Here is a 72,089-nt window from a genome sequence, read left to right on the forward strand (position 1 = left end):
TTCTGACATCTTCTCCTCTATAGCACTTGAGGCATTCGCTATCTCAATGATATTCATGTGAAATTCATGAATGCTCTCATCCTCCTTCATTCTTAAGTTCTCAAAATTGGTGGTCAGAAGCTGAAGTCTTGACATCTTAACCTTGAAAGTTCCTTCATGAGTAGTCTTCAAGATTTCCCAAGCATCTTTAGTAACAATGTAGTTGTTTATTAGTCTGAAGATGTTCTTGTCCACTCCATTGAATGTAACATTCAAAGCTTTGGAGTTTCTCTGAGCTAATTTGTCATCTTTATCATCCCAGTCTTCCTCAGGCTTCAACTCATCAGTGATCTTGCCATCTTTGTCTCTAATCATTGGTTGATCCCATCCCTTCACCACAGATTTCCAAGCCTTGTTGTCCATGGATTCGATAAAATCCACCATACGTGCTTTCTAGTAGTCATAGTTAGTTCTGTCAAGAATGGGTGGTCTGTTCACAAAACCTCCTTCCTTGTCCATTGTACTAGAACGCATCTTCCTTGAATCTCGCCTAGAAATAGAGCAGGATGCCTGGTCTGATACCAATTGAAATTTTGGTATGCAATATCAGATGTTCTATGAAATGTCTAGACACTGATATCTGAACAATAACAGGACAACTTACATACATAGGAACATAAAATAACATAACACACAAAGTTGTTAACCTAGTTCGGTGTGCAACAACACCTACATATGGGGGCTACCAAGCCGGGGAGGAAATTCACTAAATAGTATTAATTTGTAGGCCTTCTACAAACTATCTCCAATTTACAATTAACAACCTAATCACTACCCGTTCTTAACTTCTACCTAAGACTCTCCTAGGTGTGAGACCCTTCTCACCCCCTATTAATCACAACAGTGATACTTAAACAATTACAAGAAATTCAGAAGTCACACTTCACAGACACACAATCACTCAATGCTTAAAAGCTTATGAGTGATTGCCAATTCTTACAACCAGTTAACATAGTCCTGCTCATATATCAAGATGATATTTGAGAGGCTCACAAAAAAGATGTACACTCAAACCCTAATACAGTCAACTATCTTCTTGCCTTTGTACTTAATTAGCTTTTGAGACATTCTATATATAGGCATAGAATGAACTGGATTTGGGCCTTGTACTCCACATGAACCAACTGCACAACATTAGGTTATCAATCAAAAGTTTCCTAAAATGTCTCAACATTTAGAAAACAAAATTTGTTAACCATAATTAGAATCTCTGATTCCTCAATCACGAACATCACATAGGAATGCTTAATATTCCTCGAATATTTTGAAATCAGTTAAACACAAACGTTACCACGAGTAAAACCTGTTTCAGATAAGATGTCACAACCACTTGTTAGGACATCTTATACAACATGTTGCAGCTAAGTTAGTTTTACCAAAATTACTGCCAATAAAAAATACAAGGAATTAACAATAAAGTGCCAAACATCATTTCATTTAAATTGGATTAGTTCTTCTTGCATAGAAAATAACCACCCCTCATCAAGGAAGGCATATGATATGGATATAGGCTTCAACGTGAGAAATTAAAGTGGAGTACTTTCTCAAATTATTAACGTGTAACCTAATACTTACTCCCCTTTTGATGTCTCCCAGGATTTGATCTAACAGACGATCCTTTGTGATTGTCCAATCATGAGACAACTGGTCCAAGGTCTTTTTTTTTTCATTCTCATATAAGCTTTCCTCTTTATCTTATATAATGTCCTTACCCTTTATTATTGGACCAAGATCCTCTTTAGAACTTTCATTTTTGATCACTCTTTCCCTTATCACACCTGAAACATCAGAACAAATACCCTTCCCTGACTTTTGGGGTGACGACTCATTAAAAGCAACACAAATAGATTCTTCTAATGCATATTTTTAATTCAAATAAGATAAATAAAATGCAACTACACTAAGATAAATGAGAGTGGAACAATCATATCAATTACAGTGATCTAGCACTAAACGTTTTACAAAAGTAATGTTAGCAAATAACAACACTAATACAATAAAAAGAATAAAATACGATTAAAAATATGATTGTATACATCTTCCTTTACTTTTCTTGATAATCCATAAAGATTCCTATACACTCTTGCACAAAACAAGAATAGATAAAACTAGGTACCCAATTTTAGTTGGGTCCTTTGGGGTTAGTTGAGTTACATTTAGGAATCCATTTATTTTATCATTATGAACTTGAACATTTCTAACATGGAAAAAAGGCCTAATGTGATCCTTATCTCCACAATAATGGCAAATAACTTTAGATGAAATGCTTCTTCTATTTCTCCTAGGGACATGAAGGTTTTTCTTAAAAACCTTCCCTCTTTCACTCGAAGAACTATAACAATTACTAAATAGTGAGGCAACATATGATAATTGTCCCTTAAGAGTTTCAATTTCAGGTTTTAAAATTGGACACTCAACACATCCCATAACTTCTATCTTTTCAACTAAAGTATCTGAAATATTACAACGCTAATCCATAAGAGATGTTTGAGCTTTCTTGAGACAATCTAAAGCATAATTAATATTATTTATCTCCTTTTCAAGTATTAAAATTATTTATTTTTGGAGAGAATTTTTCTTAATCTCTTTTATGGAATCAACATACATGTCATTGAATGCATTCGACAATTCACTATAAGTATACTCATTTTCAGAATCACAATTATATACCTTTGAAGTTCCACCTTTCTTACGTACCATCAAGCAAAGGTTGGCACGCTCACCATTTGAACTTGAGAAGGAATCGAAGAAGGAGCTCTCAACCTTTTCTTCCCACACGATGTAGAATCTACAACAATTGGAAGATTTTCCCTTCGTCTTGTAGAAAACATTGTCTTTATTTTATGATGTTTGATGAGATTTAGACAGGTAGTTCTATAGCGTCCTAGTTTACCACATTTGTAACATGTGATCTCATCATATTCTTTCTTGTGATCCTTATTGGGTGGATGATTATTTTTGAAATTCACCAGACCTTTGTTGGTATGCTTGAGCTTGTTTCTCTTAAGATATCCATTGTAACGTCTGGCGAATAAACCCAATTCTTCCTTTTGGAAAACTTCTTTGTCAGAGTTGTCACTTTCTTCCTTTGGCTTCTTCCCTTTAGAAGATTAAGATTTCAAAGAAAGATCTTATCTATCTTCTTGACCTTTCTCTTTCTTTTTTGACTTTAATTTGCTGTCAGTGAGTCATTTCAGCTTATTCTCATGCTCGACTAACTTCCTAAACTGTTTTGGTTGCCACTCCCTGCATATGGATCTAAATATTTTGTTAGTACAATCTTTTTTTGGAAAAGGTTTTACCTAAGTCTCATAGTTTGTTGATTAAAAAGAGTAATCTAGTTTGTACGGAATCCACAAATTCTCCGAGTTCCATACAAAATAGTTCAAACTCCTCTATAAATATATTGATTTTAGAATGCTTGACGTCCTTCATTCTGTCATAGAGATTTTGAAGAGCATCCCACATACCTTTAGCACTCGTACGATGTGAAATCAAATATAACACTTTAGCATTAAGTGCATAAATAAGTATGTTCCTCGCTTTCAAATCATATGAAGTCTTTTTGGTTTCAGCATCATCCTAATCTTTTGGATGTTTAACAACGCCGTTATCGCCCTTGGGAATAAATGGTCCCTCGATGACGACACACCATAAATTTCTGTGAATTGATAATAAGTGTACGTACATGATCAATTTCGAATAAGTATACTTTTCTCCTTTGAAAGTTGGTGCTATATTATACGCTCCCTTAGGGTCGTCATCTTCCAACATATTCACAAACATTTGGATGTCGATTAGACACAATCAAAAGACCATCTCTTGATGCCAATTATTGGGTATGAATATGGAACTATAAAAACAGTCTGGAGGGGGTGGTGAATAGACCTAAATTAAAATTCAATCATCGTTTTCCAAAATCAGAGTATTTTCAAAAATGAGTTGCGAGCAGAAGGTTTGATGCGAAAATGAAACACTTGGTATGAGTTGATTCAATTGCGTAAGCTACAAGAAGTGTACATAATGATTCAATTGATAGATTTTTAATTTCAATTCACTTCAGATTATTAATCAAATAAATAGCTTAACTAGTTATCCAATTCTAACAAAACCTAATGCTTACGTTATAAATTGTTATCAATAGTAGGAGAGAGAGAGAGAGAGAGAGAGAGAGAGAGAGAGAGAGAGAGAGAGAGAGAGAGAGGGGATGACACTGAGATTTATAGTGCTTTGGCGTTCGTCCTTGCTTTGCCTACATACACTCTTCAATGGTTTCCTGTTGGTACCTGCATAGTTCCTTGTTATTTAATAAATATCTTTAAGAGTTCATACAATCACCAATCCATAATACAACTGAGAAAATAAATCTCTTATTTGGATATTGACTTGTATACAACACACTTGACAAACTCCTCTACATAATCTTTACTCTAATACGTTTCTTGAATCTTCCAATATCATAAATTTGGCTCTAAACCTCTGTGTTTAGCTATCCACCCCTTGATCATATCGATTTCTTGAGGGTGAAATTCTCCGAAGATCTGAGAAGAACTCCTCTTTATCTGTATCCTTCCACACAATTACTACTAAGGTAATTTTGGAGAGAATAACCTACTTCTTCTCAATTAAATTTGTCACCACCATTGACAATCACCTTAATCTTGCTAACAACTTGAAAAACTCAACAAGATTTACAAGAACGGTTAGTTTCAAGGACTCACATCCTTCAATCAATTACATAACTCTTATTATTAAGATCTAAACTAAATTGAAGTTTAAAGATGCAAGAATTTTGTTGCAAGATTTTGAAAAACTCAAAATAGAGGAAATTGGATTTCACTAAAAATCACACTGAAAATTATAACCAGAATGATAGATGATTATGTAAGAAATGATGACAAAAAGCTTTTGTATGTGCTTGAGATTAAGCACACAAGATGGTTGAAAAAGTCAGTTAGATTTGAATCAAGAGCAATCTATGATTTGAATCAAATGAGCAAATGTAGTGGAATAAAAGAATAACAGAATTTTGAAGAATCTTCTAGTTGATTTGAATAAGGGAAAGGGTGATTCGAATCATGAGCCACGTGATTTGAATCATGTGTAAATATTGTTTCAAATCAAACGCCATAGCCATGACAAAGAATTTATTGAAAAAGTGAATAATTGAGATCATGTACAAAGTTTGATTTGAAACAAAACAAACAAAATTGGCCACCATGAAAATGATTTGGATCAAGTGCAAAAATTGATTTGAATCAAATGGCTAGGTTTCAATTCTAACCAATTTGATTAGAATAAAAAATTCAGTGTAAACTGAATTATTCGAATCAAACATGTAAAATCTCAAAATTTCAAATTTTAAAGGTACTTTGAGATTTTACTTTGAACCAAACTCAATACAAAAACATAAAATGTTTTTATTCTTCTTACACATGCAATTGATCAAAGAACATCATGATCAAGATCAAATCTAACCAAAGTTTTATGCATAGCTCTAGCACGAATACATAGAATGATACAAGGATTATAGAGATACACCATTGTAGTTTGGTAAAAGCTACAATTTTCTAGAAAATAGTGTTAGTCATAACAAAATATATATAGAAAATGGAATTAAATCAAAATCCTCATTCTATTTAAGGCATGAAGAGTATAAGACTCCCAAATCCCTACAAATCTTATGGAAGGATTCCGATGACAATGGTTTTGTAAAAATTTCAGCAAGCTGACTTTTAGTGTCAACTACTAAAAAACAACATCTATTTTTTCCACATGATTTCCTAGGAAATGGTGTCAGATCTCAATGTATTTAGTCTGTGAATGTAGTATGGGATTCTTAGTAAGACTTATAGCACTAGTACTTTCGTACTTAATCAGACTTGTGCATAGTAAGACTCATAGTTCAATGTATTTAGTATGGGATTCTTAGTAAGACTCATGGTTCAATAATTGTTTCTTAAGCCATAAGACTTGTGCATAACAAATATCAATAATTACATATTCAGCCTCGATGGTAGAATGAGCAACATTATGTTGCCTCTTACTATGCCAAGAAACTAAATAACTTCCAAATAAGTGACAAGTATCACTAGTACTCTTCCTATCCGACTTGCAACATGTGAAATTGAAATCATAATAGCCTACTAAGCTACAAGCACTTCCTTTAGGATACCAAATACCGTGATTAGAGATTTCATTAAGATACCTCAAAATACGTTTAACGATCTTAAAGTGGGAATCCTTAGACGATACTTGATATCTAGCACACATTCACACACTAAACATGATATATGGCATACTTGTGATTAAACAATGTAAGGATCCGATTATACTTCTATACCTGGTTACGTCAAAATCCACTCCTCTTTCATCTTTGTCAATGAACACATTTGAAGCCATTGGTGTTGGGATAGTATTTGAATCTTTAATATCGAACTTCTTGAGAAGATGATGAAAAAAAGCTTTTATATGTGCTTGAGATTAAGTACACAAAATGGTTGAAAAACTTAGTTAGATTCGAATCAAGAGAAATCTGTGATTTGAATCCAATTAGCAAATGTAGTGGAATAAAATAATACAGAAATTTGAAATTTTTTCCAGTTGATTTGAATAAGGGAAAGGGTGATTCGAATCATGAGCCACGCGATTTGAATCATGTGTAAATATTGATTTGAATCAAATGCCATAACCCTGACAGTAGTTTGGGGTGTTACAAATGGTACCAGAGACAACTGTCAATGTATTTAGTATGGGATTCTTAGTAAGACTCATAGTTCAATAATTGTTTCTTAAGCCATAAGACTTGTGCATAACAAATATCAGCAGTTACATATTCAACCTCGATGGTAGAATGAGCAACATTGTGTTGCCTCTTACTATGCCAAGAAACTAAATAACTTCCAAATAAGTGACAAGTATCACTAGTACTCTTCCTATCCGACTTCTAACATGTGAAATTGAAATTAGAATAGCCTACTAAGCTATAAGCACTTCCTTTAGGATACCAAATACCGTGATTAGAGGTTTCGTTAAGATACCTTAAAATACGTTTAACGATCTTAAAGTGGGAATCCTTAGACGATACTTGATATCTAGCACACATTCACACACTAAACATGATATATGGCATACTTGTGATTAAACAAAGTAAGGATTCGATTATACCTCTATACCTGGTTACGTCGAAATCCACTCCTCTTTCATCTTTGTCAATGAACACATTTGAAGCCATTGGTGTTGGGATAGTATTTGAATCTTTAATATCGAACTTCTTGAGAAGATGATGAAAAAAAGCTTTTATATGTGCTTGAGATTAAGTACACAAAATGGTTGAAAAACTTAGTTAGATTTGAATCAAGAGAAATATGTGATTTGAATCCAATTAGCAAATGTAGTGGCATAAAAAAATACAGAAATTTGAAAAAAAAATCCAATTGATTTGAATAAGGGAAAGGGTGATTCGAATCATGAGCCACGCGATTTGAATCATGTGTAAATATTGATTTGAATCAAATGGCATAACCCTGACAGAGAATTTATTGAAAAAGTGAGTGATTCGAATCATGTACAAAGTTTGATTTGAATCAAATCAAATAGAATTGGCCACCATGCAAATGATTAGGATCAAGTGCAAAAACTGATTCGAATCAAATGGCTAGGTTTCACTTCTGTCCAATTTGATCAGAATAAAAAATTCAGTGTATACTCAATGATTCGAATCAAACATGTAAAATCTCACATTTTCAAATTTTAAAGGCACTTTGAGATTTTATTTGAATCAAACTTAAACCAAAAACATCATGATCAAGATCAAATCTAAACAATCTTTTATGCATGCTAAAAACGAATATTTTCAAACTTGATTATGAGAAGTAAAATCATGAAGGAGACTTAACAAGATGCATCTTCTTTTCGGTAGCCTAGCCAATAAGAACTCTATAGTTAAGCGTGCTTGACTTGGAGTAGTATTGGGATGGGTGATCTTTTGGGAAGTTTCCCGGAAAGTGTGTAAGTGAGGATAAAACATGCTGAAAAGACCTGTGTTGGTTTGTGGGGTCAGTAGGTAATCCTGAAAGTAGTTTGGGGTGTTACAAATGGTATCAGAGTCAAACCTCTCCCACTACGATGTGGTTTGGGGACGAACCAAGCGGAAGCTGGTGGGCATGTAACTCCAAAGAGGCCAAAAAGTGGTTACATGTGACACCCGAGGGAGAGGGAATGGTTGTCGGTGCACGATGCATGACAATGAGACACTTCTAGCAGCTTCTAGGGAAAAACCGAATTCACATCAGAATGAGAGGGATCCTGAGACTGTACAGGCATGAGACTACATGGTTGAATGAAGACTTATAAGGATTAATTGGTACTACCTATACTAATAAGATGTATCTTATTTTTGGTAGCCTAACTAATAAGAACTTTATAGTTAAATGTGCTTGACTTGGAGTAGTATTGAGATGGGTTCCCTTCTGGGAAGTTTCCCGGAAAGTGTGAGTGAGGACAAAACATGCTGAAAAGACCCGTGTTGGTTTGTGGGGCCAGTCGGTAATCCTGAAAGCAGTCTGGGGTGTTACAGATGTGCCAGAGCTTAAGAAGAGTATTCTTGAGGAAGATCATATGAGTGGTCTGATTATTCATCTCGATGATACTAAAATATATTAAGAATTGAAGAAAATGTTTTGGTGGCCAAGATTGAAGAAGGAAGTAGCTAAATTCGTTTATGCATGTTTGACTTGCCAGAAGTCGAAGATTGAACATCAGAAGTCGTCGGGTCTGATGCAACCGTTGAGTATTCCTGAGTGGAAGTGGGACATCATTTCCATGGATTTTGTGACAAGTTTGTCAAGGAAAACGAAGGAATGTGATTCTGTCTGAGTTATTATTGACAAACTGACTAAATCGACTCATTTCATACCGATTAAGATTAGTTATCCTTTGCAGAAGCTAAATGAGTTGTATATTGAGAAGGTTGTTAGCTTACATGGTATTCCATCGAGTATTGTGTCGGATATGGATCCGAGATTTACATAGATGTTTTGGTAGGGTTTGCAGGAAGTGATGGGTACTAAGCTGAAGCTAGATTCTGCCTATCACGCGTAGATAGTTGGTCAGACAGAGAGGACTATTCAGTACTTGGAGGATTTACTGAGAGCTTATGTTTTGGAGCAGGGAGGTAACTGGGATAGTTACTTATCGTTTGTTGAGTTCACCTACAACAACAATTTCCATTCTAGTATTGGAATGACACTGTTCGAGGCGTTATACGGTAGAAGGTGTAAGACATCTTTGTGTTAGTATGATTCTGGTGAGAGTGTTGTGCCTGGACCTGAGATAGTTTAACAGATTACTGAGAAGATCGAGATGATCCAAGATAATATGAAAGCTTCGCAGATTCATAAGAAGAGCTATCATGATAAGAGGAGGAAAATACTTGAGTTTTAAGAGGGAGACCATGTGATCCTGGCAATTACTCTAGTAACTGGTGTTGGCTGTGTGTTGAAGTCTAAGAAGCCTACGTCGTGTTTCATTGGTCCATTTCATATTCTTCAGAAGGTATGAGAGGTGGCCTACCGGGTTGCGTTACCTTCATATCTTTCTAATATTCATGATGTGTTTCATGTGTATTAGTTGATGAAGTACATTCATGATACATCTCATGTGATCCAGTTGGATGATGTTCAAGTTAGAGAGAACTTGACAACTGAGACTTTATCATTGAGGATTGAGGATCGTGAAGTAAAGCACTTGCGAGGAAAAGAAATCACTTTAGTGAATATGGTTCGGGGTGGTCCTGCTGGTGGTAGTGTGACGTGGGAGCTCGAGAGTAAGATGAAAAAGTCTTATCCAAAGATTTTCCCGTTAGGTAATTTTCGAGGTAAAAAATTCATTAAGTGAGGGAGAGTTGTAACACTCTGACTTAATTGGCCATTTATTTAATTATTTATTTGATTTAAATGATTGATTGATTTAAATATTTTTTGGTGTGATTCATGACGTGTTTGGCCGGTGTCGACATTTGTGGTAATTTGTGCTGATTTAACTATTTTTGGTGGGAATTAATTAATTAATTAGTAGAAAATTGGTAGAATATGAGGAGTTTGGCAGACTTTGGAAATTGAGAGAGTTAAGTGGTGACTGGAGAGAAAATGAGTTTTAGTTGGGGCAAAAATTGAATTATGAGAAATTAATTAGAATATTACATTTTCAGAAAATTAGAGAAATAAGTTTTTAGAACCTTTTTGAGAATACGTGAAAAAGAGGAGAATAGAGAAGAAGATGGGAGTTATGGCTTTTGGGAGAGAAGACCTTAGAAGGTTGCTTTTGTTGGAATTACAAGGTGGGTGAGTGTGTGTGTGGGAGGGGGAGGGGATTATTCACCTAAGGGTGTCTAAATCATGAAAGGGTAGGGGATGTTTCCTTTAACATCCATTAGGGTTTTCTTTCTCTATTTGATTGATCATAATCTGGTAGATAATGAGTACAATTATGTTTTTATGTTATGAAATTGTGTTTTGCTATCATGGTGATTTGTGTTCATGAACTAATTGATTCAATGATGATTTTGATGTGAAATTGAGTGTTTTCGGGTATGAATATAATTGATTAATCCATGATAAAATTGAAGGGATTAATTGATTGCATGCAATTTTTAAGTGAAATTTGGAGAAGGTAGTGAGTAATTGAGTTTGATGTGAATCGTTTAATGCTGACTTACTTTTGAAAAAATTTATGAACTGAACCATGTTTTATTATCCGATGACTTTTATCATAACTTTAGTTCCGTAGGTCCAAATGAGGTGTCACTTAAAGTGTTAGAGAGCTAACGCGCACAACTACCTCGTGGTAGTGCCTTGTGATATGATTGATATGTGGATGTATTATTATTGTATGAATATATGTTGTGAATTAATATATATAATTGTGTGAATTATTATACATGTTTGTCGATGATTATGAGGCGAGTGGTTCGGATTAAGAACTACTCATATTGCGTTAAGTACATGATTGATTATAGTCAGATTGAGGCTATAATATTTTCTATGTTGATGATGTTGTGTGAGTCTTACAGTCAGAGTGGGACTGTAATCATCGATTATGTTGTTATCGTTGCATGATTAAATGCGATGCATCATATGTTATTGTTGTTGTGAAAGAGGCATGTCTGTTAGTTCAGAGTGGGGACTAATGACTTATCCCAAACTTAGAGTGATGGCTTGCAGCTCAGAGTGGGGGCTTGGGGTTCGTAGTTGATTGAAACCCGATTCATATGAAGAACCAAATGTTGAGTCGGTACCGCATGCATATAGAGTTGAGTTGTGAGCTCGATTTAGAGTGGGGACCGTGACGAGCAGGAGTTGACTCAATGGTTGCATTGCATTACATAATAATTGTGCAAATGAGATGCTTGTGTATTAATGAAAACTCTTGTATGATTGTGTGAGTTTGATTGTGATATGGGTGAGATATGAATACATGATATTATGGTGAATGTTTGATATGTGCATAATTGTGATGTGTGAATCTACTCTGATTATTTTGTGCACCAATTCTTATTTGAACATATTTTCACCTTTTTTTTTGTATTTTTTCACTTGTGCTCCTCTGGAGTATAAATAATCAGGTACCTGAGTATGAGATTGAGGTTGAGGACGATGTTGTGCCTATTTAGTTGTTTGTCGATCGAGTCTTATAGTTGGAGTCGCTCTGATATCTAACACGAGGGAAACATGTTATTCTGTTATTTATTTCATGTTGCACATCTTTCCTTTGATTTTTGATGATGAACCATTTTTCAAACTAATAATGTTGCTTAGGCTTTTTATGCCAACTATTTTATAATTTCCGTTGCTTATCAAACAATTTCATTTTCCATTATGGGGTTAAAATATGGTTTTATTGTTCTTGAGTAGCATCCTACTTGGAGGATTTATGTTTTACCCATGTTTTATTTAATTATTTGTCGAGTCGGGAAGTAGGGTGTTACACCCCTCTCCCTATTGACGTCTCCTTCGACTGAGAACAATCTCATTTGGTGGATGGGTTCCTACCTTAGGGCGAGTCCCTTAGTGAAGGGCGAGTCTCTCAGCGGAAGACATGTAAAATAGTTGGCAAGTCCTTCAGCGAAAGACACTTAAATTTACAGGCATTACCGTGGCATGAGTGTTTAATAAGCTTAGATAAACGTCTATATTTTGGGGTGATGTTTTGAGACATCTAAATGTCAATCATTTTGGTTAGGTTGAGTGTTCGAGGAGAAGAGGCATGGACATGGCTTCCAGGCGTGGACACTTTCCCGCTTCTGGTGGGAATCTATTGGGTGAACATGTGAACCCATTTCCTTGGACTTCCTATATATTTTTCAAAAGCATCATTTCCCTTCCTTTCTTTTTTCTTTGTAAAAGCCTTCCTGTGTTAGATTTGGTCCTCTTGAACTTTCATTTCTACCGACCATGGGAAAGAAAACTACGCTTATCCACGTCAAAGACATTGCCTATTTGTATTCCACTACAGACATGACGAACAAGTTTCATCATCGCATCAACTTTTCCAGTATGGGACGAGAGAGATGTGCTTATGGAACACGAGAGAGAGAGATGTGCTCGTGGAACATTGCTCGAGATATGAGAGAGAAAACATGGACACCTAGTGATTTATCTTTTATTTACTTCTACCTCCATCTTCCCGTTATCTACGAGTTAAGGGTTGTGGTCATTTTCTCCTCTTTCGAAATGTAGTTCTTAACTACCATTAATGTGGCCATTCCTTAGGTTACCCCAAATGTTTGGGGGTATACTCAGGGCTTTTCAAATAATCTAATGTAACTTAGGGGTATCTCCTTCTATCAGGGTGCTCTTGTATTTATATAGGACGAAGTTTCTTCCCAGCAGTGGTTGGGTAACATTGCGCCCTTTTTCTGGAGTACTTTTTTTTGAAGCCATTCGTCAGTCCTTATGAGGATTGGAAAGACAAGTTCGTTCGAATAAAAAGGTAGGATAATACTTTTCCTGTTATCCTAAGAGCGAGAGGCGAGCTCTGTTTCCCCTATCTTGGACTTTTGATCCTAAATTCACTATGAATGTGGATTCGTGTGTCATTTCTTCTTTGGACCGTGAGGTGATTCAGGTTTTGGAGTGCTTTCGTCCTCCGGAGTCTAGCATCTTTATCAATCGGGACCAGGTAATGTATTTATAGGGGTCTTTAGGAGTTAGAATTTTTATCCCTTTACGTGGTCTTAACGACTCCCCTTTTACTAGGAAAAATTATTGATCACATATCTTTTAGGAGTCAGCGGGGACTGTCTCTTACTTGACTCTCACGTTTGAGGAGTCCCTTAGACGAGTCTCTCAAATTCCATCTAAACGACATAATTATGGGAAGAGGGTGCCCTAATCTAAAATTTTAACAAATATAACTATACAACTTTCTTCAACTCATTTAACGGCACTATATTAGATTTATTTTTTTAGTGGCACAAGTAGTAAGGTATATTAGCAAATAATTTGAAAAGCAGTGTAGTTAAAATATTTATAAAAAAAATTCTTTACATAAAAAAAACTCAAAGCTTATACTAAAAAACATATAAACCTATACTTATTTTTAACCTTTTTAGTAGTTAACAAAATGTCTATTATAACCTTGTGGATAAAAAAAAACACAAAAAGCAGAAGAATTTAGTAAAGTGGTAAAAAAAATCCATGTCCTAAACACATAGTATAAGTTGTAATAAATAATCATAATCCAGCAACAGTACATAGAGACACAATACAAGGATTCTCATTGTTATCCCCAAAAATCCAACATTTATCCTTTCATCTCTCATCTTTACCTTATCAAAATCCAAACAACCTCTGCACAAATGAGAGAAATGGCGGTTGTCGTACGCTGTTCCTGTTTCCTCTCTCCTCCTCACTCAACACTCCCTCAATTCTGCTCCAACAACACCAATCTTCACCTTTCAGGTCAGTTACTCTCTAATCACACTTCTTATCCCATTATAATCACACTCAAAATCATAACTTTCTTCATCTTTTACACCTGAAACTTTTTTTTGAAATTTTGTTTCTATGAAATTTATGATTATTTTATTTGTTTTGGAAGATGAAAGCTAGTATGATTTTAGCATTTAGGTCATCAACAATGAATCTATGGTTGCAAAAAAAATGCTCACACATAAGCACTTATATAATAATCACTTATGCGTAAAAGCTTAACTAAGTTGTTATCCAAACAATGTCCAATTACTTTTATGTATCTTCTTTACCATCAGCACCTTATGGAAACTAGCTGAGTTTTGTTAAGATAATGAAAATGTGTGGTTTAGTGTGTGGTTCTTATTATTATAAGAGAGTGATACTCACATTAGATTGAACTTGTTGAATGAATCAGGAAAATTCACTTGTCTTTCTTTAAAAGTAGACAAGGTTGTGCCACTCTTTAAAGATGCTTTTCATGTAACTTCTAAAACTCCAACTGTGCTTCATTGTTCAAACTGTAAGGTATGTCTATGTACTTGATAATTTTACTGTAAAAGTCTTAATACCTATGTCGCGCCAACATGACATCGATACACGTTGTTAAATTCAACTTTTCTAATTTCTTTCTCAAATCACTATCTCTGTCAGTGTCGTGTCGTGTCCAGTGTATATGTCATTGCTTCATAGGTTATGCGAATGATTGTTTATGCATACTTTTCTGACTTTTGATTGAAATTGTTTGCCTTGCCAGGAAGACATGCCTCAAAGATTCCCTTTGCCGTTGTTTCTTGCGAGCAACATTTTGATGTTTTCGATGCCTTGTAAAGCTTTGGCTGAAACATGTGAAGCTGATAACTCTATGTTCAATATGCCTATACTGCTAGCAGTAGCACTCATTGGAGCCACGGTAGGAGGTAAGGTACTATGAGATTCCGATGTACAGTTATATTAGCTTGTGAATGTTAATTTGAGCTTTTACTGAAATCTGGTCGATGCATTTTGCTCGTGCTTTTCTTATGGGTAAGTGATATCGCATCCTTTTCTTGAATTGATTGATCATATGATAGGTTTGGTCGCAAGACAAAGGAAAGGAGAATTGCAGCGGTTAAACGAGCAGTTACTCCAGATCAATGCAGCTTTAAGGAAGCAAGCGAAAATTGAATCGTATGCTCCGACTTTGAGCTATGCTCCCATTGGTGGTGGTAGAATACCTGATAGTGAAATTATTGTTGATCCAAAGAAACAAGAACTGATTTCCAAGTTAAAAAGTGGAAAGAACTTTCTAAGGAATCAACAGCCAGATAAAGCGTTCACGGAGTTTAAGTCTGCGCTCGAGCTTGCACAGAATATTAAGGATCCTATCGAGGAGAAAAAAGCGGCTCGCGGTCTAGGTTTGCAATCTTCTCTATTTTGCTTATTAATGCGTGTTACCTTAAATGCTTATACGAAACAAGTTATAGCATAAGTGCTTATACGAAAACACTTATATGCTATAAGCTTTAAGTCAATCCAAACCAACTGTAAGTATATTTGCATGTTTTGATTACAGGAGCTTCATTGCAAAGACAAGGAAAGTACCGAGACGCTGTTAAATACCATTCCATGGTTTTGTCGATCTCCGAAAGAGAAGGAGAAGAATCTGGAAGCACAGAAGCTTTTGGAGCAATTGCAGATTGTTACACTGAGCTTGGAGACCTTGAAAAAGCAGGACAATACTATGACAAGTATATTGCAAGGTTGGAAAAGGACTAATCCTTACTCCAAATGTTCTACATTTCTTCTTATTCACAATATTTTTCATGCATTTTATTCTAAGTCAATGTTTTTTTGAGTTCATTATTTTGTTATTGTTAAGCTATTATTGAGATTGTAAAGTTGATGTTATAACTTATTTTGAAGGAGAGTTTAAAACTAGAGATAATGTTTATCTTCAATTTCTAGTTTGTGGAATGAGGCAAAACTGATTTTAAGAGAATCACAAATTTGGTCCATGAAAGATGTGATTGTTACAACTTAATTATTCTTTAATGTATTTTTAGTTTTATTTTATTTTTTTAGTTAGTTTTAATTAGGTATCTAATTGAGGTATTTGTGGGCCATAACAAACTTCTCATTGGGCCTACTATATTAACCCCAATAATAACTCTTGTTGTGTTTTTCTTTTTAAAACTTTTGGAATAATAATAAATTTTGGGAATTTTTTAATGTACCATAAATATTTCTTAGCCATCATGCGAAATTATTTAAATGTCTTTAGTTTTTGGAGATGCATCTCCGAACGCACATATTTTTGAATAAACGTTAAAATATTTTGGAGATGCATCTTTGAAATAATTTTAAACATTCAATACATCCCACTCAAGTGCCATTTACATTTAAATGGTATCGGAGATGCATATCCGTGATTATTCCAGAGATACATCTCTGAAATGTATCAGAACATGTATTTCATGCTATAAATTGTTTATATGTGTTCAGATGAAGTATAACGTATGATCGAAAATAAACAAATAATGTACATAATTCTAGATGGACCAAAAATGCCATACAAAAATAAAATAGCAATATATATTGAAAATATCGTACGATCGAGATCAATAATGTAGTAACACCGTCAAAATAAAGTACAAACCATAGTACTACAACAAAATAAAACAGACTACTATCGTGTGTCTGTCAACCTCTCATCCTCCTCGATCATCAATCTCCCCTGTCCTCCGGTGATGTCTCTGGTACAACAATGCCCTATATGCCTCTGTCATGATGGCATCTAGGACTCGCCTTACATCAGACCCCTTAGGTAAGACACCCTCATCAATGCATGCCCGCACAATCTCCACTATGCGATGACACCTATGGAAGACATCATCAATATGATCTAGCTGAGCCTGCTCCTCCTCTAGTATCTCCTGATGAGTTGGCCTCGGTGGATCTCCTGGAGCAGCATGCACCATGTACGGATGCGACACCCTGAAGAACCATCTGATGTACTCGTCTACATAGCTCTATTCGCTCTCAGCTATGGTAGCCCATGCCTCCTCCGATACCAGATGACTCTCGTAATCATGAAACATCTCCTCTATCTATCTATGTGTCAAGGCAGGAGAAGTAGAGACACTTAGGTGTTTGGGAATGGTCTGAACATAACCGAACTGCCGCATGACGCGCTCAGGCAGATGGGAAGCAGTGAGACGCGATCCGCAAGTCAACCATCTAAAGTATAACATTATATCGCCAAATGGTCGCGTCTGACGGTGATTAACATAACTGTTGAAGTGCATGTCCTCAGCAACCAAATAGTCAAGATAGACTCTGAAAGGCTCGGTTGCCTGGTTCCCTCTGAGCGAGATAAAAGAAATAGTATGCGGCATATCCTCAGTATACTCAGGCACACTCGCCCAACCAGAGATGCGCGTGAAGTGTTGGAGAATCCAAGCCTGAAATACAAAAGTTTAGAACACACAAATCCTCGGTAATGACTTTGCAAATATGAAATGAAAATAAAATAAAAAACAATCAAAGACTAATAATAATTACCGTCAGTAGTGACATGCTGCTAGTGACCTACTTCGTCTTCCACATACATCCATCTCTCAACTTCGAATACAGGTAGACCAAGCAAACCGCCCCCAATTGTACTCATGGATATGCTTGAGATCCACAAAGTACTGTAGATAGACAACATCAGGATAAGTGACACTCTTGTTCACAGAAATAATAGTGTCAACCAAAAAAAGAAGACATGCTCTCAATGCGCGCGATTTGTGGACCTCCACCTGCTCATGATCACCATCATCCTGCTCTTCTCTCTGGATCTTAGCCACATAGATCTTCCTCAGGAACTCAACTATAGCATGAGCACCCCTGGTCTTATCCACCTCTTTCATCACCTTTTCTAGATCATCCCTCAAATGTTCTACCATGATCTTCATTGCCTAGTCTTTGGTAATTCTCTCATGATCGAGGAATCTCCCATTTATCGAAAGATGTAACAAACACGAGACATCGTCCAGTGTGATAGACATCTCACCATGCAGGAGATGAAACTACTAGGTCTTAGAGTGTCATCTCTCCACGAACGCATTCAGCATCCCGTGGTTGACCGTAGTGTAACCGGTCATGCACAAGCCCGCCAGGCCAGATAAGAACACAACAGACTAAAACCAATCCACCTCCTGTTGAGGCAAGGCAACAATCTTCCTCCCGTGGTTAACAAATTTATGGGGATCACGCTCCTGAAATTTTTCAGAAAATAATAAATGTTAGGAATTTACATTTAAAAAAATTAAGAATCCAACTAATGTCAGAAATGCAACCTCTCAGTCCCAGATATGTCTTGCACTACGGTCTGGATATAAAGGCAGTAAGGATAAATCAAATGCACCTCTTTCAAAAGTCTATGGCTCGACATCCACAACAGCCTCACCCTCCGGAGGTGGCACTGGATCAACAACATCATCACTAGGAGGTGGGATTGGATTAGCATCGTCATTCGTATGAGGAGGCAATGGTGAAACCTGACGTCGGCGGAAGGATGAGGGAAGTGATGTGTCAGATGCTGACTCTCGTCTTCTATGGAAAGATGAAGGTGGAGTGGCCTGAGCAGAAGTACGAGCCCTAAAAGTAGACGACTCTGCTTGATCAGAGGGACCTGGAGCCTCCGGAACCTGCTGGCTCCGCTCCCGCCAAACAAATGCGTGCTAAGCAACCCTGCCTTGCCTCAGTTTGTCATGTCTATCATCCACTATCCATGTAAGATAAAGTAAGACATGCCATTAGTGCACGCAAACAACACACAAACAAGAGAATTAGAGGGAAAAAATACTGCAGGAAATTTTAGAGATGCATCTCTGGAATCACCTGCAGAATATTAAACGTTGACCAATTCCGGAGATGCATCTCCGGAATTTTCTGCAACTCAAAATATAACATCAATGGCGTAATGTAACATATGCAAGGTAAAAAAATTTGTTTTTGATCACCATTTTTAGCTAACAAACAACTAATGCACTATGTCTAAATTATGTCAGATGTGATTTCTATCATTTCTACACCTAATCATTGATTTCTACTCATTTATACCAAAACTCAAACATTCATCAAAAAATCAAAAAACATACTTGAAATTGATGTTTGATGAAGTTGGATGATGTTACAAATGAATTTTGATGTTCCTTTGAGCCTTTTTTGATGAAATTTGATTAAGATGTAGAGAAGTGTTTTGAGAGAGGTTTGTGAAAACTGTGAAATATGGAAGGGGAAGAGTCTATCGTAACCTATGCTCCAAAATATTCTGAAGATGCATCTCCGAAATATTTTAACGTTCACCTACATTTGGTTGCGCTCGGAAATGTATTTTCGGAATTATTTAAACATTAACTTACATTTGGGTGCGTCTGGAGATGCACCTCTGAAAACATGGGGCATTTGTAAAAAATTACATGGTGTGGTAGAAAGACTTAGGGTGCCATAGAAATCCCCTAAAATGTTCTTTTCTTTTTTAGTTTCTTTATGAAACAAATGCTTCCCCTCCATCTTATTAACATGATATAAGTGAAAAAGTGATTGCTCTATTTTTTTTTCTTCTGCATCATCTTCCAAATGATTTCTTCAAAGACTTTTCCATCTCTTTCCAAACGCGTTGCTTACATGCAGAGTTAGATTCCACCATTTGATATGGGCCTCTAGTTCTACTAATTAAGATTATTTATGCTAATTAGGATTTATTATTTTATTTATTTTTAATGAGTTAGTATTTAGAACTTTTAAGTTTGAATTTCATTATTTTTAGGATAAGATTTATGTTAAAACATAATCTACATATTAACTAGGACCGTTGTCATTTAAATTTAAATGATGATAATTTTAGAGAAAAGTAGTTATTGACCTAATTTAATTAGGGATTCTTATTCTATTGTAAGCCTATTTAAAGACATTCAGATTAGCAATAAAATTCATCAATAATTATTATCAAACAGTTCTTGTGAATTTAAGAAGAGGCTCTGTCAAGGATGAGTTCGTTTCTGCCTTCACCATAGGTCGAAACAAAGCTTCTACCGCGTCTATGACCGTGTCAACACGATCCAAGACAAGGGACCATATAATTTGGTATCCAGAGCCAACGTGAGTGACGCGGATTTAGCATCAACTATGAGGGAATTCATGGAACATATGACAACTAGGAAGACTACTCTAGAAGAGCAGATGGCTAACCTATCCATCATAGTTCAATGAGTGAGTAATTGTTCAAGTAAAGACAACTCATAAGATGGAAGGGATACTAGTGGCGACAATAATGCCCACAGAGACAAAAACAACTCGCAAATGTGTGGAGGCATGATTCACACTATTCTAGAATTGAATTTCCCACTTATGTTGGGATAGGGGACCCATTAGGATGGCTGAGGCGTTGTGACATGTTTTTTATAAACCAAAGAATTGATGAAGGAGACAAGGTAGGTTTGGTTGCATTTCATTTCATAGGAGAAACACAACTATGGTTCGATCAAATGGAAGAAGAAGAACCCATAATAGGGTGGGAACGTTTCAAAGAAAGTTGTTATATACGATTCGGGCCCCCTATGAGCAATAATCCATTGGGAGAACTCGCCAACCTCAAACAAACTGGATATGTGGATGATTATCAACGTCTATTTCAGTCCTTGCTTGCTAGAACCCATGATCTTAAGCCTCAACAACTATACTTATTTAGTAATGGGCTAATTGATGAATTACAAATAGTCGTTGAGCTTTAAAAACCACAAAATCTTAGGGTTTCTATGAATATGACTCGATTATTTGAACACAAACTGCATTGCTCACTAAACCAGAAGGAGAACATACCCCAAGTCTTTGATGGCAAAGTCTTACCTATCCCCAAAGAAGCTCTTTCCAGTAGAATAAATAGAGGAATTATAGAGTTATTCATTCAGTGGAAAGGATATACTCTAGAAGATAAAACATGAGAACATTTTGATCAATTTCGCGAGACTTATCTTGAATTTGAGCTTGATGACAAGCTCAATATCGAGAGTGCAAGTGATGATATAAATATCTAGTTCTGCTGATTAGGATTAGTTATGCTAATTAAGATTTATTATTTTATTTATTTTTAATGAGTTTGTATTTAGAATTTTAAATTTGAATTTCATTATTTTTAGCATAAGATTTAGGTTAAAACATAATCTACTTATTAACTAGGATTGTTATCATTTAAATTCAAATGATAGTAATTTTAGGGAAAAATAGTTATTGACCTAATTTAATTAGGGCTTCTTATTCTATTGTAAGCCTATTTAAAGGCATTCAGATTAGTAATAAAATTCATTAATAATTATTATCAAATAGTTCTTGTGAGTTTAAGAAGACGCTTTGTCAAGGACGAGTTCGTTTTTGCCTTCACTATAGGTCGAAAAAAAGCTTCTACCGCGTGTAGGACTGCGTCAACACGATCCAAGACAAGGGACCATAACACCATATTCTTGATTCTTATCTACCAACACGTGTCTCTCTTTCATTGGCCCATTCTAGATTTCTTGATATCCTTCTGAAGCCTGAGATAAGGAAAAATGGTGGTAATTCGTTAATTATTCACATTTTTTCCACTCTGCTTCTTGCGTTTTTTCTGGCCCCATTATTCATATTCAAACATTCAACAAATTTTTCAGAAGTTTTTTCCTATCGTATTTTGATCGAACTCTAGCCTTGACAACAGTAACTTCATGGTTCGATAGAAGTTATGCATGCTATAATCGCATTTTGATCAAGCATGCAGGAATCGAAGATGTGTGTGTTATAGTCGAAGCTTGTTCTAGCATGTTGTCGAAATATGTTAGCTTAGTACTTAAGTTAGCATGTCAAAAGGGCCAATTTGTTGGGTCAATTGTTTAGTATGTTAGTTGAAAGCTAGGGTTTAGCTTTCTTATAAATAACAGACTAGTCACCACTTCTCCATCAATCCCTGATAATCCTATTCAGGTGGATAAAGTGGTGGTGTTGAGATTCAATTGTAAACATTGTAACCTAATGTGTAATTAAATCAAGAATCTAGTTTTTTAACCACTTTGATTGTTCTTTCTCTTCTCTTCTATTTTTTCCTTTACTTTGTGAGTTTCTTGTTAATCAAGAAACCATTCATACTCTATTTTCTGGGCATCTTTTCTCAATAAATTGGTGTGGTGAGCGTGGAAGAGAAGATGCCATCAACAAAGTATAAGATTGAGAAGTTCACCGATGTGAACGATTTTGATTTGTGGCGCTTAAATATGCAAGCCCTACTGGTTTATCGGGTTTGTTAAAAGCGTTAAAAGGATCGAAGAAGATGGATGTTGCCCTAACGGAGAAGGAGAATATGACGGTGATCGAGAAAGCCCATAGTGCCATTGTATTGAGCCTTGGTGATAAGGTTCTCCGACAGGTTTCGAAGGAGAAAACTGCAGCTGGTATATGGACGAAACTGAAGGTTCATATATAACCAAATCTTTGGTCAATTAACTCTACCGGAAGAAAGCTTTATATTCATTCAAGATTAGTGAAGACAAAATCTTGGATGAGCAGCTAGGTATGTTCAACAAGTTGATTATTGATCTTGAAAATATCGAGGTCAAGATTGATGATGAAGATCAAGTGTTGCTATTATTGTGTGATTTACCAAGATCTCATGCCCACTTTAAAGAAACCCTCTTGTATGGAAGAAATTCGTTGACTTTTGAAGAAGTTCAATAATCCTTGTACTATAAGGAATTGAATGAACGAAAGGAGCACAAGCTATTGGCAATTGGTGAAGGTTTGTCTGTTAAGGGGAAATTCTTGAAGAAAGATGGTTGTTTGAGAAGAAGAAAGGTAAAGATCTACATAATTCTTATGGTGGTAATGCTCCTACTATTAGGTGTTATCATTGTAAGAAGGAGGGTCATATAAGAAAGATGTGACATGATCGACTGAATCATCATGGTGGAAAGGATATTGGTAATTCAACCATTGTGCAAGATGGTTATGAATCATTTGATGTCCTGGTGGTTTCAAGTAGCGACTCTAGCAATGGGTGGATTATGGATTCAGGTTGCACTTGGCACATGACTCCAAACAAATACGTGTTTGAGGAATTATGCGACCAAGATGGTGGATCAGTACTGGTGGGAAACAACAAAGCTTGCAAAATTGCAAGAAATTTGATTTCTATGATGAGCCAATAAGGCTATTGACTGATGTCATGTATGTACTTGAACTTGAGAGAAATTTGATTTCTCTTGGTGAATCTGACAAGAAAGGATATGTTTTCAAAGGAGAGCAAAGTATCCTAAGGGTAATGAAGGGGTCGAAGGAAGTCTTGAGAGGTGTGGAGAAACAAGGCTTGTATACCCCTGAGACTAAGGTTGTAAGTGGTTCAGTAGATGTGATATCCACAAAACTTGTGTCGAAGATTGAGCTATGGCACAAGAGACTTAACCATGTCGGTGAAAGAGGAATGGTTGAATTGTTGAAACAAAATCTTCTATGTGGTGACAAGGTCGAAAAAATGGAGTTTTATGAACCTTGTGTATTTGGTAAATCTTGTAGGGTGAAGTTTAATAAAGGTAAACAAAGAACACATGATCCCTTGATTATATCCATGTTGACCTTTGGGGGCCTGCAAGAATTCCTTCACACATAGGTGCAAAGTATTTCATATCCATAGTCGATGGTTATTCCAAAAGGTTATGGATATTCATTCAAAAAGCTAAGGATGAAACTTTTGAAAATTTCAAAAGTTGGAAGACTCTGGTCGAAAACCAAACTGGCAGGAAGGTCAAGAGGTTGAGGACCGACAATGGTCTTGAAATTCGTAATGAGGCTTTCGACAGCTATTGTGTTGCGTCTGGTATTGCAAGGCACGGAACTACTGCAGGTACTCTTCAATAAAATGGTTTGACTGAAAGGTTTAATCAAACCATTCTGGAAAGAGTGAGGTGCATGTTGGTTAGTGCGGGATTAAAGGAGGTGTTTTGGGCAGAAGTTGTTGTGATTGCATCATACCTGATAAATAGGTGTCCTTCGTCTGCCTAGGGAATGAAGACAGACCTGAAGAAGTTAGGTCGAGACATCCACCTAATCACGGTAGACTTAGTGTATTTGGCTATGTAGACTATTCTTACATTAGGAAAGACAAGGTTGAACCGAGAGCTCTAAGATGTATGTTCCTTGGATACCTTGAAGGAGTCCAAGCTTACATACTGTGGTGCCTAGACCATGTCATGAGAGGTGTATCATAAGTTGAGATGTAGTTTCCAATGAAGTTGAGATGGATTTCAAGAAAACTGATGAAATTTGTCAAAGTTCGAAGATCTCTGGATAAGAGCTAGAACAATAAGAGATTCCTATTTAGGTGGAGCATATTGATGCTGAATTGCATAACTCATATGAAGTCGAAGAAGAAGCACAAGTTTCTGATGAAGATGAGGAGACTGATAATGATTGCCTGCTGGAAATAGACAAGTCGAGAATAGTCATCATGCCACCTCAGAGACTTGGTTATGTAAATCTCATAGCATTCATCTTAATCTCTACAAGTGAGGTTCTTGATGAAGAACCTAGAGATTACAAGGAATCCGTGAGGAGTCGAAACAAGACTGAATGGCTGAAAGCCATGGATGATGAGATGAAATCTCTTCATGATAATAACACTTGGGAGTTGATCGAGAAACCTACTGGAGCCAAGCTAGTCAGTTTTAAGTGGATTTTCAAGGTTAAGGAAGGAATCAAAAGAGTGATGTCGAGGCGATTTAAGGCAAGGTTGGTTGCTAGGGGGTTCACTCGGAAAAAGGGTGTTGACTTCAATGACATGTTGTCACATGTTGTAAAGCATATATCCATTTGAATGTTGCTTGCTATGGTGGCAAAGTTCGACCTAGAACTTGAACAAATGAATGTGAAAACTGCCTTCCTGTATGGTGATCTAGATGAACTAATCCTAATGAGGGAACCTAAAGGGTATGCAGAAAAGGGAAGGAAGATTATGTGTGCAAATTGAATAGGTCTTTATATGGCCTGAAACAATCTTTTCGAAATGGAATAGGAGATTCGACAAGTTCATGGAACACATAGGTTTCACTAGGAGCCAGCTCGACCACTATGTTTACTTCATATTTCGACTTGGAAATTCACTTGTTATTTTGTTGCTTTATGTGGATGACATCCTCATAGCAAGCAAGAATGTCGAGGATGTTATGAAGGTGAAGGTTGAACTCGATAAGGAGTTCGACATGAAGGATCTGGGAGTTGCCTCTAGGATTCTTGGGATTGACATCCAAAGAGATATAAAGTAGTCGAGATTATGCTTATGTCAAGAGACATACCTGACGAAGATTCTCGACAAGTTTGGTATGTCGAATTCAAAGGCTATTCTAACACCAATTAATTCTCAATTAAGTCTAAGTATGACCCAATGTCCTAGTAACGAATTCAAAAGAGGCTATATGAATAGCATTCCATATGCTAGTATAGTAGGTTCTTATATGTATGTTATGGTTTGTACGAGATCAAACATAGAGCACGGAGTGAGCCTTGTAAGTAGGTATATGGTCAATCCTAGAAAGGTGCACTAACAAGCATTAAAGTGGATCCTAAGGTACATAAATGGGTCTCTTAGCAGAGCCCTGATTTATGGTGGAGCCTGTGGTGATGATACCAAAGTTGAAATCGAAGGATTTGTCGACTCTGATTATGCAGGTTCTATGGATTCTAAAAAATATATTTTTGAATATGTGTTTACTATGTTTGGCATAACAATTAGTCGGAAAGCAACACTTCAAAAGTTTGTTGCCTTATCAACCACTAAAGTGAACTATATTGCCCTCACAGAAGCTGTGAAAGAAGCATTGTAGCTTGAAGGTTTTACTAAGGAGCTTAAACTTCAAGGTCAAGTTATCATTATTAAATGTGATAGTCAAAGTGCAATACACTTGTCGAAGAATTCATCTTATCATGAGCGAACCAAGCACATCGATGTGAGGTTGTGTTTCGTCAGAGAGATAATCGAGTGTGGAGAAGTCCAAGTGCTGAAGGTTTCGACTGATGACAATGTTGCTGATATGATCACTAAGTCATTGTCTAGTAGCAAGTTCTTCCACTCTATGTAGTTGCTAAAGTTGCATGATAAAAGCTAGTTTGTTCCTTTGTTAGTGTAGAGTTTGTTCCAAGGTGGAGATTTGTGGTATTTGGATTGAACTCTAGCCTCGACAAGAGTAGCTTCATGGTTCGAAAGAAGTTGTGCATGTTGTAGTCAAAGTCTGATCAAGTATGTAGGAGTCGAAGATGTGTGTGTTGTATTTGAAGCTTGTTCTATCATGATGTCGAAATATGTTAACTTAGTGTTTAAGTTAGCATGTCGAATTGGGACGGCTTGTTGGGCAAATCTTTTAGTATGTTAGTTGAAAGCTATGATTTAGCTTTCTTATAAATAGCATACTAGTCACCACTTCTCCATCAATCCCTGATAATTCTATTCAGGTGGAGAAAGTGGTGTGGTTGAGATTCAATTGTAAACATTGTAACCTAATGTGTAATTGAATCAAGAACCTGGTTTTTTAACCACTTTGATTGTTCTTTCTCTTCTTTTCTATATTTTCCTTTACTTTGTGAGTTTCTTGTTAATCAAGAAACCATTCATACTTTGTTTTCTTAGACATCGTTTCTCAACATTTCCAAATCTTCATCTATTCATACCTATTTCCAAAAAAAACCTTTCTTTCCTTAGATTGTTCATTTTTTTTTCTTTAGAAAACATTCATATCTTCACCCATTTTTCTAAGAAACGTATATACACCTTCATCAATTCATTCATATTTTTCCAGAAATTCATCATCTCTTTCGTTCTTTCACCAATCTTTCCAAATCAACCTCATCCATCCCTCAATCTTTTTCCAAAAATCTTTGTATCTTCTTATATTTCCAAGAACACTAATCCAAATCTTCAACTCTTCCTTCACCTTTCCCCCAGAAATTCATCTTCAACTTCTCATACCCAAAATCTTTCACAACTTTAATCCTAATCCATGGCTTATCCTACAAGTCCTTTTCATACACAAAATTCATCACCTACCAAAATGACTGATTCTCCCACTCCTCAACCCACCACAAACATTGTTCAACTATCTTTTATCAGTTGAAGTTATCAAACCAATATGCTAGATCCTTTTTAAATGCATCCCGATGACAATCCTAGGATTGCTCTCGTCACCCATCCCTTGAATAACACAAACTTTCATTCGTGGTCTCGATCAATTCATGTCGCACTTATTTCTTAAAAAAATTAGGGTTCATCAATGGAACCCTTATTCGTCCAAATTCTTCTGATTGGCTACAACACATGGTGTTGCTAATCTAATTGGCGCACATGTGTTATTTTATAGAGGAGACACCAATTGGTCCGGCCCCTCAGTGTAATGTGCAATTTTTTGTGTTATAAATAGAGGTATTGTGTGAATCATTTTTCTACATCTCATTTCATCATATTGCAAACATGTTTGGTGTTCGTCGCCGCTATGGAAAAATGGTTTATTCTAGAGACAAACCTCTGATGTTGATGCTCTTCTGGAACATCTGTAGTTTCGATCAACTGAAGAGGGAGCTGATTCGTAGGTTAGATGGAAAAATACCAGAAGTGAAAAAAAATTAGAATTATTGAGAAACTCGATAGTATATTTTGTTGAGTGCGAGTTAAAACTGATAAGGATGCTAGAGAAATGATGTTTGAACGAGATGACATAAGTTTGATTATTGTAATTAGTTAGAAATGTTCTATTTTAAGATTGTTTATGTTGTAGTGATGTTTGTTGTGAACCTTGTTGTAACAAAAAGATAATGATATATAAAAATCCAAGGTTACAAAAATTAAAAAGAGATACTATCTTATGATGCAGATGTTGCTCCTTAATTCAGATAGTTGTTCTTATTGTGTCCTAGTTAACGACATATCTTACATAGTCTTATCATTTTATCAATCGTATCCATTTTTGTTCTAATATGCGTGCTGTTTGGCCGTCCTTTTTTCTTTCTTTGCATCTCATCGTTGTGCCAAACTATGTCACCTTCATATGGATGCCAATATTTCTCCATTGATAGCACTGAGAAGCTTTTGTTATACACATTCATGACAATAATGGTCTGGTAAACATCAGATAGATGGTTGTAAGCGTCATGACGAGTATGTGCGCATGCCGCAATGACATGGGAGCAAGGAATACGGAAGGCCTGGAACTTTCCACAGTCGCACCAACTTCTGTTTAGTTTGACAGCATAGGATAAATTTGGCCTCCCCTCATTGTGGTCCATTGTTTCCTGTACGCTGAAATTTTACCTATGGCGATCAAAGACTGTAACCGCGTGTGTGCTAGCTTTGATACTTTCCTCCTTCATCACTTTCATACAACATTCACTGAATATTTGACCCGACATTAACACTGCATTCCATATTTCACCTCTGGTTGTGAAGGTAGAAGCCAACCTATAATAGGTTGTTTTGACCAAAGCGATTATCAGTAGATTTCTAATGCCTTTGAATACGCCATTCATGCATTCCACAAGGTTTGTTGTCATGTGGCCTCATCGACAGCCTCCGTCAAATGCCCTTGTCCACCGCTCTACTGGTATGTTATCCATCCATCTTCCTGCATCTGCATTAGACAATCTAACTTCATCACGGTAATATTGAAATGACGGTTGAGTTAGAGCATACCCAGCATTCACCATTTTTTTGCGAAGGTTCTTATCTTTGATTGCACGCATGAAGTTTTGTGCGATATGTCTAATGCAATAGACATGGGTAGAAGGAGGATCATTCCATCTGTTATCATGGTTATTGTAAGCACTCCCAATGGCAGCATGTATATCTGAAATCAAACCGAGATTGGCTTATGGAGCGACATGTGTTCTGAGATATCGAAGAAAGAAACCCCAACCACCAGCGATTTTACCTTCAACTAGAGCAAAGGCAATGGGAAAGACATTGTTGTTGCCGTCTTGTGCAACGCCATAAGCAAAGTACCCTTGTATTTGCCGTATAATCATGTCCCATCAATTTGAATAATAGGTTTGCAGAATGCAAAACCTTTGATGCACGGTTCAAACACCCAAAAGAGGGGGTGAAAGATTCTATTTCCAGCAACACAGGTTCCGTCTGACGTAACTGCTGGCAATGTCTCCATAATTGCAACAGTTCTTAGTACATATGTTTTTATAGCCCATAAAAACTGTGGCAATTCTTTGTATGAATCCTCCCAGTTGTCGAATACCTGTTCAACAACCTTTGTCCTAGCAATGCACGCTTTCTTGTAAGATGGAGTATAATTATATCTTGTGACGACATGAGATATTATTATACTCACCTTCACTGATGGGTCTTTATTAACAAGCGGTAAAATGTCTTGACATATCAATGCAGCACTTAATTTATGGTGATCTTGTTCAATGTTAGTTGCAAAGCAACTATGAGGTGGGTCTATAGAAGCTATCTCCCAAGAGTCACTTCTCTTTTTGTGAGACGCAGACAACCGAAACTTACAAAGGATGTTACGATATTCGATGACATGCCTTCTCGAATCAGCGTGTTTCATAGTGAAATCAGCAGAGATATTCATGTGAAATTTTTTGATAGCTCGCACACATTCTTCTTTAGTGTGGAACATGTCACCCTCTTTTAACTCACCCTTTGATCGTGGATACGGGTTATGAAAAACACGGTTGGATGTTTCATCGTCATGCAGATCCATGTTTGTCATATGTTGAGGCAGATTGTATACATGACTTGGAGGTATTAATATTAATATGAATTGGTCCAATTTCGAATTTATCTATCATGTAGATTGTTTCTCAAACAAAATTACAAAACACACAGAGGTGTCAATCCATCTAGCGCCTCCCTTAAAGCTTAACACATATGTGTCAATTGGATTGACAACACACGGAGCCCTATCCAATCCAATTGACGCCTCCTCTCTGAGTTTCAGAGGAGACACCAATTGGTCTGGCGCCTCCTCTTAAAAGTGGGGTAGATTGAAAAAAAAAATTGAAATCAGAATTATTTAAGAAAGAAATTTGAAAATCGGGAATATTTGGATTAAAAAATCACTAAATTATCCATCTCTTGATACTAGTATTAAAAACTAAATGGATAATAAATAATTAAATATAAAGATCAAATCAGTAGTTCAGATTTATTTTCACCTAAAAACCTAACAAACCAATCTATTACTCATCTAGAAACACCTTCTTTTATAGAAGAGTACCCTAGAAATACTATGCCATTTATATTTATTCATGTATTGGGAAATGGTGTACTTTTGCTTGAAGGAAAAGCATCTTTCTATTTGGGGATTTGTTAGCTGAATACCATTAATGCTCACTTTTAATTAATATACTTCGTTGTTAGTATTAATTTTTCATATTAGTTCTCGTGACTTCATGAGCTAGTCAATGCTAGTATTGTTTCTCCCGTAGGCTTTGAAGATGTTGACAAATTACAAAATAAAGTTGCAAATTTTTTTCCGTAAAATAATCAATTTTAAAATAAAACTCTCTGACTTAGACTTCTGAATTAAAATACTAAGTAATTTTTTATAAGGATTATTAGAATACTAATTGATAAATATTACTATACAACAGTGATAAGATATATTAGTGGTAATGACAATAATCATTGCATCATAAAAGTAACACCCATATCAGTGAGAAGAAAACTTATCTTAAAATCATCATAAAACTCATCATCACAACTAACTAGAAAACCGCAACATGATACAAACACATACAAATGTTTGCTCTAATTTGGTAGGTGTAACTACATCACCACCATTAATTAAAAAGAAAAAAGAAAATAGCTCCCTGGAGTTTTAACACCAACCAATGTGTGCAGGATATATATAGATAGCTTATTATATTTTACTGATAGTACATCATTTGCTGTGCAGCAGCAACATTTTGGAACCCGCCGTCATATATCGCCTGGCTTGCTCCGATTGCAGCCTGCTTAAGAGGATGTTGCGCTTGGGGATGCATCAATGCAGCATGAACACCGCCCATCTTGCTCATTGCTATCTGCCTCTCGTAGCCCAAAATATCAGTTGCGGACAGACCTGGCAAAGGCGCAGCGGCAGGTGGAGGAAGAGGATTTGAAGCAGTTCCGGGTGGAGTGGGCTTGCTCCCCCAGGAGCACTGTATTTAAGCACAAAAACGATAATCAGAGGCAATAATGACAAGTAGAGATACAAACTAATTGCAATTCCTGTATGTTTCACTGAGCACAGGTTATGAAAGCATGTCAATTGCCGATGTGGAAAACGCACCTTAATTAGTTTTCCGCAGAGATAAGACTGGGTGTTTCCCATCTGAATTGCCAGAGCTGCTTCAGCATGAGTACTAAATCTCACAAACCCAAATCCTTTATCACGCTGGACACGAACCTCTTCTATGACACCAGCCCCAAGGGTATAGAAATGACGATGGAGATCAAGCTGTGTTGCCTGTAGAATCAACAAAAGGTCATAATGATTAAAATGAGAACATGAATTGCCTGTAGAATCAAAGATACAGCTCAGAAGTAATCATCACATAATGGCCAAAACAGAAATGCAGAATAAAACAATTAGCTAAAACGGGTGAATGAATGCAAATATTGATTATAAATGGGTCTATGGATTTCAAAATATTACTTTTGTTGCATCATAATAAGCTAGAAAAATTATCAATAGACTATTGATTGATGAACTATTTTGTTCAAACAACAAATTGAAAAGTAGAAATGAAGTTTCTTACCTCAGAACCAAGGTTACCCACATAAACAGTTGTATATTGAGGATTGTTCTCAGGAGCATCGCTGTTAGGTGTCTCTTTACCATCCTCTGTAGGATAGAAAATTATGTTAATTGCATGCCTAGTATTACGTCTGTTAGCTATGAAAACAGAAGTCTTAACGAACACTAATTTTTGAAAGTTCAATCACCTAAAAATCTTTAGGTCAATGGTAAAAAGATGACAGCAAAGTTTAAGTAAGCCCCCAGATCTATTTTTAAATCAAGAAATATATAAGTTAAATGTGAAAGTATTTGATTCAAACATTCCTTTATTGTTTCAGGAACTACAGCATAATTTAATTACCAGATGAGCCATTTGTTAGTTCCACCACACTTTTGTTTTCTGGGGTTTGCTTCTCTTCAATGCCACCAGCACCTTTTGTTGCCCAATTGCAGCGGATTTGTCTACTTCCAAGCCACTTACCTGAAAGGCACGTCGTAATTATGCCTCAATCATGCATGAAAAAATATGTGAAACTTGTAGAAACACTTAAACAGCACATATACCAGAAGTGGTAGTGCTAAAAAGTCTATAGGACAATTATTGTCGAGAGTTTTAAAACAACTAAACATAGAAAGTATACATCAATTCATGAGATATCCTAATGCGCACTTCCCGTAGCCTGATATGTTAATTGGCTCAAATAGATTAAGGCTGCTGAGCCAATGATAAATTTCTTACCGGTCAAATCATTTATAGCACTTTGAGCATCCTATAAAACGACAAAATATAAAAGTCAACAACATCATAAAGCTTCCCTACTCCAAATTAAAAAAATCAAGAGTTTAAGAAAAAATAAGTAGACCTGCTGACTACGGAATGAAACAAATCCAAATCCCCTTGAGCGCCCAGTCTTCTGATCCCACATAACCCTTGCATCTCTAGAACCATCAAAAGATAAAGTCAATGATCCATGCTGAGTCACCAACAAAATTGTTTGGCATGCAATGCACAATTATTGCACAAGGCATCACAAACACAATTCATGAATTTTTAATAAAAGATTGCTCCAATTCCAAATGTATAAAATGAATTTCTGTTTTACTAATAAATCATAGGAGAACGAAGCTTACGAACAACTTTGGTAGACAGAAAAGCATGCAAAAAGTGTAGCATCAGTAACCTCAGGACTGAGGTCACCAACAAATATGTTGTAATGGCCTGCAAATTAAAGAAAGATATTAAATAATATCTTCACCAAAAGTTCCCCAAGGGTCACAGTTTGTTCAAAACATATATCTCGTATAATCATCTCTAAACCAACCTGATGTATCCTCTCTCTGACCACTAGCATATGCCCAGTTAACTTTGATAGGTTGCCCAAAACTACAAACCAATGAATTGAACTTTGAGTGTAAATCCAAACCAATCTAATACAACTATTAAAGAAAAAAAATGAACTTACAGATGCCTTCCGTTGAGAGTTAATATGGCCAGAGCAGCAGATCTGCGATCAAAGTAATGAATGAATCCATAGGATGACTGCATAAGAGGGGATTATGATGTCAAATACAAAACTACAGCTGTATCTAGTACTTCAAATCGATATATTAGACAAAGACATGGTAAAAATATCAGAAACATACCTTTTCTTTCCTAAAAAGTTTACACCCTTCAACTGGGCCAGTACCTGCAAAAACTTCTTGCAGAAGTGGCTCGGTTACCTGGGTATGAACGTTGCCCACATACCTGCATTTTCTCAAAGATAAAGAAGCTACAATTTAAAAAAGAAGAAGAGAAGAAACAAACAATTAGGTAATAGTTAATTAATTAATTCAAGTCAGACAACCAAGAAATAACATAAAGGCAATGCTTTAATACAACAAAATTGGTTTTATGTGTTGCAAAATTTAAACTTAGGTGATATATAAAAGAACAGCAGCTCAAATATGTCTAATTTGAATAGCTAATAAAAGATAAAATAAGGAAACAGTGCCTAAGCTTATCTGCGTCACAACCATAAAACAAAAGGAAAGGAAAATGAGGGATTAGATAGAAAAGTAAAGGGTGAAAAAAAATGTCTAGACAAAAACTCACACACTGCGGCAAGTACTTGGATCAAAACCAGGAGGCAGATTTCCACTTGGGATTGGTTCAATCTGCAAAATGAAAAAGGAAAAAAAGAAAAGAAAAAAGGGAAAAAATGAAAAGAAAAAGAAAAAGGGGCAAATCAAGATAGAATATTTGTATAGTAGAATGAGAAACATGTACAAGAGTGAATGAGGAGAGGAAAAAAAAAACACAAACCAACCAATAACAGCTAAAAAAACTCATGAAAAAGCTCATTGCTAATTCTAACAAAAGAAAATGAAACTGGATTCAATGCCCCAAACACATCAACAGACTGAATAAAAGCTATAATACGGCATTAAGAAAAACAGAAATCCTATCTGACTAAGTTAAATTCAACACTAAATCAAACAAAACAGATAACATTTCTTAAACAATGCAGATTCCTTTTCCAACTTAACCTCAAGGGAAACAACACTATACCTTAATTACAAACTTATACACCTAAACTCTCTTTCATCACTTACTCTCTAAAGAAGAAATAACAACACAACAAAGTAAGAAAATAAGTAACATTCAATGTTATGGATGGTGGAAGCTAAAAATCCACCCTATGGCGCCGCCATAAAACGCCATGGCAACATATTTAGCAACACTGGTGACATTTTGAATAAACTTCCCTAGTTAAATTAAAGCCAACAACAAAAAAAAATACAAGAAAATCATTTTTTTAACATCCACCATAAATAAAACACAAATAAGATTTTTTGTAATTTAAAAAAAAATCATTTCTCCAGCAGAAAACAAAAATAAACGAAACCTAACTTCTTATAAATCATAAAACAACTAAATTTAGCAACAAAGTAAAAACCCTAGGTATTTCGGTAAACCCCTAAATAGCAAAAAAAATGCAGAGGTATAAGATCGAGAACATGAAAGACGGTAAAAATGACAAGATGATCGAAGAAATGAAGGCGAATAGAAACCAACCTGAGGTGGAGCTAGGAGACCAGGGTGGTAGAGAGACTGTTGTTGAAGAAGAGCTTGTTGCATCATAGCTTGTTGTTGTTGCTGATGCTGATGCTGCTGCTGCTGCTTCAACCTATGATTCTGCATTTCGAGGTTCTTCGCCGTTTTCCGGGTGGAAACCTCGCCGGAAAATGGGTTATAGGGCGGAGATTAGGGTTGAAAGGGTCCGTAGAGACACAGGCAGGCCTCTGAGAAAACAGCAGAGGAGTCCACAGAAAACCCCTCGCCGACTATTCATAAAAGGTAGTACTAGTACATTTTCTTTTAATGTTTTAGATATTCTCACTCTTTCTATCTAATGTCATTTTTCTTAAAGAACAAGTGAGATACAATAAATAAAGTATAAGAATTTTAAGAAAATCATTAAAATTTGAATTAGATCAATTATTTTAAAACTAATAATAATTAATGTTGTATTTAAAATTGAAATTGATCAATTATTTTAAAAATATATATTATAAATGAATCAATTATTTGATCATATGTTGCTTCACTTTTTATCATAATATTTATTTTAGTTCATGTAAAATTAATATATGTAATATTTATTTTAGTATTTATGTTCTTATAAGTTTAAAATTAATGTATAATTAGTTATAAAAAAATAAATTTAATTTAATATTTTATTTTAGTTCCTTAATTAAAAAAATGTTATAAGTTAGTCTATTAATTTCACTTTTGTTATTCTATTTGATCTTTTCCGTTAATTTTTGACCAAAAAAAAACATTAAGGTCTGGTGACGTGGCGTGACAGAAAGATTATTGGTACAAATATGAATCAAAATATGTAGTGAAAAATGGATACACTATTGAAACTTCAAACATAAAACTCCCGCGGTTTAAATAGTCTATCTGTTTTTCACTACATATGTTGATTCATATTTGTACCAATAATCTTTCTGTCACGCCACGTCACCAGACCTTAATGTTTTTTTTGCCAAAAATTGACGGAAGATATCAAATAGGATAACGGAAGTGAAGTTACATAATTAACTTGTAACGTTTATTAGTTAAGAGATTAAACATAACATTAAATTAAGTTAAGAGGCTAAAATATGTATTAAGCTTAAAATCAAATATTCTATATATTAGAGAAATAAAGTCTAATATAAATTAATTTTACATAAATTAAAAATAAAATAAAAAGTAATGATTGTTAGGGTCAATTCGGAGTGTCAAACACGAGGGAGCATTTTTACTTTGGAGTTTTTCTTTAAAAGCAACATACATTTGGGAGAGAGATGTCACATATTCACCCAAATTTTTAAGGTGATAGGTGTGTCGGTTCTTCCACTTTTAAATGCTCAAGTTTCCATAATTTTAACCAACGTGGGACTTCCCTCACTACTCACATTTGTTATTCTCAACAATGACCAAAATCAAATAACTAAAATTAAATAAACAAACATATAAGATAAAATCAAATGTGATATATTTGCATAAACCAAATAAGATTTAATACATATTCTTTCCCTTCCATATGGCCCATTTTCGGGAAAAAAATTGTAAATTTTTTTTTGATGAAATCCAACGTTTGAAGATTATCTCACTTTTGACCTTCATTGGATCAACTCATCAAAAAAGTTGATGTGACACTGTTTATTATAGTTTTTCCATTTAATCTAATTTTCACATTTGTCTTTCAGTGTGTAAGATGACACAAATGTCCCCAAGTAAAAAATAAAACCTGTGTGTGTGAGAGAGAGAGAAAGAGACTAAATCCTCATTGAACGAAAAAAACGTTAAATTAGTATCTCTTCTCTTTCGTCTCCATCGTACATTCTTGTCCATCATTGAAACACATTGAAGCATTCAACGATCAACGTCTTTCATATCTTTCACATTCTGTATGTTTCCATTCTGTCCTATAGTACAACAAAAAGGTACAATTATAATAACTTAATCGAATTTGCAGTGGTCACATTGCAATGGTTCGGTAACTTTTAGTTTTTCAAATTTAGGTTTTCATTGTGTGGGTAAATTGTGGTTGTTTACTTAAACTGTGAATGCTAAGCTTCTCAACCGTATTTTAACTTCTGGGTATATTTGTAACTTCAGAAATGAGGTTATTCAGTGTAATATTTCACCATTGGGGAAACTTTGTTCATGACAAACACATATTTTACAGGGGAGGGAGTGAAACCATTGTAGAGGGAAAAACTCTAATAAGTGGAGTTTTTTAAGGCATTTAGCTTAGTTAAAGACTGGGATTATGACAAATTTATACTTTGGAGAAAAATACCATGACTTGATGAATGCTTATTAATTTCATTGATGATGTACAAGCTGAAGAAATTGTTAATCACAATCTTGGTAGCAATGTTGATGGGCATATATGGGTAGAACATGGCGCTGAAGACATGTTAAGCAAGGTGTTAAAGGATGATGTTGATCAATTCAGTGAATTTAGTGATGATGATAGCATTGATGGTGATGATGGAGGAATAAGGTTTGATGATAGTGAATAAGAAAAAACTTGTGAGTGGAAACAAATGGCGTGCCCTTATCTAGAAAAATATTAGATAAGGAAATTCTATTGAGTGGTAATGGTTGCCAACATGGAGTAAGGGTGAGTTATGGCAAGTTCATCATCCATAGTGGGGATAAAAATTGTACATGTTTCTTTTGCGACCTAGTGGGGATACCTTGTAGACATGTTGTGTCTGCTATGAAGTATCAAAATTTGAACATTGAATCATATGTTGACTCATGTTACATGAGGGAGGATTATAAAACCGGTTATGAAAACAATGTCAGTCCAATCAATGGTATGGACATGTGGCCAAATGTGGATGTTGAGGACATTTTGTCACCTCAATATAAGAAAGGTTCAGGTAGGCTTAAGAAACCGAGGTTTAAATAGCATGATGAATCTGGGTTTAGGATGGGGAGACCTGGTGTAACTTATTGATGCACAAAATGTCACAAATTTGGCCATAATTCAAGGAAATTTCAAAGCAAACAACATGATCCTAATGCACTGAAAAGAAAGGTAGTGAATCATGCTTCTTAAGTATTATTATAATTCTAAAACTGAAGGGGCGTCTAAGATAAATGCTCCTAAAAGTGCACATTGAATAAATGACCCATATTTAGATGCACTACTTAAAGAGATGATGACAACTTTTGAAGACCAAATTGATGTTGCATAAATTGAGCAGGCACAATCTCAAGAAAGTGGAATCCCACACTTGATGTTGCACAAACTGAGCAGACACAAGCAGAAGAAGCTTACTAAGTAGTTCCCCAAGCAGTTGATAAAGTAGTTGAGAAGAAGAAAAAAGTTGCCAAAGTAGTTGAGAAGAAGAAACGAGTTGCCATAGCATTTGAGAATAAGAAACAAGTTGTTAAAGTAGTTGAGAAGAAGAAAAAAGTTGATAAGAAGAATACACATTAACCTAAGAGGAGTAGTGATAGGTGAAATATGCTTACAGATCTAAAAATAATGTTGGGTTTGGTTCAACTTCAGTTGCACCATCAGTAGTTAATGAGGAACGTTCTGTGAAGAAAATGAGATCATAGGAGGATATTTCAAGGATAATGACTCAATAATGCTTATTATTAGGTAATTTGTATTGTAATCTAAGAAACATCTATTTTGTAACTTCTATGTTATGCACAATATGTGCTACTTTGGGAAACATTTTTGTAATGCACGCTAGGTGCATATTTTGGATCAACATGTAATGAAAATTAAAGAACATGCACTATTAAGTGCTTATTTATTTAAGAATTTATATTGTTATATGATTTGGTGCACATTTATGTTCATATACTATTTTTCTATTTTATGTTCATTTGTTTTGAAAAATAGGTTCCAATTTTATGCACATTTGTGTTGAAAAATATGTTACAATTTTGTGTATAATTGTGTTGAAAAACAGGTTCCAATTTTATGTCATAACAAGTGTGCATAAGGATGCACCAATTACTCAATTATACTAAATGTGTCAATTATACACCAATGTCATAATTGATATGAACCATTTACTCAATTATACTACACCAACTATGCCAATATATAATAGCATTTCATTCATTTAAAATAAGTTCCAAATAATACCTTACTAAACAATTACATCAAAATATATTACATATAATATCTTACTATGCCGTTACATCAACTTTTGTTACACGATCCTAAACCTAGAAGAAAAAAACTTAGAAAAAAATAACTACAAATCTTACAAATTTCATCTTATTCCTTGTGTGGTCAACATTTTTCTTCAAATCTTCCATCTCTTTTGGACACAGCTCAGTACCAATATTTTTTCCAAACTCTTTCCCCATTTTCCTCATCATTTCTATGATTTCTCATTTAGTTAGAGTCATTTCTCTTTCACCAAAAAATTCATCATCCCAATGGAATAAGTGACAGTCATCCTTTTTACCCCAATACTTTGACTTCCAATATTTTCTCCTAGGATTTGCATTCGACTTTGAAACAAACATCTTCATAGAAAGATTACGTCCATATTTAGGAGTGATTCTTCTGTTAGAAGACATGCTAGAGTTATAACATTACGAGATTTTGATTTTTCGTTGAATGAATAGGGACACTGAGAAGACGACTAAAATGAAGAAGGGAACGAAGAAGAAACGACTGCAAGAAATAAAACTGAAGAAGAGAATGGCGAGGAAGAAAGTAGAAGTCCATGCTTAGGATTTCTCCTTTCAATGAATCCATCTCTCTCAGCTCTAATGGTTTTGTTTTTTACTTGGGGGAATTTATGTCATCTTACATACTGAAATGCACATGTGAAAATTAGATTAAATGGAAAAAATAAAAATAACAGTGACACATCAGCTTTTTTAATGAGTTGCCTTGATGAATGTCAAAAGTGAGAGAATCTTCAAATGTTAGGGGATTTCATCAAACTTTTTTTACATGTTTTTTTTAAATGTCTCATATGTGAAGCTAGCGGAAATATACCTGAACGCATCACATGCTCGAACATACAATAGAGACACCATCAAACTTAAATTATTCCCGAAAGAAAGGGAAAACATCGATAAAACCCAGGGGAAAGAGATAACTGGGTAAGGTATCAGTTATGCAATGGGAAGGTATTAGCACTCATAACATCCGTTGTACTCAACGGGAACCATTTTGATTGTCTTGTTCGAATGAGTGTTATATCTAAGGATTACTCACAAAAGAATAAGGAAAAGAAGAGAATAGATAAAGTGCTCGGTGAGGATTAAGGTCATCATGCCTACGTGTCCTTATAGTGCAATAAGGAATTCAAAGCTCCTTAGTTCATGAACTATTGGTGGGAGATGAAAAGAAATTGTGATAAAGATATGGTCTGAACCAAAGGATTGTATGGTTTGAACTCCAAAAGGGATGAAAACTGAACCCAAGAGTAAAACTGGCGTTGACCAATATGTGGGTAGCTGGAAGCGTCGTATACTATATGGTATAGCCGAAAACAAGGAGAATTAAGTGTTTGGTTTCACAGCACAAACAACTATTGGTTCACAAGCTGACACAAGATGGATCTCAAAGAGATAATGTATTTGGCTAAAAAATAACAGGTATATCACATGAAGTGAATGAATATAGAATATGAATGCATCATGGAGATGGATGGGGAGAAATAAATAAATATGCTCGCAGAGGATTCGAACCCTCGTGCCTACATATTCTCATCATGCAATGAGAAAGTTAGAGCATTCATAGTTCATCCTACTACGGCTGAAACAAAGAAAGCTAGATTGATTGCCAGGGTATATAACCCTTCGAGGGAAAAAAGGAGTGCCAAGGTTCACAACCTTCTAGGCAAGGAATTACTACTATAGTCTATAACTTCTAATGACAAGGAACTGAACTGCCAAGGTTTATAACCCCTAAAAGGCAAAGAAAACATGTGTTAAAGTCCATAACTCTCAAGGCAAAGGAAAGCAGTGTCAAGGTCCACAACCTGATAGGCAAGGGGATTTCCTAGAACTCTACAAGGCTGCTCAAAAGGATTGTCAAATTTCTATAACCAAGTGTAAAAGTCTATAATCCATAGGCACATAAAGAGTTTGTCAAGGTTCACCACCTCACGGGGAAAAATAAAGATTGCTAAGGTCTATTACCTTATAGGCAAGAAATGTTGAATTGCCTGGGTCTACAACCCTACAAGGCAAATGGAATGCCAAGGTCTATCACCTCATAGGCAAGGAAAGGTTGCCAAGGTCTGCCACCTTACAGGCAAGAAAGATTTGAATTGCTTGGATCCATAACCCTATAAGGAAAATGGAATGCCAAGGTCTATCACCTTATAGGTAGGAAAGAGTTGAATGAAAATGGTGTACAACCACAAGGTATTGATAGTAAAAGTGTTTCATTATTGAAGTGTTGAATGATTGATGCTTGCTTGAAAAAGACTTATCAATTGCATGATTCAAATTTCACTAAAGTCTATGAATAAGGACAAATGCTTTGAATAGCTAGGGCCTATACCCCGTACGCAAAGTCACTCTAGACAAGGGTAGGAGAAACTTTGTCTCATCATTCCTCATTACTTAAGGCTCATAGCGTGTATCCTTATCATGATTGACAAGTGTTGTTAGGGGATTCTGATTACTGATCTTGATGATGCCATGTTGTTTGTTGTGTTGAGAAGACTTGAAAATTATTTGATTCTAATTGTGCTAAAGTCTATGAACAAGGACAAATGCTTTGAATAGCTAGATCATATACCCCGTACGCAAAATCACTCTAGACAAGGGTAGAATAAACTTTGTCTCATCATTCCTTATTACTTAAGGCTCATGGCTTACAAGCGTCATTCCCTATTTGAAGTCTTGATCTTGCATTTGAACCTTGAGGTCTTGAGCTTTTGAGCTTCAGTACATCCAATATAGCTTGAGCACTATGGACTTGTCGTATAAAGTGATCAAAGGTCTTTTGATCACTTGAATAGGCTTGGGGCTTACAACACAATACAAAGGATTTGGTTGACCAAAGTGTCCTTTAGTCAACATTAACCAGTGAGATTGAAAAATATTAGTTGAACCTATTGAATTAATCAACTAACTAAAATCAGACAATCTAATTAGAGCCCTAAGCTAAGGGAGCATGCATTAAAAAATCAAGATTTTAAGCCTTAAGGGCACAATGGTCAATATACACATATAAGAGTTAATTAAGAAAGTAGGATCTAAAAATCAACTCTTAATTCTAAAATTAATCAAACAAATTAATGATAACTAAATCTTAACTATATCTAATTGCACTAATTGCTTTAAAAAGAAAAACTCAAAAAAGGCAAAAAATGGAGTTGAAACCAGGGAGTGCAGGCCTGAACAGGTGATGTTTGAAACGAATCAGGGTACGTGGGCCTCAAAGAAAAACTATGAAGCCAGGGGGTGTAGCGGACTTGGATGCAATGAAATAAATTTGTTTGGGCCTCAGGCCCAAACCCGGTCCATCGCGCGGTTACTACATCTCCACCCTGGGAAGAGAATTCAAATTCTGAAAGCATAAATGTGCCTTTTCATCCAGCCATGGCCGACAAAACACTTCTCAAAATGGCATGAAGAACTTCTCAAATCAATAATTAATGTATTTACTATGCATTCATTTCTTATATTGAACCTAAAATGGTATTTTATGCTTTACTTGATGAGGTATGGTTACTTGCTATGCAAGAAGGACTTATCCAATTTAAATGCAACAACGTTTGAGACCTTATTCCATATCCAGTTGATAAAACCTTCATTGGCACTAGATAGATTTTTAGGAATAAAATGGACGAAAATGGCGTAATTACTATAAATAAAGAAAGGTTAGTGGCAAAAGGGTATAGTTAAGCTAGAGGAGTAGACTACGAGGAAAATTATGCTCATGTAGCCCATCTAAAAGCCATCTAACTCCTTTTGGCATTCACCTGGTGCTTGGATTTTAAGCTTTATCAAATGGATGTTAAATCTGCTTTTCTTAATGGCTATATAAATGAAGATGTATATGTCTCTCAACCTCTTCGTTTGGAGGATCGTGATAATTTGACTAGTTTTTTAAACTCAAAAGACACCTTTATGGCCTCAAACAAGCTCCAAGGGCTTGTTATGAGCGCCTTAGTGAAGTTTTAATCAAACAAGGACTCAATTGTGGTAAAGTAGACACCACTTTGTTTATTAGACACAAATCAAAGCATATTCTTTTTGTTCAAATATATGTTTATGATATTATTTTTGGTTCTACTAATGAATCTCTTTGTCAAGAGTTTGCAAGTTTGATGCAGGGAGAAATTGAGATGTCTTTCATGGGAGAGCTTACAATTTTCTTAGGATTGAAAATTAAGCAAGCTGAAGAGGGAAATTTTATAATCCAAACGAAGTATTGCTTGGAGCTTCTCAAGAAGTTCGATATGAAAATTTCGCGAAGCATCTCAACACCCATGGCTTCAAAGGTGTTGATTAACAAAGACGAGAATGGAGTAGAAGTGGATATCACCAAATATAAAGGTATTATAGGGTCCTTACTCTATTTAATAGTGAGTAAGATAAATATTATGTTTAGTATGTATATGTGTGCTAGATATCAAACGTCACCTAGAGAATCCCATTTAAAGATTGTAAAAATAATTTTGAGGTATCTTAACAGAACCTTGCAACATGGTCTTTGGTTTTCTAAAGGTCGTGCATGTAATTTAGTAAGTTTTTCTGATTCTGATTTTGCAGAGTGCAAGTCGAATAGGAAAAACACTAGTGGTACTTGTCACTTGTTTGGAAACAAATTGGTTTCTTGAAACAATAAGAAGCGGCATAACGTTGTTATTTCTACCGTTGAGGCTAACTATGCAGTCATTGGTAGTTGTTGTGCATAATTCTTATGGATAAAGCAATAATTACTGGATTACAATTTAAAACTTGGTTGCATTCTAATCAAGAGCGATAACACTATCGCGATAAGCCTCATTATGAAACCGGTACTTCACTCACATGCTAAACATTTAGAAATCCGACACTATTTTCTTAGATGTCATGTTAAAAAATGGGATATTATTTTTGAAAATGTTGATACGAAAAATCAAATTACTGACATTTTCATAAAAACCATTATCTTCTGAACCTTTTCACAAGATTTGTAGGGAATTGGGAATGTTGGATTTCTCATGCTTTAAATAGTTTGGGATTATTTATTAATTTCTTTTGTTATTTTTGTTATCACTAACACTTTTTTGGTAGCAAATCATAGTTTCACCAACCCCATTGGTATGTCTCTATAACTCTTATATCATTGCATCTTTGTCTGTTATACATGTCTTTATTGGTCTGATTATTACATTCTCTATTGCATTCATTCATCTAGAGCATGCTTATGATTGTTCATTTTTCATTTAAATTCTTTTTAGATGTGTGTTGTTGATTATGTGCATATGAGCATTCATATACTTGTTCATGCATTATTTCATCTTCCATTCATACTAGTTTTGGTCAAATATTATTTTGTTGCATGTTTATTTGCATATGTGTTGCATGTAGCATGTTTATCTTCGTGTTTAGTATCCGATCTATGATTTTGTATATTCTTCTTAGCTTTTTAAGCTCATGTGTTCATATATAATTTTTGTTGTTGGATATTTTATGTTTAGACTCATGACCATATATCTCTTTTTTATCTTGTCAAAGGGGGAAAAGCTGTAATGTGAGTCTAGATTTATTTTCTGCATTTTATGTTGTTGTGTGAGTATAATGTTCAGGGGGTGTACAAGCGTTTATTTGCTTTTTCTCAAAGTTGACTCAATTCCAAGTGAAAGCTTGACAAGCATAAAAAAGGGAGAAACTATAGTTGCATGTCTCTAATATATTCAGGGGAAAACACCAATACTATTTTGTTGCTTATCTTTTACATTTTCATTTCGTTTATTATTGTTCATATAGTCTCCTTCACAATTGCACATATTTGGATTATGTTTTGAATCCATTATGCCGTACCTCGAAAAATGAGAACGACCTCGCGAAGCGCAAACGCACGCTCGCGGGATGGACTTAACAGAGTCGTCATCGATCTTTATTTATTCCCATAGAGGGAAAGGAAAATTTTCGAATAAAACCCCTAAAAAAGACAAGGATAAGGTCATCGCAACCAAAATTAGGGTTCAGGAGTCGGTTACGCAGGGGGAAAGTATTAGCACCCCCCACGTCCATTGTATTCAACGAGAACCGTTTGGTTAGTTGTACGTGTTAGTGTTTGTTTATAATTCCAGCTTCTCGAGTTATTAAGAGGGTAAAGAAGAGGACAAAAGGTTTATTTTTTATTAGTGAGTCTGACAAGATTTCGCAACCCTACTCCTACGTATCTCAAAAGAGAAGTCAAGGCACACGTAGTTCTGGGTAAAAAAAATTTGTTTGTCGGTCAATTTTAGCGAAAGCTATCTTGTATTAATCGACGGAAAACATTGTTTTACCCAAAACAAGTAAGAAGCAGACATTTGTACCATATTGAATGAATTTACAAATCACATTCACGCCACTTATCTCAACTCAATAGTTATGGATGAAACATTATTTTTCATCTGCTTAAGACAAAATGTCTTTCGTTTCTGAAAAGGTTATTGGTTGTGCCAAAAGGCAAAAAAAGTTTGAATGAGTTTGATGTATTTTTGGTGTGTGTGTGTATAGTCATTTTAAAAAGGTTACAAAAGTATGTATATAAAAAAATGGCGGTGTGATTTCACAATCGCATACATAAACCGGCATCTCACCCTGTAAAACACCAAACGTAAATTCTATTATCATAACATATTATATTATTTATTTTTTAAAATGTACATTGTGTGTGTAAAAGAATGATAAGTTAAGTGTTATTAGAAAACAAACAGGAGATCAACAAAACAAACCGTGAGATAAAATGAGATCCAAGCATATATTGACGTCAAATAATAGTAAAATACAAACAAACCCCAAAACATGAGATCAAAGCTAGTGACACCAACAACCTTTTACACGAAGAATCGGTATTGACCAGCCGCTTTGTGTTTTTTTCTGCTCTCCCCCTTCACTCTCAGCATCACTAATATATATACAAGTCAGATTAGGGTTTTTAATAATTTTGAAAATCCACAAATGCCCTTGATGCTCATTTTAGAAACGAAATTAAATAGTATTAACTAAAACTAAATAAAATTAAATATTAAAAAATAACTAAAATAAAAATATAATAAAAACACCAATAATTCTATTTAATTTTTCTAGACACTCTAAAAAAATGCAAAAATAAAAGTCTCTAAAATAAAAAAGTCGGGCGCAAAAATACCCAAAAATAAATTGACCGCACCAAAATGATCAACGTGAAATAAACTTCTCGAAAATATACAATGTTCGATTTATTTTTGAAATAATTTTTTACCGGTTAACAGGCCCAGACTGATCAAAATGCGATCAAAACAAGTCAAAAAAATGAAACGAGCATGTCGGGTTAAACTACATGAAATGTAGATTAATATAATTGACGTCTGCAAGCTCGTCTTTGAAAAAAATTGTCCACTGATTTTACGCCCAAGTTAGATTCAGTTTGACCGATCTGTCTGTAAATCTGAGAAATTATTCTAACTGACAATTTGGACATTATGCATGTTATGATATGCATATGATGTTAATGATTCGATGAATGCATTGATTCGGCAATTCAGGATCAAAATTGGGGTATGACAGTTGCTCATATTTAAATAGCTTTACCAAATGGTATGTACGATGAGAATCCTCATAGTATATTGGTGAAAGATATTTAAATATAGAAGACTCAAATTTTGTCCCTAAATGCCGATGACGAGATATGGTATGTTATGCATGCATGAATGAGTTTTTTTTTGTTCGCTGGGGTTATGATGTGAGATGAACCTTAACATGATTTTTTATGATGGATGATGGATATATCTGTGGGGAATGATGGAGATACAATAGTGGTGATTCACATGAAATGTCGAAGACAATGGGTGAGGACTCATTGGGGATGACAAATTGCTGGGAAAAGGATATTGGGGAATATTTAAAGTATGTTTTATCAATAGGTTCAAACATGACCTGACACTTTAGAATATATCTGACAGTTATGGAGATTTCTCATAAGAAATTCATCCAATCGAAGATTTTGGAGATTCTTAATAGGGAATTTATCCAAGACAAGAATAAATTGGAGTCTTCTCACTAGAAGATCACCCAAACAACCAGACATTGGAATTTTCTTATTAGAAAATCATCCGCATAAAACGTTTGAATTTTCTTATCAGAAAATCATCCATACAAAACAAGATTAGGAGTCTTCTTACGAGAAAATCATCCATGTCAAAGGCTAAGACGGTATTTTATGAAGAAATCGATTAAGACAAATATCATTGGAGTTTTTTCTAACTAGAATAACATCCAAGCTTTTGGGAAGTCCTTAAGATGAATAGTCAAGCATGACTTTCTAGGAACCATCAGGAAAAAACAGGGTAATTAAACTCTCTGTATGTGCCAACAAAAGTTGGATTTTGACAGTAAGTGTCGTACCCCAAATTTTGACCACCTTTCGTATGCTCTCTAGTACCACTTTATTTCAAATGAATGAAATAGCATAATTGGTAGAAGAGCATGTGTAAGGAGTTATGAGTGTGAGAGGTTATGAGTTCAAATCCAACCTTTCTCACTTTTAAGTTATTTTTTCTCTTTTATTTGTTTTTCTTTATTTCTAACTTTTCTATTTTTAAAACTACAAAAAAAAAATCACAAAATTACATTATTTATTTTTTATTATTAATTTTCGTATTTATAAAATAGGCATTTTAAAAAATAATAATTTTCATTTTTTTAACTTTTTATTTAAAAAATAGCCAAAAACCATTAAAAAAAGATTGGAAAAATTGTGTTCATATTTTATTATTCAATTTCATTTAACATTTCATCATTTTAGGATATTAATTTAATTTGATATACAATGAATATTTAAAGATTTCGTTCTTTTTAGATTATTCTATTTTTAGGATAATATTTTTATTTTTGGAAATAATCAATATGAGTAAGTAAATAAGTCAAAAAAATAAAAAAGGAAATTTATATTTATTAATTTTCGTTTATTTTTATTTTTATTGATATTTCTAATTCTTAATTGTTAAATGATTTACTTTATTTTGGAAACTTTTTCCAAATTAAAAAATATATTAAACATAAAATATTCTATATGTGGCATAAAATCATGGAAATGATTATTTATTTGTTAGAAATTATTAACATTGATTTTTTGATTTATTTTAATTAATGTTTTAACCTTATAATTTTATTATAAATAGACAATGTCGAATTATCAACCGGGGGGAGGGAAAGGATTGACGCCAAAACCAACTTACACTCAGATACACTCTCTCCCAAGCCGTCTCACGTAAATCTCATAACTTCGAAAAAGAGGCTGAAAATTACTTCCTATTCTTCTACATATGAACACCCTTCTCCTATAACTTCACACTATTTTCCCTCCACCTACCGCATACCCTCACTTTCATATACTCCATTCACTAAGACAAACATCATCATATTACCTCCTTCAATACCTTTCCCATCAACCACCTATATCACTTTCATAAGCAAACTTCTCATCATTAAATTCACCACTAAGAACAGAACAACAAATATGAATCAAGCAATCAAAAGAAAGGAATCACACCAAAACCATCACCATCGAAGCTGGAACAAAATGGAACTATGAGTCTCCATTACCACCGTGTGAAACTTCTTCCAACCACCACAGGTCCACCGTCGTAATCTGGCCCTTCCATCCGCGAATGTGATTCCATAGACGACGCACACCGTCGTGCTCAGCCGCCGCCGCATAGATCGCATCACCGCCAAACAAAGGGAGATGTTGCTATTTTTATGTATTTATACAAGAGATATAGGGTAAGGAATGCTAATGACTTCTATGGGAGAGAGAAGAGAATCCGTTTCAATTTTGAGAAAGGTGCAATAATTTTACTTTGATACTAAGTTTTTAGCTTGATTTATTTGTTCATGATGAGTGGTGTGGGTTTGTTTTGTGGGCTCTCTTTTATTCACTTTATTTGTGCATCTACAGTTGTGTCTGGTTGATATTTATAATTTTGTTTAGAAATATTATGGTATTCCATTTAGTGATATTATTGTCTAAGATAAGTGGGTTAGCTCAAAATCTATAACTTCAAATAACAAGATAAACATGATTGTTATCATATGATAGGAATAGAACCTGAGCCGGTAACGTGTGATATTGTAATAACAGTTCTTCGCCATTCCCTTCTTTTGTTAGTAATTTATAAATCAAATATCCTATTCTGAAATGATAAATAAAAATTAGATATTAAATGGTTATTTTATTTAATAATATATATATATATATATATTTTAATTTAAACCTCTTTAAAAAAACACAAAAATAATAAAAAATTTAAGATAAAGAAAAATATTTAATTCTCTTTGTTTGATTAGAGAATGTCAAAAATACCAAGAGGATATATTCTTTTATAGGTTATTTTAATTACTTAGTTTTTACTACAAAAAAATATACTTTAATACACTTATCAATAAAATACAAATAAATAAAAAATATAATTAAATATTAATTAAGATTTTAGGGTTAATAATATTAAATTAGGACATTTAGGGTTAATTAATATGATTACAATAATTATTAATTAGATAATATAAAAATTGATTAAACTAATTTAGGGGTTTAATTCAATTAGGTATTAAATAAAAAAATAATCAAATAATCACTTAAATAATTATAATTAATAAAATATAATTAGTGTTAGAGTTTAATTTTAAAATTTTGGGGATTGATTCTTAAAAAATGGATTAATATAAATAAAATAATATATTGGATAAGGTTATGGGACAAATAATCACTTAAATAAATGAATTAGGGATTGATTCTTAAAAAATGGATTAATATAAATAAAATAAAATAATTTTGGGATAAATATTGGATAAGGTTATGGGACAAAACCCTAAGATTTTGGGATAATTTTCTTTTTGGGATAATATGGAATAAAATTTAAGGATAATTTCTAAGGTCTTAAGGGATATAAGTCAGGGATAAAGTTGGTATAGAGGATATATCTTATTATATTTTATTTAATTTTCTCAATTAAATTAAATTATATTTTCAAGTCAAATGTGATAAGACCTGGGATAAAATGTGGGATAAAACTCTATTATTTACAAGGGTTAAACCGGGGATAAATCGAGATAAAAGGTTATGTCTAATACCTAATTATGACTCATAACTTATTTTCTTAAATAAATTAAAATACTATTTTTGCATGGGATAAAAGGGACAAAATCAATTTGAACTCACTTCAAATCGTAAGACCTCTACCCTAGTGTATTGAGGCACTTTTCAAAATCAATTACTTCTCCGCCCCCGAGGCATGAGAATTTTCAAGGGATAAAAACAACCAACCAAACAACATTTTCAAGAAGAACTACGGTACTCTGATCCCTCGCCTAATGCGAAGGTACGTAGGCATAGAGTTGTAAACTCTAGCGAGTACAATTATGAAAAATATTTTTGGGTCTCTCGTCCATTTAAAAGTAATACCTTCTGTAAATAAATGAATAATTAATAATTAATAAATATTAAAGCAAACACTTTAGAAACACACACTAGTCCTAGAATTGTAGGAGGACCCCATTGAGTACAATGGAGTTAAGGGGTGTCTAACACCTTCCTCTTACTTAACTGACTCCCGGACCTAATCTCTCACCCGTAACTATTAGGTTTTATCATTATTTCCCTGTTTCTTAGGAATGAATAAAGGATGGTGGCGACTCTGTCATTTTTTCAGCCGCGACAGTAAGTATTGGTTACAACTAGCTTCTAACAGATTGGTACTAGTTACAACTGGAATTTTAAATGATGTTGGTGACAACCAAACTCTAATCATCAATTATGATTAGATTTGCAAACGGAATGCCAGTTATGACTGGACTTTTGGAGGATGCCAATAACAATTGGATTTTGAGGACGGAGTGCCAACAACAACTAGTCTTTTGGGTCAAAGGACAATAATCAACGACAAGACCTGGGTCAGTGCAAAATGAGCACGGCGTACACTTCGGACCATGCATGATTGGATTTTTCTTTTATGAATGATATGTGAATGATCATGATATGAAAATGCTGACTCTACATAGGATGGGAGTTTGTGGAGACTCTTTATGGAGATTTTGATTCCTCAACACCAATTACTCATCCAAAATGCCCCATGATGGATGCTGCTAAGGAAAAATTCATCAAGCTTGATAGTTGTTTTTTGCCAATAGATTATTCCATTAGGTTGACAAGTTATGCCCTATGGAGATCTTTGTTATGGTGATCTTGGGGTGCTTCTGCAACCTTGAGACTTTCGAGACAACAAATGATTTCGTTTTATTCTTCCCATATTCCAAAGAAAAAAATGGTGTTCTTTCAATATGTGTTAAAAAATCTTTTCAAGTTTAAAATCTCATTATTAACAAATAAATGACATTTTGCATAACAGAGAAAAACATGGGCGAAAATATTGATAGACAAGTTTTGTATTTATTAAAGAATGGTAGCATGCAAATGGCGGAACTCCATGAAATATTACAATTTTGAAAATGGCAATGGGGAAAGGGTTTACGTTGAATCTAAAAAACCACTACTAGCCCTAAATAACCACGACTCCAAAAAACCTTGCTTCTTAAAAGAGTAGTTGGATTGATCTTCCACCTTTGGCTCTTCTTGTGTTTATTAGCACTATCCGATGCAGTCTTTGCCTTTAGTCCCTAATTTTTGCCTGGACCGCCCTTTCAGGTTTTCAATCTACCGGGACGCTCTTTTTTGCCTAAGTCGCCTTCTCAGGTTTTCAACTTAGCGAGTTATCATTTTTTCTATTTTATCCCTAACTTTTTCCTGGATCGCCCTTTCGGGTTTTCAACCCACCAGGATACCCATTTTTGCCTAAGTCGCCTTTTTAGGTTTTCGACTTAGCGGTTTTTTATTAGGCATAGTATTTTTTGACTACACATCAGAGTTCACGGGATGTGAGAGCTCTTCCTCATCCATAGTTGTAAGAATCAGGCACCTCCGGAGAAGGTTTTCTTTACAACATATGGGTCTTCATAGTTAGGAGTCCACTTCCCACGTAAGTCTTTGTGCATGGGAAGAATCTTCTTGAGCACGAGATCTCCTTCTTTGAATTCTCGAAGCCAAACTTTCTTATCAAACGCCCTTTTAAGTCATTTTTGGTATAACTGTCCATGGCACATAACGGTCATACGCTTCTCATCAATGACGTTCAACTGGTCATATCTGTTTTAAACCCATTCAGCTTCTTCCAGCTTGGTTTCCATCAAGATTCTCATAGATGGTATCTCTACTTCGATTAGAGAACTACTTCCATCCCATATACTAAAGAGAAAGGGGTTGCCCCTGTTGAAGTACAGACTGAGGTCCGATATCCATGTAGTGCAAAAGGTAGCATTTCGTGTCAATCCCTATAAGTTTTCACCATCTTCTGTAGGATATTCTTGATGTTCTTATTAGCGGCTTCAACGGCGCCATTCATCTTTGGACGATATGGGGAAGAGTTATGATGCTCAATCTTGAAGTTCACGCACAACTCTTTCATTTTTTTGTTGTTCAAATTTGTCCTATTATCTGTGATGATCCGGCTTGGAATTCCATAGCGACAAATGATCTCTTTTTTTAGGAAACAAACAACTACCTGTTTTGTTACGTTAGCGTAAGAAGCGGCTTCTACCCATTTGGTAAAATAATCAATTGCTACTAGAATGAAGCGGTGATTGTTTGAGGCTTTAGGCTATATGGCGCCAATCATGTCAATGCCCCACATTGATAAAGGCCAGGGTGATGTTAAGACATTCAGTAACATTGGCGACACATGAATTTTATCAGCATAAATTTGACACTTGTGACATTTTCTGGCATAGTTGAAACAATCAGACTCCATGGTCAACTAGTAATAACCATCTCTCAAAATCTTTTTAGCCATGGCATTCCCATTGGCATGAGTCCCAAAAGATCCTTCATGAATCTCTTTGATTAACAAGTCAGCTTCGTGTCTATCCACGCATCTGAGCAAAACCATGTCGTGGTTTCTCTTGTATAACACATCATTGCTTAAGAAGAATTTGGATGTTAACTTCCTCAGGGTCTTTTATCTAGGGTTGTAGCATTTGCTGGATACTCTTGATTTTGTAGGTAGTGTCTGATGTCATGAAACCAAGGTTTTCCATCGGCTTCCTCTTCAACCAATTGACAATAGGTTGGCTCAGTTTTTCGCTCTATTTGGATTAGCGGTGCTTCACTGCGAAATCTAACTTGGTACATTGAGGCTAACATATCCAGAGCGTCAGCTACTTGATTTTCTGTCCTTGGGATATGACAGAAAGTGACTTCATCAAAGTATTTTATCAATTCCACGATGTATGCACGATATGGGATCAGTGTGGTATCGCGGTTTTCCCATTCACCTTTGACTTGGTAGATTACCAGGGTTGAGTCTCCACACACCTCAAGGATCTTGATTCAGAGGTCAATTGCAGCTTTAATGCCCAAGATGCATGCCTCGTATTCTGCTATATTGTGTGTGCATTCAAAACATAACCTTGTTGTGAAAGGAGTATAACCATCATTTGGATTCATCAAAACAACTCCCACACCATGCCCCGTGTAATTGGAGGAACCATCAAACATTAGCTTCCATCGAAATCCTGGTTCAGGTCCTTCGTCAGGGCTTGGGATCTCATAATCTTTTATAGCCATAATATCTTCATCAGGGAAGTCAAACTTTAATGACCCATAGTCTTCAACAGGTTGGTGTGCAAGGTAGTCAGACAACATACTTCCTTTAATGGCCTTTTGGGTTACATACCGGAAAAGCTAATTTGGCAAGTGTCCTCTTTGGTAGAATATTGAGGGAGGACTCTGTATCCACTAAAACTCTGGCTAGAGTATCCTCTTGGTACTTCATTGACACATGCAAGGCGCGATTGTGATTTTTTCCTTCCTTTGGCAACTCTCCACCATTGAAACTCAGGGTGTTGCAAGCTGTGATATTGGCAACCACTCCATCAAACTGGCCAACTGTTATATCTTGAGTGACGTGGGATTGCGCTAGCAGTTTCAATAATGCATTCGTATGAGCTAGGGAACACATAAGCAAGGACAAAATGGATTTTTTTGATGGCGTTTGGTGCAGCTGATCAACTACTTTGTAATCACTCTTTTTAATGATCTTTAAAAATTCAGCATCTTCATTGGATTGAACCATATTTTTCTCCCTAACAGGAACTGCAACTGTAGTTTCTTTGGTTGGTGCTTGAGAGGCCACATTAAACTAGGGAGTGTAAATCTACCCACTGCGAGTCATTTGGCTCGTCCCTGCGATGTTTGTGCCATCGGAACCATCAACCTTCGAACTTTCCTTTTGTCTAACCTCTTCATACTCTTTGTCAATGACATTTATATCATATTTCCATGGTATTGCCTTAGTACTTTCGTAGGGGAAAGAACTAGGCATGCAGATAACCACAGGTGAAGGGTGATTAACCGACTGAACAATATCTTTTCTTCTATAGGTTATCTCAACTGGCTCTGGTAAATTGAAAAATGGCTCAATTACAGCTACTTCATCTCTTCTCACGAGGCTACTAACTTGTAACACTCCTTGGTTCATCAAGTCTTGTACATCTTTTCGTACCATCTCACATCCTCCTGGATGAAAGTCACATTATTCACAATCTTTATGACAAGCACTAACTAAACCAACTTTTACTAGTCTCGCATAGAACGCTAGCAAAGGAGTCTTGATATTTGCAACATCTTTGATCACATCACCATAAGATACTTCTTCAATTGCATTAATAGTTTCACGTGCTGGCAAAGGATTACTTTTGACATTAGGCCCCAAGTCTCTGAATGAAAGAATCTTCTTTTCCACCAATTCTCGCACTATATGCTTCAAAGCATAACATCCTTCCAAATCATGCCCAGGTGCACCCTCATGGAAAGGGCAATGAGCATTTGGGTTATACCATGGAGGCAAAGGATCGGGAGGTGGACCCAAAGGTCTAGAAACCACTAACCCCTTTTGAAATAGAGAAAGATATAACTCAGTATACGTCATTGGAATCAGACTGAAGGGAGGTTTAACACCTTGTCTTCTATTCTGAGAAGGTGCATTCAAACGTGGAGCTTGATCTTTTGGTTGCTGATATGTTGGGGCTGCAGGCGCTTATTGATATGCAGGAGCAACCTGAGCAGGTTGATAAATTGGTGTTTTCTGAACTGGTTGATAAACAGGTACTTGTTGTTGGTTGAAATTTGGCCCAATTGCTGCCACATATGGTTGTTGAACATACTGCACAGGGTATGCTGGTTGTTATTGAGTGAACTGTCATTGTTGCTTTCTCCATGATTGACTCCTTCCATGACTAGATGATACAACATTCGTCTCTCCTTCCTTTTTTTTCTGAAAATTTCCGGGAAACTTCTTCGCATTGTTGTTATTAGAAGTTCCAGCAACACTGATTATCTTTCCATTCTTCAAACCCAGTTCAACTTTAATGCCTACAGCTACCAGGTCAAAAAAACTTGCAGACACACTGCCCACCATCCTCTCATAGAACATTGGTTGTATAGTATCCATAAACTAATCGGCTAATTCTTTTTCTGCCAAAGGTGGTTCAACCTGAGAGGCCATCTCTCTCCAGCGTTGTGCGTACTCTTTAAATGACTCGTTGTCTTTTTGACACATATTTAGCAATTATCTCCTGTCTAGAGCCATATTTATGTTGTATTTTTAATGCTTTATGAAAGCATCATACAAGTCTTGGAAACACCGGATACGACTCTGATCGAGGCTTAGGTACCACTTAGAGGGGGCACCCTTCAAGCTGTCTTGAAAGAAGTGGATCATGAGCTTATCGTCTTCAACATGGGCAACCATTTTCCGATAATACATAACAAGATGGATCTTAGGACATGTATGGACCCCGTATCTATCAAAGTCAAGAGTCTTGAATTTTGCAGAAATTACAAGACCAGATACTAGGCAAATCTCCCTAGCGGCAGCACTAAAGACTTGGTCACCTTCCATTTCCCTCAATCTCTTCTCAAGAATCTGAAAATTCTCTTTAATACCCTTTATATCTCCATGCCTTTCTTCTTCTTCATCAGACATTTCTGGAGCATGTTGTTGATCTTCGAAGTAAGGTTGCACACGTGTATGTACAGTCGGAGATGCAAATGCATGGACCATAGGGTGAACCTCGGTGGTTAATCACTACGCCAAACAAGACCTTAGACAGCGCTTTTTTTGGCCTTAGACAGCGCTTTAAAGCGCTGTCTAAACCTCCGCTGCTAAAGGTTTAGACAGCGCTGTCTAAGCCCCCCCTATTTTAATTTTTTTAGGTATACCTTAGACAGCGCTTTTCAAAAAGCGCTGTCAAAGCCCCCCCCCCCCCTTAGACAGCGCTTTTGCCTAAAGCGCTTTCTAACCCCCCCTTTAGACAGCGCTTTTTACAGAAGCGCTGTCTAATGTATACGAAAATTTTTGAAGCTTTTGTTTTAAACCACATTTTTTCCAGGTTTATAAACCAGAATTTCTACCTGTTTTCAACCAGATTTTGACAGACAGTTATCACATTTTATACATGCCATTTTGGCCTTTTTTCTACCAATTTTTGGCTAACAAATATATATATATACCAATTCAAACCAATTTTGCCTTAAATGTATCAAAATATATACAAATTTATGTACACATTTACAAGTCATTACATATACTACAAATGTACACATTAATTACACAAATTTATGAAAAAACTTTGAGCTCTATCATGAATTGACACCACTCCTCTTTGATTTCGTCCACTTGATCCTTTGTATAAAATGCACACTTGAATTCCTCAAAGTACTACATAATAATATAACATATTTTGAATTAATTCCAACTATTTAATTATATGAGATATGTGTAAATATAAAAATAACTCATAAGTTAGAAATACATACATCGGTGGGAATCACTAATCGGCCCAAAGCAAGAGTATCTCGCATAAACCTCAACACGAAATACCCGCAATCTATTTGATTACGTTGTTGAGGACACTACATGAAAAAAAAATATGGATTATAAATCCTAAGTTTTATCAAGTGTCATCACTAATATAATAAAAAATGTGGTAATTAAAAATATACCGCCACTTTAATCCATGTAATGCGGTTGGCGCTCCTCCTTGAGGTTTGGATATCTCGTTGGGCCCGAAAAGCTTGTAGGACGCTAATAAAATAAAAATGAAGCAATTAGAACAATTCACATAAACTAAGAAAAATTTTGAACATTCTCACTTACGTGTCAATTAGGTTCTTCATATCCGGGTATGTTGTCCAATCATTTCCTAACGAGTCAAGATAATACACAATTTCTCGGATAGGATTGATTGCGAGCAACAACCAATGTCCACTGTAATGATTAGGCAAATGTTAGATGGTAACTTGGAAAATAATTATAATAGATGAATTTAGAATGAAATGCTAACCCGGTATTAAACGGTATAAAAAATAACTTCTCCGCATCTTTATTCTCCATGAGGATCTGAAGAACATACTCCGTCACGGTATGCGGTCTACTTAAGATTAAACCTAAGTTGACGGTCGCGGGTGCTAAGAATCCGAATGACTCGTCCAAATCATTGGGGCGCATCAATTTGTCATACAAAAACCTAATATAAAAACATCATTAACACCTCTTTTGAAACATAAAGTAAACCGGATTAACATAAAGTAAACATCATTAACATAAGTTGTTTAATTAATAAAACAAAGTAGACCGGATTTACCTAATATATGTATTGACAACGTTGACGCCGATTTCTTCATGACCAAAAACTTGCATGAAGTCTTCATTACCAATCATTTGGTCGTAATCAAAGCCGAAAATCCCTACCTCCATATGTACATTCCGAACACCTCCGGTCGGTATATCGGTCATCTCTATAAATGTCCTGAGGCACGACCTATACTTGGCGGTAGGTTTTTTCCTAGCTACGGTCTTCTTAGCACCAGAACTTTTTACCCGTGCGGAGGCGTTGCTAACCTCCTTTTTTTGTTGTGCGGAGGCATTGCTAACCTCATTTTCTTTTGATTTGGATTTTGTGGGAGTCTATTTAACATAACCAAGGAAAATATGTAAGTAAAATTTTAAGCATAAATTTTAAACTTTGAATATACACATTAAAGTTAACATAAGTTTTAAGCATACCTCATATCCTACGCATATGAGGTTTGTCGGCCATGCAACAAACGAACCTACTGCTTCGTGCACCGTTGTTGCATCCGAATCATCGCTAGGATATGGTAATGCTGCATTCGGCTCAACTGCAATATCAACTGATACCTTCAAACATCCAGCAGGGAGCTCTCTAGTGTGGAGTAATACTCCGCTAACGTTATGCACTTTTCCCTTGCCAACCATCCGATAGTATGGTGACGACAAATACAGCTGACAATGGGAAATGCCCTAAAACCAATAATAACAAGAAATCGTTAATGTGTATATATGTCAAATACATAATTTAAGCAAATAGTTCAATTTAAGACAATTATATGTAATTACCTCTGGAATGTTCGGCTGAAAGGTACAGTTGATACTGTTTTTGTCCGAAGCATCTCTGTATACCGTTGAGGCGCTAGCCTCTCTTTCTCTCCTCAGTGCATCAAGCTCAGCTTGCATGGCTTCCAATCTTGCATGAAGCTCCCGATTACTAGGAGCCTTTCCTTTTTTAACACTGAGGGAGGTCGGAGTGACTCCAAATCCCTTACCCCTCACCCGACCAGAATACTCAGGGACATCTAATGCCCGACTAAGTATGCTCTTAGTATCATCGGGAGATAGAGACTGAGATAGCTCCTCCTGAAAAATCAGATGAATACCGTATACTTGTCAAATATTTGTGTATAAAAATGTTATTCAATTAATGAAAAAATGTTATACTTACACATTTCTGGTATACGTTTAAAACTTCTTCTTGTGGAACTCCAGATTTGCCCACACGGGCTTCCTTCCACAAAACATGTGCAGGAAGAGATGTTTCTGAACTTTCCTCCTTCTGCAGCTACACATTAAGTCATACAATTTGATCAGATAAAACTAATATATGATGAACAAATTTGTTTTCGCAATTTATAAATACTTACCATGGATTGTTCTAAGCGTCCATATCCGACACGTCCTTTTCGGTACGGATATGCGGGACTTGATGCTCTTTCCCGATTTGTAGCACTTATTCTTTGAAAAGTCGGGTCTTGTCTTTTGGATTTGAAAGCTTCCCATTCTTCAGCCGATATCAAACTTTCATATTTTCTAGGAAGCTCCGCATCCACAAAATTACCATCCGCATCCTTAAGGAACTTGGATGATAAAAATGTCCGAAACCCTCTAAGAAGCTTTCCGGCCAATTTCATACAAAACCCTCTTCTTTCTTCTTCGATGTTAAAACATCGCTAAGAAAAACATACAGATTGATAGTTAGTATCGGTAATTGAAAAAACATAATTGATACCGTATAATTAAGGGCCAAATGATTGTACCTTTATCTCACTCCAAATTTTTTCTTTGGACTCTTTCAACTCTTTATTTCTCCAATCATCACATGTAATGGGAATTTCATTCCTTACTAGTGCACCGATGAAACTAGTTAAGGTATGCCCATTAGGTTCTATAAGTTGTCCCTGGTTGTTCCAAGAGACATCTAGTATGATGCCTCGAGATCTTCCTTGGACCACCCTTCGCATTACTGTGATGCCTCTTCGAATTTCTTCTTCCGCGGATACTTTACTAACTTCCTCATGTTGGTTATCAGCCATGTCTAACCTGTAATAAACCAAGGAAACCATCAAATATCAAATATAACTTATAATCAAAGCAATTGAAAACAAAAAAATAAAGAAATCATGCATTATCAGATATAACTTATAATCAAAGCAATTGAAAACAAAAATATAATGAAATCATGCATTATCACATATAACTTATAATCAAAACAAATGAAAAAAAATAAAATAAAGAAACCATGGATAATTTACCTAAGTCACTAACATCTCTTTCTTTTCTTTGTTGGAATATTAATCACTTGTTTCTTAGCAATGCGTACGGATGAATTGATCCAAATTCCCTCATTATGATCGTTTCTTATATATGACTCATCCAGTATAAGATCCTCAACTTCATCATTTCTATTCAACTCATTCCGTCTAATGCATGACTCATTCTCAACATCAATATCACATTGATCGTCACCGCTATCATCAGTCACTTTGTTAGAGAAAAGCACTATAGACCATTTTGTACTCTTCGGGTCATTCACATAGAACACTTGTTTAGCTTGAGATGCTAGAATAAAAGGTTCATCTTTGTACCCCACCCTAGTAAGATCAACTTGCAAAAATCCAGACTTATCCATTCGTATGCCACTACTATTCACCCACTTGCAACCAAATATGGGAATCTGAAACTTCTCGTAATCAAACACCCAAATGTGCTCAATAACTCCAAAATATGACAAATTTGCATATTTGGGGTTTAAGTCCTTCATACTTGATATATGCATTGCTTCAGCTAGCACGGTGACACCACTATTTTGCATAGTACTCTTATCATCTTGTTCTTTGGTATAAAATGTGTATCCATTAATTGAATACGCGCTATGAGAAAACACATGCAAACTTGGACCATATGCCAAACATCTCAACCTTTCTGTTACCGAAGAAGGATCTGAAGAGCGCTTCAAATAAATATGATCCTTCAACCATTGTATGAAACTTTGATTGTGCTCTATAACTATCCAATTTTCATTTCTGTTCGGATTTAACCTTCGGAGTACATCCTTGTGCATTTCAACATATGGCTCAACCTCATTATTATTGTGCAGAACATACAAATGAACTTGATCCCGTTCATCCCTTGATATTGTCACAATTTTATTCCCAATTAATTTTTTACCTTCCATTTTGTCGAAAATCTGAGCTCTGGGGAGTCCAATCGATTGAACGTTAGACAAATATTCAGTACAAAACTCAACAGCTTCTTCAACAATGTATCGTTCAACAATACAACCCTCTGGTCGACTTCGGGATTTCACGTACCCTTTTAATATTTTCATATACCGTTCAGCAGGGTACATCCATCTCATATAAGCTGGTCCACACAACTGTGTCTCTTTCACAAGATGAACAACTAAATGAACCATTATGTCAAAAAAAGACGGAGGAAAATACATTTCAAGCTCACACAAGGTAATTACAATCTCTTTTTGTAGTGTTGGTAAGATCTCGGGATCGATCACCTTACTACAAATTGACCTAAAGAAAAAACACAATTTAGTTATGGCACTTCTTACTTTTTCTGGCAAAATAGAACGTATACCTATCGGTAGAAAATGTTCCATTATAACATGGCAATCATGTGTCTTCAAATTCTTCAACTTGAGGTCTTTCATAGAAACAAGTCTTCTGATATCAGATGAGTATCCTTCTGGAACCTTAACTTCACTCAGAGACTTACACAAATTTTTTTCTCCTTTCTAGATAAAGTAAAAGCAGCAGGTGGTAGATATGTTCGTCTTCCTTTCTTCACGGGTGCTAATTCAGTTCTCATTCCCATTTTTAACATGTCCTCCCTTGCTTTAAGGCCATCCTTAGACTTGCCTTTTATATTGAGTAATGTACCGATAACACTTTCAAATACGTTTTTTTCAATATGCATAACATCGAGAAAATGTCTCACGTACAAAGACTTCCAATATGACAATTCAAAAAATATCGACCTTTTCTTCCACCCACCTTTCACAATCTTATGTGCAAAAGGCTTGCCAAACTCAGTACGCACATCTTTCACCTTTTCAAAAACTTGTTCACCTGACAATGCGGGTGGAGCTCTACGATGTTCGGTGTCTCCATTGAATGCTTTTCTCCACCCACGGTAGTGATGTTTAGAATGTAAGAATCTACGATGACCGAGAAACACATTCTTCTGGCAAAGTTCTAATCGAATCGTATCGGTTCCGTCTTCACAAACAGGACACGCACGTTGACCTTTAATGCTATACCCAGATAGATTCCCGTATGCTGGAAAATCATTAATTGTGCCAAATAACATCGCCCTCAAATTGAAACTTTCTTTCCTATATCCATCATAAACCTCCACACCGTTCTCCCACAAAATCTTTAAATCTTCGATCAGAGGTGTCAAGTATACGTCTATGTCATTCCCTGGTTGTTTAGGCCCAGAGATTAACATAGATAACATCATGTACTTACGCTTCATACATAGCCACGGAGGTAGGTTATAAATCATAAGAATCACAGGCCATGTGGTATGTGAGATACTTTGAAGACCATGTGGGTTCATTCCATCAGTAGATAATGCCAATCGAAGGTTTCTTGCTTCTGATCCAAACTCAGGATAATCATTATCAATCTTCGACCACTGTGGTGAATCAGCCGGATGCCAATACTTTCCATCAATAATTCTTTCATCTGCATGCCAAGTAAGATGTCTTGCATCGGTTTCACTACGAAACATGCGCCTAAATCTCGGAATTATCGGAAAATACCATAAGACTTTTGCGGGAGATAATCTTTTCTTATATCGAGACAAACCGCATTTAGGGCACTCAGTTAACATTGCATATTCGTTACGAAACAAAATGCAATCGTTAGGACAAGCATGTATCTTATCATAGCTCATGCCAATAGAGCACAACATTTTTTTTGCCTCATAGGTTCGATTAGGAAGAACATTATCATCCGGTAGCATTTCTCTCATAAGGGCCAACAACTCTGTGAAACTTTTATCCGACCATCCATTGCCCGCCTTTAAGTTGTACAACTTTAATACCGCAGAAAGTCTTGAGAATTTAGTGCAACCGTTGTACAACGGTTTCTCTGCATCGCTTACCATCCTCTCAAACATTTCAGGACAATCATGAAGATCTTCTTCCAGTGCTTCTACAATCTCTTCAACTCGATCACAATCGTATGTTTCCGTGTCTTTGTCGTATGAAGCATAGGTCGTATTACTTTTTCCACTCGATTCAACATTCTCGTTAATTTTCTCACCATGAAATATCCAGCACCGATAACTTTGATCAATTCCATGCCTCAGCAAATGCGATTTCAATCCATGTGCGTCAACCTTACCAATATAACAACAACGCAAGCAAGGACAATGCATTCGTCTGGGGTTTTCAGCGTGTTGAACAGCATACTTAACGAATTCCAAAACCCCACTCTCGTACTCTTTGGTCATTCGATCGGCACAGATCCATGTTTTATCCATGGTTTTCCTACTTATTAAAGTAAACAATTAATCCATACAATTATAAGCTAAGGTAGTATCTTTGAATATCCTAACAATTATAAGCTTTAATTCATTTTAAACTTCAAAAACCTATACATAACCAATGTTAATATAAACTTCAATAACGTATCCGATACGCCAATATACCAACTTTAATACTTAATACATAATTCAAAAGTAGAGATTTTATTTAAAACATTATATCTAAATTGAATAATTATTATTTTTGACTGTTATATTTTGTTTTGTTAACTGCAGTCAATCAAGGTCCATTCAATAATAAGCAACTTACTTATAAAAATATTTTATTGTAAAATAAAATACTAACTGATCTTCTTTACTCTTAACTAAATTTCCATATATTTTCAATCTTTATAAATAAATCATTTAATATTTGACACATGGAGTACTACTTCTACCCAGAACAATCCCTAGTTAGTCCTTGCCCCCACATGAGCAACAACAAACAACCATTATATTTTGGAGTGTATTACCGACAAATCATGATTTACAAGCAAAAACCTAAGACTATAACTATTAATTTGTCTGTTTTAGTTGAATTTTTTGGTGCTATTATTACTCTCTCAAACTCTTCTAATAATGCATGAACATAGGTACAAATCCCCTAAGTTTTGAAAGGGTGCAAGAGTTACTAGTATGATGCAACAATTCTGAGCAAACAGTAACATATTCTTACAAATTCATATGTTTTTGAGTCATTTTTTCCTGTAAAGAGTAATCATACGTGTTGTAGTAGGCATTGGTGAGTATATAAATATATATAGTACAGACAAAGAAAAACATCTTATATGCCACCTGAGTACATGCATTTTATATGCTCAGAAAAAACACACAAACACAAGAAAAACAATAAAAAATAAAAAGAAGTATCTTGAAACATACCAGTTCTGTTCGCTTGGAATCGATGCCCGGTTTTATATGTGCTTCAACAGTTTCGTCAAACTTTGCCTTGGCGTTGGCCTGAACAATATATAATGATATTAAAACATACAGTAAACAATGGAACATTGCAGGTAAAACAGGAACAGTGTAAAACAATGGAATACAGTACACACAAAATAGGGTTGAGATTGTTGAGATTGTTGAGATTGTTGAGATGAGGAGTGCGGTGGCGGAAACGGCGGCGGTTGCTTGTTTGGGTGACGGCGGAGGTGAATAGGGTTTTCGAACGTTGCGCTGAAAAAATGTGTTTTGGGTGTCTGAGAGGTGAGTGAAGAAGAGGGAAAACAAAAATACGTACTGAGAACGAAAATACAATCCTGAAATTTTATTTTAATTAGAGCTTAGACAGCGCTTTTGTGGAAAGCGCTTTCTAAGGTATGCCTTAGACAGCGCTTTCCAAAAGCGCTTTCTAAACCCCCCTTAGACAGCGCTTTTGGTTTTAATTTTTTTTTAAATTTAAAGACTTTAGACAGCGCTTTATCAAAAGCGCTGTCTAAGGTCTATATTTAAAAGCGCTTTCATTATTTTCTTGGAACATTTTCAGCGCTTTATTTTTATCTTAACCTTAGACAGCGCTTTCTTTTAAAAGCGCTGTCTAAGATGCGCTGTTAAAAAACCTTTTTGGCGTAGTGAATGGTAGAGGAATAATCTGTTGAGTAGATTGTATTACACCGGGGACTACTTCAGGTTGAGGTGTGAAGCCATAAGTCAAACCAAAAGGAGGCAATGTAGAAGGTATCTTCCTTGCGGGTTGAGGTTCAAGCGTTGGACCAACGATCTCTGAAATGACAGTTGTTTGTGTGTCCATCTTGGCTCTGATGACTTGCAGCATCTCCATGATTTGACCCATGCTCCATCGCAGGTCCTCAAGTTCTAAGTTGACTCTTTCCAACTCTTGTTCATGTTATGCCATTCTTTATCGAGCACTGGCTCTGGTGTTGTACTGATGTTGATGACTCAGTGTGAAACTGGAAGAGGACAGCGGAATGAGCTTTATTTGAAGAATTACATATATGCATGTATGGATGCATATATGGATGCATTTTTATGCAAAGCTCTTAGTTATCTTTGTTATTTATTTCAGCAATATAAGACATTTTATTTGCAAGATTTTCTAATAAAAGTAACAATAAATGAAATCCAGAATGACAATTTTCATTAACTCAAATTCAACATCAAATACAAGTGATTTAAATTCAAATTTGAGTACAAGTGATTCAAATTCAAGTACTGGTGAACTTAATTTCCATCTCAGCCCTTTCGATCGTAGCAAGATTGGTGGTGAGCTCTTTCACCATTCACTTGCAAAACTTGACAAAGTTGAAAACTTGAGGAGGTGTGTTCTCTTGGCACATGATCCAATCAACTTCTTAGAGTTTCTCTGGAAGTTCCAGCATGTTGAGGTTAGAAAATCTAGCCAAGTTGAGGAACTTGCAATTCCATTCAACATAGAGGTCTTGGAGCTTCTTAATGACACATTGATCTTCGTCTAGGGCCGCTCTAGCCTCCCTATACAGCCCCTTCCAATATACACAGTCGTTCTTCAAGATCATGTAAGATGCATCACCTTCTTGGTTTTCCAAACCTGCAATCCTTCTATTAGCTTCTCCCAACTGGTACTCGAGGCGGAGACACTTCCTCTCAGCTCCCTCTTTCCAAAGGACCTCATGAGACATTTTATCTTTTCAATTATTGAGAGTGACCCTGAGTTCACGGATTTGAGCTTCATAGTCGAGTCTAGCTTATCTCTTCTCCACAATAGATCTCTCCAACATTTTGTCCAACTCTTGAATTTTGAGGTGGGCTTTTTTTAGCTCCTCGTTCTTGGTTTTGAATATAGATTTCATACCTATGAGAATATGATCAATCTTATCCTTCTTATCTTCAAATTTTCTTGCTCTCTTGTTGCTAGCTTCAAGGTCTCTGTCCTTCTCTTGACGTTCATCCTTCAGATTTTCATTTTCCAAAGTTGTTCGATTAAGCTTAAGCTGTAACTCATAGTTTTCTAATTCAAGCTCCTTAATTTTGGCATTGAGCTTCTCAACGTCTTCAGGTAGTATAGGTTCTGGCTCGGGAGCTGAAGGAAAAATAGAGGGATCAAATGGAAATAAGAGCTTAACCACTTGAACTCTCTCTCTTACCCAACGAGTGTAAGGATCTTTCACAAGGACATTCCTCTTTCCAAACTCCTTACCCCTTCTAACAATTGTTTTCCAGGATTTCTTAATCTTCTTCACAATTGGGTTGTCTGCATCAATGTCATGCAAAATGAAAGGCTATAAAGCTTTAGCTTTTGGAGGTCCGTTCATGGAGTAACCATGTTGCATCAGGGCTAACATAGGGTTGTAGTTGATGCAACCCCTAGTCCCTATAAAAAGTACATTATGAAAGTCTCCAATGCTAACAATAATATTCAGGGTCTCCCAATCTCTGATATACCATTTGACATGGTTGGCAGTAATGGAAGTTAACTTCTGAGAGGGTTTAAGTGTTTTGGAGGTGTATGGTCCTTTTTCGGGCATGTGAGATATGAACCAAGCACGCAACAACGTTCGCAACACAAAAGGGTTCTCCCTTTCTTCTCATGACGCTCATGGAGGGCGTAGTAGATATCATCTAGGAGAAAAGGTATTGGATTACTAGAGAGGAAGATTCTTATTGCCACATGATCTACGAAACTATCGAGATTTGGAAACAATATTGTCCCATAAACCAATAGGGCTAGCACGACATGGAATGCTTTCCATTTTCCATATTTCTCCAACTTCACAGTTTGTTCTTCCAAAAACCATCTATAAAAACCATTGAAGACTCCCTTCTTATCCCAATTACTTATAACCAATTGGACCTCCAGACCCAAAACTGAAGGTATTCTCTTGGCAGTGATACCTTCATCAAACTTGGGAAATGGATCATGGTCCCTCAAATTCTAGCCCATAATTCTCTCTAACTCTTCCAAAGTAGGAGCTAATTGAAAGTAAAAAAAGGTGAAACAACACAAAGGTGGGTCGTAAAATTGAGTTATAGTCACAGTTGTCATTGGTTCCATCTTTTCATTCAAAATACTCAGGATCTTCCCTAATCGTCCATGAATTCAGTGAGCTTGATCACTTTGACACTCAACTTCTTCAAATTGTAAAGGTCCACTTTCTTGTACTTGAATTGAAATGTGCTTCTTCTTTCAGGATTCATTTTCTCTTGCAAATGACTTAGATCCCTGAAACAAATGGAAGACGGCTAAGAGCTTTGCTTTTTATGCATATGCAATGAATGTAGATGAAATGCAATATTTTTTTATACAGGTTCAAAGGTTCGAGGTAACAAATGAATCTGATTGCTTTCCAAACAGGTTCTCACCGGGTATGATCTAAGGCTTTTACAAAGGACCCCTGAGTCATGGATCCACATGAATGTTTGACGCTTACGACAAATTCTTGTTGCGCATCAACTCTTTCAAGGGAATCTATTCTAGGCGAGGTTTTTGTATCGATCCTAATGAGGCATTCACCTCGCAAATCCATACTACGCAACCATCAACTTCAGTTCTAGACATGGTTCTCAGAGTCATGGATTCACAAGTATGTTTGACGCTTACGACAAATTCTTGTCGTGCACCAACTCCTTCGTGAGAATCTATTCTGAGTGAGGTTTTCGTATCGATCATAACGAGGTATTCACCTCGCGTATCCACACCACGCATTCATCATTCTTAGTTGGCCAAAAGGTTCAATGATCTAAAAGGTCCTTAGAGTCATGGACCCCTTTAAAAACATCAAAGCTAACGAGGTATTCACCCTGTTCAACAACATTTTCAAAAGGATTTACTCTAAGTGAGGTTCTCATGTCGACCCTTACGAGGTATTCACTTCGCGAGTCCGTACTACTCAACCATCGTCCTATCTTATGTTTCCACTCAAGACTCGGGTAGAAAGCCTTTACCTCAAGGTTTTACAATCAGATATCCAAGTACCAATGTTCCAATATAGCCATATAACAATATAACAATAATGAAAGCATAAGGTAAAGAAAAGCCATATAAGTAAACAAACATAAGCACACACAACAACCTAACTAGGCCTGACTCACTTAGGGATGAGAGAAGTCCCCAACATAGTCTCCATCTGTCGTACCTCGACAAATGAGAACGACCTTGCGAAGCGCAATCGCACGCTCGCGGGATGGACTTAACAGAGTCGTTATCGATCTTTATTTTTTCCCATAGAGGTAAAGGAAAATGTCGAATAAAACCCCTAAAGAAAGACAAGGATAAGGTCATCACAACCAAAATCAGGGTTCAGGAGTCGGTTATGCAGGGGGAAGGTATTAACACCCCTCACGTCTGTTGTATTCAACGGAAACCATTTGGTTAGTTGAACGTGTTAGTATTTGTTTATAATTTAGGCTTCTTGAGTTATTAAGAGGGTAAAGAAGAGGACAAAAGGTTTATTTTTTATTAGTGAGCCTGACAAGATTTCGCAATCCTGCTCCTACGTATCTCAAAAGAGAAGTCAAGGCACACGTAGTTCTGGGTAAAAAAAAAAAATTGTTGGTCAATTTTAGCGAAAGCTATCTTGTATTAATCGATGAAAAACATTATTTTACCCAAAACAAGTAAGAAGCGGGCATTTGTACCACAATGAATGGATTTACAAATCACATTCACGTTACTTATCTCAACTCAACAGTTGTGGATGAAACATTGTTTTTCATCTGCTTAAGACAAAATGTCTTTTGTTTCTAAAAAGGTTTTTGGTTGTGCCAAAAGGCAAAAAAAGTTTGAATGAGTTTGATGTATTTTTGGCGATGGCGAGAGCTTGGATTAGCGAGATATCCATCTCGAATCCTAGCCTCAGGAGCTCGTGTTATTCACCATGTTCCGTTTCCATCTTTATTAAAAAAAGTATTTTGAATATTTTATGTATTTTTGAAGTTTGATTGGGAAAATACATTCGATGTTGATCGAGGTTTGTTTATGGTTATAAAAAAAAGTTGAAGTGGTTTTATGGTTTGAGAAATGATTTGAATGTTGATGGTTGATAAATTGAGATAGTGGGAATGATTTGAAAAGAAAAGTTTCAAATGGGTTGGTTTTTAAGATGATTTTGAAAATAACTTGACGTTGGATCAAGCTTTTGACTTGCCTTGCAAAATAGTTTTGAAAATGATTTTGGGTAAGTGATTAGAAATGAATTGAAATAGATTGATAAATACGATGGATATGATTAATAACACGAAGGGTGCGAATTGGGTCGCGAAGGGGTGCAAGCTCAAGTGTAGTGACACAAACTCAAGCACAAGGTGTAAACCAAACGCCACAAGAATCGAATGTCCATACAAGCATTCAACAATGATAAAAAGAACGAGAACATATAAAATATTTACATCACACATCCACAACAAATGATTTAGAAAAATAAAGTGAAACAAAAATCCATAGATTAAAATCATGACGGAAAGACGCGAATCAAAGTCACGTACGCGAAGACGTGCAAATGCTACCACAAGAAATTTAATTCGATATAAACATAACGATGTTGGATCGTTGTTCTTAGCACAAATCGAAACATGCAAATTGCTAAAGCATAAGCGATCATTGGAAGTCGAATAAAGAAATAATAATATGATAAAAAAATTAAATTAAACCATAAAGTTGCGAGTCGAAACGCGAATTGGTAAGCGCACAAAAAATGGTTCACCTCTATACTAAACCATCGGACGCGTGTAAAATCAAAATACAACAAAAAACAAATATAGAACCGCATATAAAACAATAAAAATTAACCATTAGCTTGCTACACTTAACGTGATCATCACAATATGGATCAAAATCGTGCGGATCTAAATTTATCAAAAAGAAACACAAAGCAAAACTAAGTTTAACATGCTAAAAAAAATTAACAGCATTGCTAACGCAAGAATACGATCATTGCAACTTGATCAAACTAACACAAAATGTCACGCATCATGTATACAAATATGCAACCAGCGTATTGACATGATTCGATCCGAACAAATATAACGGAAATATATATATATATATATATATATATATATATATATATATATATATATATATATATATATATATATATATATATATATATATATATATGTATATGTGTGTGTGTGTGTGTGTGTGTGTGTGTGTGTGTGTGTAGTCATTTTAAAAAGGTTACAAAAGTATGTATATAAAAAAATGGCGGTGTGATTTCACAATCGCACACATAAACCAACATCTCACCATGTAAAACACCAAACATAAATTCTATCATCATAATATATTATATTATTTTTTAAAAAATGTATATTGTGTGTGTAAAAGAATGGTAAGTTAAGTGTTATTAGAAAACAAACAGGAGATCAACAAAACAAACCATGAGATCAAATGAGATCCAAGCATATACTGACGTCAAATAATAGTAAAATACAAACAAACCCCAAAACATGAGATCAAAGCTAGTGGCACCAACAACCTTTTACACGTAGAATCGGTATTGACCAACCGCTTTGTGTTTTTTTTTGCTCTCCCCCTTCACTCTCAGCATCACCAATATATATACAAGTCAGATTATGGTTTTTAATAATTTTGTAAATCCACAAATCCCCTTGGTGCTCATTTTAGAAATAAAATTAAATAGTATTAACTAAAACTAAATATAAAAAAATAACTAAAATAAAAATATAATAAAAACGCCAATAGTTCTATTTTATTTTTCTAGACACTCTGAAAAAGATGCAAAAATAAAAGCCTCTAAAATAGAAAAAGTCGGGCGCAAAAATGCCCGAAAAAATAAATTGACCACACCAAAATGATTAGCGTGAAATAAACTTCTTGAAAATACAGAGCGTTTGATTTAGTTTTGAAATAAATTTTTACCGATTAACAGGCCAAGACTGATCAAAACGCGACCAAAATAAGTCAAAAAAATGAAACGAGCATGCCGGGTTAAACTACGTGAAACGTAGATTAATATAATTGACGTCTCCAAGCTCGATTTTGAAATTTTCCGTCCACTGATTTTACGCACAGTTGAGATTCATTTTGACCGATCTGTCTGTAAATCCAAGAAATTATTCTGACTGACAATTTGGACATTATGCATATTATGATATGCATATGATGTTAATGATTCAATGAATGCATTAATTCGGCGATTCAAGGTCAAAATTGGGGTATGCCACATTCGTTTTAATATGCATAATTCGATTGTTTGTATTTGAGTATGATCATTATGTTTCAAGTTAATTGCTTGAGTTAATGGAAGAAGAACCATATTTGAGGTTGGTTCAAGTTATGTGGGAAGTGAAATCTCGAACTATTTTGAAAAACTTGAAAATTTGAGATTTGTTGTGTATGACTCAAGTCATTCACAATCCATGACTCGAATCAAATCAAACAAGGGGGAACAAGATGATTTTGGTATTTGTGACTCGAATCACGTTTTACACATGATTCAAATCATGCAACAATGTGACTCGAATTACAAGTTTCACATGATTAGAATCACACATCTCCTATTAGCTACCACACCATTTGATTTGAATCGCATATCCTACATGACTAAAATCACAAGATTTAACACTTTTCCTATTTAGTTCTGATCAATTTGTTTCAAATCAAGCTTTGTACACGACTTAAATCATGAGCCTTCTTCATAACTCGAATCAGAGCTACAACATGACTCGAATAACAGAAAAAGGTTCACTTTTCTTTAGGTTGATCTTGTTCCGCGCTACTTGCTCATTTGACTCAAATCAACAAATGCTCTTGACTCGAATCTAGCAACCATTTGTTCACCTGTTTTTGTGCATAATCTCCGACATATAAAATTCATCTTTTCGTCTCATTTTGATAAAACAATCTCATAACCCACATTCTGATTTTGTGAAA

At 35.5% G+C, this 72,089-nt stretch overlaps 3 protein-coding genes across 3 annotated transcripts; 2 read left to right on the forward strand and 1 right to left on the reverse strand.

The window, feature by feature from the left end:
- Positions 1-8,989: 8,989 nt before the first annotated feature.
- Positions 8,990-9,936, forward strand: LOC127138023 (uncharacterized). Its single transcript, XM_051064429.1, has 4 exons — positions 8,990-9,025; positions 9,142-9,331; positions 9,518-9,594; positions 9,670-9,936. Exons 1-4 carry the CDS (start codon positions 8,990-8,992, stop codon positions 9,934-9,936), a joined length of 570 nt encoding a protein of 189 aa, XP_050920386.1.
- A 3,841-nt stretch (positions 9,937-13,777) lies between these two features.
- LOC127076241 (protein FLUORESCENT IN BLUE LIGHT, chloroplastic) lies at positions 13,778-16,032 on the forward strand. The gene is made up of 5 exons (XM_051017836.1): positions 13,778-14,000; positions 14,428-14,537; positions 14,767-14,929; positions 15,083-15,406; positions 15,565-16,032. Exons 1-5 carry the CDS (start codon positions 13,898-13,900, stop codon positions 15,765-15,767), a joined length of 903 nt encoding a protein of 300 aa, XP_050873793.1. The 5' UTR covers positions 13,778-13,897; the 3' UTR covers positions 15,768-16,032.
- Positions 16,033-30,665: 14,633 nt separating this feature from the next.
- On the reverse strand, positions 30,666-35,178 carry LOC127076242 (oligouridylate-binding protein 1B). The gene is made up of 12 exons (XM_051017837.1): positions 34,842-35,178; positions 33,879-33,940; positions 33,428-33,530; positions 33,247-33,323; positions 33,106-33,167; positions 32,915-33,002; positions 32,647-32,722; positions 32,523-32,553; positions 32,145-32,264; positions 31,803-31,888; positions 31,334-31,510; positions 30,666-31,202 (listed from the first exon to the last, which is right to left on the reverse strand). Exons 1-12 carry the CDS (start codon positions 34,965-34,967, stop codon positions 30,930-30,932), a joined length of 1,281 nt encoding a protein of 426 aa, XP_050873794.1. The 5' UTR covers positions 34,968-35,178; the 3' UTR covers positions 30,666-30,929.
- Positions 35,179-72,089: the final 36,911 nt, after the last annotated feature.

The sequence above is a fragment of the Lathyrus oleraceus genome, chromosome 4 (genome assembly GCF_024323335.1).
Source record: "Lathyrus oleraceus cultivar Zhongwan6 chromosome 4, CAAS_Psat_ZW6_1.0, whole genome shotgun sequence".
In the NCBI taxonomy this organism is placed as follows: Eukaryota; Viridiplantae; Streptophyta; class Magnoliopsida; order Fabales; family Fabaceae; genus Lathyrus; species Lathyrus oleraceus.

What these genes read in the sequence shown, in the direction of transcription:
- LOC127138023 (XM_051064429.1), top strand. Translation starts at nt 8,990, where the DNA reads ATGAGTTGTATATTGAGAAGGTTGTTAGCTTACATG. An exon ending in AAGGTGTAAGACATCTTTGT is followed by an intron (nt 9,332 to 9,517) that starts GTTAGTATGATT and finishes CAATTACTCTAG; the next exon opens with TAACTGGTGTTGGCTGTGTG. An exon ending in CATTTCATATTCTTCAGAAG is followed by an intron (nt 9,595 to 9,669) that starts GTATGAGAGGTG and finishes CATGTGTATTAG; the next exon opens with TTGATGAAGTACATTCATGA.
- LOC127076241 (XM_051017836.1), top strand. Translation starts at nt 13,898, where the DNA reads ATGAGAGAAATGGCGGTTGTCGTACGCTGTTCCTGTTTCCTCTCTCCT. An exon ending in CACCAATCTTCACCTTTCAG is followed by an intron (nt 14,001 to 14,427) that starts GTCAGTTACTCT and finishes TGAATGAATCAG; the next exon opens with GAAAATTCACTTGTCTTTCT. An exon ending in CATTGGAGCCACGGTAGGAG is followed by an intron (nt 14,930 to 15,082) that starts GTAAGGTACTAT and finishes ATCATATGATAG; the next exon opens with GTTTGGTCGCAAGACAAAGG.
- LOC127076242 (XM_051017837.1), bottom strand. Translation starts at nt 34,967, where the DNA reads ATGCAGAATCATAGGTTGAAGCAGCAGCAGCAGCATCAGCATCAGCAA. An exon ending in TGCTATAAATGATTTGACCG is followed by an intron (nt 32,265 to 32,522) that starts GTAAGAAATTTA and finishes CGTGCCTTTCAG; the next exon opens with GTAAGTGGCTTGGAAGTAGA. An exon ending in TCTGCGGAAAACTAATTAAG is followed by an intron (nt 31,203 to 31,333) that starts GTGCGTTTTCCA and finishes GCTTAAATACAG; the next exon opens with TGCTCCTGGGGGAGCAAGCC.